Here is a 53,076-nt window from a genome sequence, read left to right on the forward strand (position 1 = left end):
CCACACCCACACACCACACCACACCCACACCACACCCACACACACACACACCCACACACACCACACACACACACTAACCCTAACCCTAACACTAACCCTAACTCCATCCCTTCATATCTCCATCTCATCTTACCCCTCTTACCCTACCTCTCCCACATCACAATCCACGGCACTTACCTCACCACCCCATGCCCTGTCCCATTCTCCCACTCCACTACTCCTAACCACCACCATCCATCATCCGACTATTCATCTCCACACCCCAACCACCATCTACCCCCTTTCCAATATCTAATATTCAACTCCCACTACCACTTACCCTACCATCCATCTACATTCCCCCATCTACCATGTCGTCCTTACTATAACACTACATACCACATGTAAACAAATCTAATTTAAACAATCAAACGTAAACAATACAAGAAGTAACTTACCCTGCCACACTATCAACCTCTCCACTATACCTTTCACATCCCCAAACAACACCACCTCCAACTACCACTACCACATACCTAAATCTACCATACTCGCCTTCATTTATTTAACAATATCGCATATGCATACGGACGCTATAGTACGCATCACACTCTCAACTTGCCCCGCCATAATACTCTACACCAAGGCCATCCATCTCTCACTCGATCAGTACCATATACAACACCACATCATCATACACGGCATTTGCCTCAGCGGTTTATACCCTGTGCCATTTACCCATAACACCCACGATTATCCACATTTTAATATCTATAACTGATCACATAACCTCAATTATCATATAAATACTCTTAACTTCATGCTTTATAACGTTTTTATACAAATATCCACTACCCATTTTATATGTACTAATATAAATACCACCAAATAATCACCTCTAAAATCACCTAAACGTAAAAATATACTCATTTCGGTGCCACTATATAAGGCCACTGTGCTTATACCGTGGCAATACATACGGGCGCAGAGGCTATACTCTCATCTCCCCATCTAACCAATTCAACCTCACAGTATGCCTCTTTAGAGTACATCCATAAAACAATATCAACGGGTAGATATACTTGGGTACTATAAAATATTTCAGTGCGCTCAAAAGGACGCCACACCATAATGTTCAATGTGATAAGCCAAAAGCTTGATATGAATAATGTTTCAGCACTGCTTCAGTATTGTTTCAGTAATGTATTGCGCAAGGAAATATATATAGTAGCAAACCTCCATCCGGTAGTGCTTAAGAAACCATAGTTTCTGTGTACAAAAGCAGTACCTATGCAACTCTTACATTTAAATAACATATAGAAAGGTCCAATAATTTTATTACATTATGACATATAAGCTAGACTGTAACCTTGCGTCAACATATACATCGCCCTCAACTTACCTGCCATAACACTCTACACCAAGGCCACCCTTCACTCTAACAGTACCGGATACCATACTACCATACTACATTGAAAAAATTATATCATCTTGTCATCCTCGCCTCGGCCTACGTTCCATATTACTTTTAATAGGTTACTAGATGAACCTTATGACTTCCACGTCTTGTATCTCTTTTTATATTCTTTTTATAATATCCCATATTATTGGAGACATAAAGCATATTTACTCTGTTCCTTATATTCTACTCTATATTGTCACTAATTATCGTTATGCGTATTAGGTTTAATGAAACACGCTACATAATTTTTTGAGTATTTTTATTCCGTGGAGTTAATCATGATCACGTGATAATGAGAGAAACCATGTGACTTTAATTTTATTTTCATCTCCTGATGTGCCTGTCGGGATTCCTCTTTGGGCATAATACATAATTCCCACGTTCATAAAATCATGTGGCTAATCGATCGGAGATCGCACAATTGTAATAGGTTAAAATTCTCAACCTGCACAATCTTGCCAAATAACGTTAGAGTCACGCACGCACAGTTTTGAACGGAATGTTTTTTGAATAGTGGCCTTTTTGTGTGCTTCTTTTATATAGTAGGCGTGTTACAAAAGTATGCAATCACAGCGATATTTCTTTCCCATCAATCACTGATGAAGAATCACAGAGGAAGTCAGAGAGAATGGTCTACTTGATAATGATAAGCGCTAATCTGAAGAAGAACCTCCTACACATACGTATTTGGAATATTTTTCGTACTCCTCATTTAGTATTTTATTAAATGATAAATGGAATGAATAGGAACATTGATTATAGAATAAATAATTAATACCCCTTCATGAGCAGTATACAAAAGTTCGACCACACAGAAAAAGACAATTACCGAGTGCGTCTCCATTTTAACGGAGAAAGAAAATAGTCGGTTGCCACTATATTTGGCACGGAAGGGCCTTTTGCCGCTCACTTTGCGTTTTACGTGATCAAAGATGAAAGTGGAAGCTCAAGCATAAAAGTTTTCGTTCTTTTGGTACCATCCGTGTATTTATCCAATAAATTTTAGCATACTAAATGGGTGAAAAGAATAATAACGTGTATTGACTTACGCATTATCGCTTTCTCGACCGATAAGAGAACCTCTCTCCAGATTAATGCTTTTATGAAAATAGCGTCAAAAAAACAGGGTATTATATTTCAAAATATTTAAGCTAAGATACTCAAGCTAAAATACTTAATGTTTACACTAAGCGCATAGAAAACGCATATTAAAGAACTTATATTGTTTCAGAGGAGTACAGTTTATTCCTCAGTTAAATTAGTTAAAGAAAGCAAGAACGAAAATACCGACCAAAGCATTTAATGCGTGGGTATTCAAACCCGCAGCAATAGCTTCGGACTGGGTAATGATACCGGTAGAAGTTTTAGGACCGGTAGTTTGAGAATTTGAAGAACCAGATTTAGAGAATATGGAAATTGGGCTAGATGCTTCAGAAATGGCAGTAGTTAATGAGGTTGCTTTAGAAGCCTCAGAAATGGCAGTAGTTAATGAGGTTGCTTTAGAAGCCTCAGAAGTGCCAGTGCCGTGTGATTTTGGAGAAGCACTAGGAGCGGCGATAACGGAAGTAGCTTCAAGTATCTGAGAAGTGATTGTCTTGACGTTACAGCCATTATTATCACATTGTGTAACGATGGAAGTGGTGTATGGTTTGGAAGAAGCAATGATTGTGGTGGTTGCAGAAGATTCTTTAGAAGCTTCGGCAGTAACAGTGTTCACTTTACATCCATTTTCGTCACAACTAGTAACAGTAGCAGTCGTGTATGTTTTAGGAGAAGCGGCGGTTTCTGAAGTTTCTTTATGAACTTCAGAAGTAACAGTCTTGGTGTAGCAACCATTGTGGTCACATTGAGTAACAGTAGCGGTGGTATATGTTTTTGGAGAAACAGTAGTTTCTTCAGGACATTCAGAAGTGATAGTCTTGGTGTTACAGCCGCTGTCATCGCAATGAGTGGCAGTAACAGTGGTGTATGACTTTGGAGAAGTAGTGGTTGCTGAAGTTTCTTCAGGACATTCAGAAGTGACAGTCTTAGTGTTACAGCCATTGTCGTCACAGTGGGTGACAGTGGCAGTTGTGTAAGACTTGGAAGAAGCGATTTCAGTCGCAACGGTACCAGTTGATGTGGTTACGTGGCATCCAGTTTCATCGCAAGAAGTAATTGTGGCGGTAGTAGATGAACATGGAATGGTTGTGGTAATGGTGTGGACGTTACCGTTAGCGTCTGTTGTTTCTGAACAGGACACCACGACCGTACTTGTGGCAGATGCGTAAGTCAATGTTGTAGTGTAAGCAGATTCGGCTGACGAAATGGTTGTGCCTGGGGTAGTAACAGAATTGGATTCGCCTGTAACAGAGGCACCGGATGAAGTCTCTGAGGTAGAACCAGTAACAGAAGTAGATGTACCAGAGATATTCGTGCCAGATGAAGTGACTGAGGTAGGACCGGTAGCAGAGGTGGCAGAAGAGACACCTGATGTAATAGAGGTGGATGTACCAGAGTTAATCGTGCCAGATGAAGTGACTGGGGTAGAACCGGTGGCAGAGGTGGTGGAAGAGACACCGGATGTAGTAGAAGTGGATGAAGGTGTGGCACTAGAAGCAACAACTCCACCGTAATTTAGGTAGTAAGCGGGGGCGCCTGCAAAAGTTCCTTCGGAGACGTTGAACCCGGAACTGGAGAATCCAGTACCGATAGAGAAGGAGAATTGGGAATTGCCCTGGGTTGCAGTTAGAACACCGGTATTACTATCATAAGAAAGATTAGTGACGTCTGCCGTGATGGCGATTTGGTTCTTACCAGTGTAACCAACCACAGGAATAGGAGTAGTGTTGCTTTCGGTTGGGTCAACGGCAAGAACACCTTCACCCTTGAATACAACGGTTTGACCAGTAAAGGTACCTGGGTAGTGTAAGTAAAGGTTGCCGGAGATGATGTTGATTGTACCACTTCCGGAAACTGGTTCGACAATAACATAAGTACTGCCATTGTCTAGATTTATCTCACCATTGTTCACAGAACCTGCTGTATCCGCCCTACGTTGTAAACCAGAGACAGAACCACCGTTAAGAATAGCGTTTGAAAAAGAGAATGTACCAGAGTTGGAGTATGGAGAGAATGTAACTTCGCCCTTTGGAGATGCTGATAGACTCAAAGAAATGCCGCCGCTGTTTATAAAAGAGCCAGGTGTGAAGGAATAGATGGAAGCAGAAGTGGCAGCGGGTTCTTCAGCGTCAAAGGTGCCAGAGACATCAAAATTTTCGCCGGTAATGTCGAATTCGGTACCTGGGTAAGTTGGCTTAGACTTTTCGACGAACACTCCACCATAGACTATTAGATCAGCTGAGAAAACGTATTTATCACCGTCAAGCAGAGTCAATCTACCACCTGCAGCGACTTCGACGGCTTCTGTTGCAATCACAGAACCAGTAAGGGTGACATCACCACTGATCGTCGTAGATGGCAAATAGATAGTACCATCGCTGGAAGAAAGGGAATTGGATGCTGTTGCAGTTGCACTAGAAGCTGATGGGGTAATGGAACTCAAGGTACCGGAGGTAATAGAACCTGAGACAGTAGAAACGGAGGATGTTGACTGAGGAATCGAACTCGAGAGACTAGGAGCGGATGAGGCAGATTGTGTGATAGATGCAGATGAGCCAGACGCAGTTGAGCCAGTGCCCGATGGACCAGTGCCCGATGAACCTGAGCCAGAACCAGTTGGACCTGTAGCTGTTGAACCAGAACCAGATGGACTAGTGCCGGATGAACCAGTGCCAGATGGACTAGTGCCAGATGAACCAGTGCCAGATGGACTAGTGCCCGATGAACCAGTGCCAGATGGGCCGGTAGCTGTTGAACCAGTGCCAGATGGACTAGTTCCAGATGGACTAGTGCCCGATGAACCAGTGCCAGATGAACCAGTGCCGGATGGACTAGTTCCAGATGGACTAGTGCCCGATGAACCAGTGCCAGATGAACCAGTGCCAGATGGACTAGTGCCAGATGAACCAGTGCCAGATGGACTAGTGCCCGATGAACCAGTGCCAGATGGGCCGGTAGCTGTTGAACCAGTGCCAGATGAACCAGTGCCAGATGGACTAGTTCCAGATGGACTAGTGCCCGATGAACCAGTGCCAGATGAACCAGTGCCAGATGGACTAGTGCCCGATGAACCAGTGCCAGATGAACCAGTGCCGGATGGACTAGTTCCAGATGGACTAGTGCCCGATGAACCAGTGCCAGATGAACCAGTGCCAGATGGACTAGTGCCAGATGAACCAGTGCCAGATGGACTAGTGCCCGATGAACCAGTGCCAGATGGGCCGGTAGCTGTTGAACCAGTGCCAGATGGACTAGTTCCAGATGGACTAGTGCCCGATGAACCAGTGCCAGATGGGCCGGTAGCTGTTGAACCAGTGCCAGATGGACTAGTGCCCGAGGAACCAGTGCCAGATGAACCAGTGCCAGATGGACTAGTTCCAGATGGACTAGTGCCCGATGAACCAGTGCCAGATGAACCAGTGCCAGATGGACTAGTGCCAGATGAACCAGTGCCAGATGGACTAGTGCCCGAGGAACCAGTGCCAGATGGGCCGGTAGCTGTTGAACCAGTGCCAGAGGAACCAGAACCAGATGGACTAGTGCTCGATGAACCCGAACCGGTTGAGCCAGTGCCTGATGGGCTAGTGAAAGTTGAAGCAGATTGAGTGATAGAGCTTGAGACCTCTGAACCGGGCGAAGACGATGGAGCAATAGAGCTCGGAAGCTCGGAAGATGAGGTTAATTGAGTGAGAGAACTCGAGACATCGGGAGCAGATGAAGTTGATTGAGTGATAGAACTACTGATGGAAAAGGAACTAGATGAAGTTGATGAAAAAGTAGAGGATGAGCTGTTACTTGGAACTGTGGTACTATTTGGATAATACTGACCTAATACACTTTGAGAATAAAGGGCCAAAGCTAAGGCAGCTTGGAACTTATTAAAGCGATTGAGCATCTCTTTAAAACAGGCGAGATATTACCAGAAAAATTGCAACGATAAATATTGTTGCTGTTGTGTTCTTAGCGAATAAACATTATGAAATGGAAAAAAATAATGGGTCCAGTTCCATAGTTGAAGTAAAATGAAGCTTTTTCTGTGCTTTTTATACACTTTTTTTTCTTGCACAACTATTTGATAAGTCCGAATGCACAGCTGCGATGATCAACTGTTGACCAAGTTTAATCTTTTTTTTTGTGCAGGCCTTTCTAAGAAAGTATTCGCAAGTTCTACAAGTTCCATGCGTTCCTTGAGCATGGAACGGGATGAAATTTTGTATGAAAGGCACACTTTCTGCAAGTAACTGCCCGCGATCCCCTATGTATAAGTGAAATACTTTTCGAATGTGGTTTAACCCCATCAGATAAGGGCAGTCGTGGGAGTTCACTTCAGATAATAATTATCAAGGAACGCCACACGGGAGAAGGGGCTTCATTGCAGGAGCGGCCACACAGTCCTATTTAGGAAAAAACATTATCCGCTTTGTCTAATTTCGGCCAATGGTCGGTAATCACTACTTGTAAGGGACCATTATGCCCGTTTTACTAAAAGAAAATTGTTTAAACTCACAGATGAAAATCATTTGACCTCAATTTAGGTACCGAAAAATTAGGGAGTCTTAGCCACTAGCACGAACTATTTTCACTTGTGATCTTGAAGTGATCAATCCCGAACGTGACGCAAACGCTATTCTATTTTGTTGAGAAGTGGCTCGCCAATGTCGTGCAAAGCCCACACCCTTCCGCGAGTTCCTTTCGCAATTGCTAAAAAGTTCAAGATTTCCCCTTTAATACATCCAGGGTTTTGAAGGTTTCCAAACGTTGTTCAATACGCAAGAAAAAGGGTGTGAAAAAGAACTAAATCTAAGTAAAGTTGTATTTCTTATGGCAACCCTTGTGCGTATTGGGAAATGACTCGTCCATGTACCCACTTTACAACCTCTAACCATGAATTATGTGTATTAATTTCTTACCAGAGCAGCATATTTGTGGCAAGAAGTGTCTGAATTACCGTTGAATTTTCTTTTAAGTGATTGCCTCTTCCTATCACGTTCTCGTCATAACCTTAATGGTGCTGATTTTGAAAGCCTTTTTTACATTAAGGAAGATGTTAAGCGAGCTAAGTTAGATCTAGCACCATTAAAAGGAGCTACGGCATCCATGTGTTACTATTAGCATTGAAAGAAAAAAAAAAAGTAAAAAAAAAAATTTATCTCTGTTTTGAATTTAAGAACAAGTTTTGGGGGTCTAATGTCTATTTACGGTCAAGAGAAATGAAATTATTTTGGGTAATATACGTAGATAAGACAATAAAATTGTAAGCAAAAATTGTGGTTACGCTAATATCCAAAAACCAAAAGTACAGTTAGGCACGAGCCCTCTCATAAGAACATGATAACTAGTAAACACGACGTCACATACACTACCAAATCCACCCTGTAATTAACTAGATACGTCAATATTTTTATTTTTTTTTGTTTGATCGAGGAGAAGTACAAAATTTTCTTTACCCTTTTTTTTTATGAAAATCTTGAGGGTTAGAATTGTTCAACTTACGTTACGCATTTGAACTTCCGGGTTTTATAATGAAGGTGATGCATTTTCGTTCAAGTGAATAATTCTCTAGAATCTTTTGTAAACCACCTCCAAATTATGCTCAAAATGAGAATAGTATTCTTCGTCTAACTGACATCTTCTTTAACCGAAGTCTCCTAATGTACGTCTTTTTGAAGGCTTTATTTTACTGTAGATAATATTCTGCATAATAAGCAGTCATGAAATTTGATCATCTAGTAGTGGCCACGTAATTGGACGTTGAAGTATTGGTGTTTTGTATCTACCAGTCATACACAAATACGTTTATAAATAAACTTTATTACGTTGCTGATCTCTCTAATTCTACAGTGATTATATTCAAAGTTTAATATAGTAGGGTATACAAATATATTTGCTGCAAGTTGAATTGTTATAGTTAACTGCTTTTTTCTGAGTGGTTTTTGCATTCGTAAAGGTATTTCCAACTGAAGCATAAATTTTCGTTTACTTGATACCCTTCTTACACTACAAATTAGGTGAAATAACAACTATTATTGCCGGTTCCTGCGGCTTATATTAGCTTAACAGTTCCTCGAAGGCTAGATGCCTCTTAAGACGTTCTTGAGATAAATACTACTCTACTCAAGTACCTCGACCAGATTTTACCAATCACTATTTAATGGACTGCAACAAGTATAGAACTCAATTTTTTCTAGTGGCTATGTAACATAAGTGTGCATCACACGTCGATTTCAATCATTGTTACAGATATCCGTTATTACGCCTTTGTTACGTAGGTACGATTCAATAACTAAGCTAATAAAAATTTAAATGCAAAGATTCAAGCATTAAGCACTACGTATTGGTCCGTTGTAATGGGCGAACAAGCATTTATCCGTCTTTTGCTGTTTTGTCTACTTCCCTCAAATGTGTCCCCGAAGGTTTCTCTGGGGCCTTCTCTTAGGGAGGAGGGACATTATCATAATTCTATTGTTCGAATCCACAATCTGCCACAAAAATTTAAACCCGTATGGACTTGTGCTTAAGCCATTGAGTACAACGCTATTTAATTATATCACAAGCACTCTCTGATTTACACCTTTGCAATTCTTTCAATAATTTTATTTCAATATTAAGGTTTATTATCCGAATATAACCTCGGCTTGGTGGCGTCCGCGGAAAGACTCGAGAAGATTGAAAATGATAATTGTTTGCGAAGATGATGCGGCGCTAACTTACTTCGAAAGAATGCGGCAAATCTCCCGTCGCCATGTGCTATGATATGGTGTATGATAGCGTTTTAAGATTAATCAAGGCACGAACAAGCAAGAATTTCAACATCTTAATTCTAACGGGAAACCTGTTCTCTATTTAGGTCTTTACAAGGCACGTCAACGTTAATTGTATTCGACCAACTTGGCATTTGTTTCAGTGGCCTCACACATGAAACAATTAAAAACTACTCACGCACATATTTCTTTGATTGGCACCCATAAGTCATTAATGTATGAGTTTTACTAATTAAAAACCCAGCATCGATAACCGATGTTTTAGCTGAACCTGAGGCAATAGCAGAGCAACTTCACAGTAAAAATTTGGGAAACATTGCAATGTGTGTTAAATAGTATAGTACTTGTCTGGATAAAAATTCATTCTTCTGTAATTGTGGACCGACCCATATATAGTCTGTACTTAGCATAGAGTGCGTTATACAGCGACTTTAATAATAGCACGAATTACTTTCTTAAATTTTCCCTTGTATTTCATGAGGTATTTTTTGGGTGTTTCCTGCTTTTTTGGCTTATCATTCCATATCGCAGGAGAAGACAAAGTACGATAAAATATTTCAACACCCGTAACAAGTAAAAAAGAAAAATGCAGAATGATCGAGTAACTACGAATTGTTTAGTCATATAACGCGTTTGTATACGTAAAACTATATAATCCTAAAAGCAAAGATGGATGCGGAATGCATCGAATGGAAATCGACTGCAAATTTGCATAATGGACCTGCTTTTTTCCAACCGCTAACTGACTCCATTGAACCATTACAGTTCAAACTTATTGGATCGAACACACTGGCAACCGCATTTCCTGTATTCGACACCAAATATATACCGGACTCACTTATCAACTATGTTTTTAGCTTGTTCAATATGGAAATCGAAAGTGGCAAAACCTATCCACAATTAGATGTTTTAACTAAGCAGGAATTCTTAAAATATTGGTTTCACTCATTCGCCGTTATTGTTTTGCAAACCGATAAGAAATATATTGAGGATAATCAAGACTGGCATTCAGTTCTCTTAGGTACATTCTACATTAAGCCCAACTATGCACCGCGCTGCTCCCATAATTGTAACGCTGGGTTTTTAGTCAATAGTACCCATAGAGGTCAGAAGATTGGTTACAGGCTTGCTCAGGTATACTTGAATTGGGCACCTTTATTGGGATATAAATATTCTATCTTTAATCTTGTATTTGTTACCAACAAAGCCAGTTGGAAAATATGGGACAGATTAAACTTCCAAAGAATTGGATTGGTCCCTTGTGCTGGAATTCTTAATGATTTTAGTGAGCCCGTGGATGCTATAATTTATGGTAAAGACTTGACCAAAATAGAACCCGAATTCCTTTCCATGGAATACCCATAGACATAGTGGACTTTTTTTTGCTTTCTTTTCTTTTCTAACAATATAGCATTCCATCAAAGTATATATCCGTTGTCGTTAGACTATTGGAAGTATTTTTCAGTTTGAGACCTGTCATCTCTATAATTGAGATATGTATATATATTGAAAAGAACATAATATCGACGCGCTGCTCAATGTCACAATAAAGCCCACGCAATTCTGTGCGAATAGTGACGACAAGGAAAAGTAAGTTTTGTACTCATATAAGTGGATATTTATTAAAACAAATTCTCTATCATTTTCCGAAAACATAGTGACTATTTGAACATTTGGGCATGATGCCAACATTTATTATACCTATATTTTGCAGTGGCTTGACTCTGTATCTGTTTCGGAATAGATGAATAACAAATGCGGTATTCAAAGGGTAGATGTAGAAAAATATTAGACCTATCAATTGAAAATGAAACTCATATTTATATGTAAAGGTTATGAGCCGTTACTTTATAGCTATAGTAAATTCCTGCACTAGCCGGTGCGTTGGGCGTATTTAATATGTCCAGCTAGCGTGTGTTCCATATACCTTTTTTGTCTAAAGTGGCTTCAACTTTTTGGCGCTATCCAACGGAGTACAATAACAAGTACAACTATGTAAAAAACATAAAAAAATGTTTGATTCAAGATCAAATTTAGGCTAGTCTAGATGCCAGAGCTTAAGCGTAGACGTGGTCACAAGGTACTTTTATTTATACATATGTATATACGCATGTCTATTCTCTTTGGGGAGAATTTGAGTATGTAATTAAGCGTTCTGCCGACTTAACGTTTTAAGGGAAGAAGATTTGCGCGTTAGTGCATAAAGACAGCAAATTGCCTCGAGGTGTCAACACTAATACATTTATCGGCTTTCAACTATAATGCAACTGGCTCAATTAGATTTGAACAGCTTATGCGCTATGAAATATATGAATTATTCAACTAACAGTAAGCTATAAATATTATTTATTCAGGCGATGTAAGGTGGTGCCGTGAAAGCAAATAAGACAACGTTCAAAGCTTGCAATCTCCCAAAACGACAGATAACAAAACATATAAAAAGCTTGTATTATAGCCCTTATGAAGAGTTTTCTTGTTCTTCTTCTCTTCTCTTCTCTTCTCTTCTCTCAACTGTAAAGATAATCACACATCAACAGCAAAAGCATTTCCAAGATATGTCTACCGATAAGATTACATTTTTATTGAACTGGCAACCAACTCCATACCACATTCCAATTTTCTTGGCTCAAACCAAAGGTTACTTCAAGGAACAAGGCCTAGACATGGCTATCCTAGAGCCAACCAATCCTTCAGATGTCACGGAGTTGATTGGATCTGGAAAGGTCGACATGGGTTTGAAAGCCATGATCCACACTTTGGCTGCTAAGGCCCGTGGTTTCCCAGTCACCTCTGTTGCCTCTTTGTTGGACGAACCATTCACTGGTGTCTTGTACCTAAAAGGCAGTGGTATTACTGAAGACTTCCAATCCCTAAAGGGCAAGAAGATCGGTTACGTTGGTGAATTTGGTAAGATTCAAATCGATGAATTAACTAAGCACTACGGTATGAAGCCAGAAGACTACACCGCAGTCAGATGTGGTATGAATGTCGCCAAGTACATCATTGAAGGTAAGATCGATGCCGGTATCGGTATCGAATGTATGCAACAAGTTGAATTGGAAGAATACTTGGCTAAGCAAGGTAGACCAGCTTCTGATGCTAAGATGTTAAGAATTGACAAGCTGGCTTGTTTGGGTTGCTGTTGTTTCTGCACCGTCCTTTACATCTGTAACGATGAATTTTTGAAGAAGAACCCTGAAAAGGTCAGAAAGTTCTTGAATGCTATCAAGAAAGCTACCGACTACGTTTTAGCAGACCCTGTGAAGGCTTGGAAAGAATACATTGACTTCAAGCCTCAATTGAACAACGATCTATCCTACAAGCAATACCAAAGATGTTACGCTTACTTCTCTTCATCTTTGTACAATGTTCATCGTGACTGGAAGAAAGTTACCGGCTATGGTAAGAGATTGGCTATTTTGCCACCAGACTACGTCTCCAACTACACTAATGAATACTTGTCATGGCCAGAACCAGAAGAAGTTTCCGATCCTTTGGAAGCTCAAAGATTGATGGCTATTCATCAAGAAAAATGTAGAAAGGAAGGCACTTTCAAGAGATTGGCTCTTCCAGCTTAAACGTACGTCGTCACCTGTTGAGCATATTTACCTCTTCATCTTGCTTATGATTTTATATTAGCTTTTGTTCCTACCTGTTATTTATATACTTACTATTAAGATATGTTTATGAGCTTTTGAATGCAGCTTCTTTTCCCTTGCAATTTTTATACTTGCCCTTAAGCATCAAAAGTGTTGCCTTTCCTCGAATTGCCACATCAAACACTGGGGTCTGCTTAATTTACGCTCGAAATCAGTGAGGAACATAACTGCTTAAAAGTGCGGTTTCTTCAAAAATATATATAAAGCTAGATAGCGTAGGACATACACGAACATATTTCTTATATAAACGCACCAAGTCATAAATCAGACTAATCAAAGGAAATCTTGGCAGACATTGCTGTGAGAATTGAAAGCTTCTTGGTAACAGCTGGATCATCACCGATGAAATTAGTAGGAAAACCAACATCGAAAGGGACAATACTTTCTAGGTATTCTATCTGTTCTGGTGTCAGTTTAATACTTAAAGCCTCAATGTTCTGTTTGAGGTGTTCAATTTTTCTTCCTCCAACCAATGGGAAAACTTTTTTTGCTTTGGAGCGGACATAGGCGATAGCAATAGCTGTGACAGATTCAATTCCATGTTCCTCAGCAACCTTGGACAATGCTTCACTAATCTTTTTTTCTGCATCTGTTTGATCAGGGCTACCAACGAAAGTACGCAGGCCCTCTCCATTCTTCTTCCGCTCTTCCATTGCTTTTCTACTCTGGAATCTTCCGCCTCCCATAACATCCCATGGAGCCAGGGCCATACCAAAATGTCTTGCCATTGGAATAATCTCACGCTCAAAGTCCCTGTTCAACAAATTCCATTTACCTTGATAGATACTGAAAGGAGTTTTCCCGTGAGATTGAGCGTAGTAATTTGCTGCAGAAACAACCCAGGCAGGTGTATCAGACACACCCAAATAGAGGACCTTGCCCTGCTGGACAAGAATATGTAAACTATCCATAACTTCTTCGATAGAACTCATATAATCCCACCAGTGAACATAAAGAATATCAATCCAGTCAGTTTGCAATTTGCGAAGAGAATCTCTGACACTCACATGCAAACTGCGCTTGTGATTACCGCAGAAATTGGCACTTTTCCCTTTGCCTACATCATAGCCCTTATAATCTGTGGTAAACTTGGTGGCAATTACAATTTGATCACGCAATTTTCTTGAAACCATCCATTCACCGATCCAAGCTTCTGACTGTTCGTTCTGGTAATTATTTGCAGTATCAATAAAGTTACCACCTGCTTCGTAAAAGGCATCGAGTAACTCAAAAGCTCGCTCCTTGTTCATTGATCCCATGGCTCCTGACCAAGCATCACCAATCGACATTCCCCCCAAAATGAGAGGGGAAACTCTAATGCCTGCACTTTTAGAAAGAACTCTGAGCCTTCCTAATTCGGTAGGTGGTTCAGGAGCAGGTCCAAATATATCAGCCATATTAAAAGTCGCTATTTGTAATGATATAAAGAAATATTCGGTTACTATCGAACTTATTTCAATTAATTGACTGACTGAGGATTGAACAAAGAGGGAATCATTTTTCCCTGCCACGGTGTTGCCTGTTTTTATATGTCTGAGAATTGAGTGTTTATTTTCTGAAGTTCTTCCAGGTGAAAACGGTGAACGTGGTTATACCTCTGGTACGAAGTTTGCTTACTAATTTCGTACTCAATTAGTAAGCAAATGTGAAAGTTGGCTTACGAATTAGCCACCGCACGTTCTACGGTTTCCGCGCCAAAGCCGCAAGAACCTGTGTTGACCCGTAGCATTATCATCACGTCGTAGTATCAAAGTCTACTTTACGTTATCCCACCCTAATATCCCCTTCAAATACCATTTGAAGACAGGCTAAAATCGATAATGGCAGTGGCAAACCAGAAAACGGTAAATATTGCTATCAATCAATCTGGGGGTAGTTTTGCCCTTAAGATCAACAAGGCAAGCAAAATGCGATACTGATTCCTGCGGCTTTCCTGTACGCTCATTTTAGAATCGACAAACCAGACGTTCTCCAGCTGTTCACGCCTATTACGGACCATGTGATTATTGGTACTCTTCTTGAGGATTAGTCGGTGTGTAATTTTTTACAATTTCCGTACAAAGAAGGTTAAATACCGGGATGATTGCCATTATTAATTAGTTGGCACTTTTTCGAAGTCAAGCTCATACCAAATTTGTGCTCATATGTACTTCCTTTTCCGTACTTTTTTTTTCTGACTCTCACATAGAATCCTTTTCATTAACTTCATAAGATTACAGAAGAATAACAAGTTTAGGTTATATTTTCGCTCAGCCTCATGTAAACATGATTACAGAAATTTCTGAGTAATCATACCACGTTGCATAATTCGACCAGAATAATGCAACAATAAACGATAAATAAAATGCCAGAATCGCCTACTGTGAGTGGATGCTTCAGGCTAAACAAGTAGCTTGCTAGTAGAAAATACGATTATATAGTTCTCGACCACACCATTAGTGATAACCTGACGGATGGTATATTATTCATCAGATGTTTTCCTACCTACAAAAATTTAAAGAAGCCTCAGTTTTTTTTTCCCTTTGGTCCGAATCAACCGATATTACTTAGCAAGTTGAAGAAACCATCAACTCAACCGTCGTCATACAGGTTTGACGAGACATCTGTTTTTATCAAAACTTTCCACAAAATTATTCACCACAACTGTGGCAATGTTAAGGCTCTTTGTTCAAGTAGCGTAGCGCCACACTATTCAAGCATACATAGTAAATCAGAGAACGCTTACCTTGTAAGCATACATAATTCTGAAGATCGTGTTTCTGGGGTAACTCCGCTAGTACTTATTGTTACTATATAACTAATGGTTCTGCCGGTAAATTTTCATCTTTTTTTCCAGTATTGCCCAACTTTTTTCAGAATTGCCCATGTTTTCTCTGAAAATATACAAGCTTTCAATAATCGTCACCAATGGTAGTCTCCAATTTGAAACGCGAAACTGTCGACATTGAAAAAACAGCCAAGAAAGATGATAAACCTCTTTTTGCTCTGAATGTTGAAGCGGTTGATATTAATGAAGATCCAGATGTTCCAAGGTACGATCCCCATACAGGGGTGAAAAGGGCGCTCAAAAATAGGCATATCTCATTGCTAGCGTTGGGCGGTGTTATTGGCCCTGGTTGTCTTGTTGGTGCAGGAAACGCACTTAACAAGGGCGGGCCGCTTGCTTTACTCTTAGGCTTTACTATTATCGGGATTATCGCCTTCTCAGTGATGGAATCTATAGGTGAAATTATTACCTTATATCCCTCGGGCGGCGGATTTACTACTTTAGCTCGAAGATTTCATAGCGATGCACTGTCTGCGGTTTGCGGTTATGCTTACGTTGTCGTGTTCTTTGCAGTTTTGGCGAATGAATATAACACCCTCTCATCTATACTACAGTTCTGGGGGCCCCAAGTTCCTCTATATGGTTATATCTTGATATTTTGGTTTGCATTTGAAATTTTTCAGTTAGTTGGTGTTGGCCTTTTTGGTGAAACAGAGTATTGGCTTGCCTGGTTGAAAATAGTGGGATTAGTGGCCTATTATATTTTCTCGATTATTTATATATCTGGGGGTATTAGGAATAGACCAGCTTTCGGCTTTCAATATTGGAATAGTCCGGGGGCATTATCGCATGGGTTCAAGGGGATTGCAGTGGTATTCGTGTTCTGTTCAACTTTCTATTCCGGAACGGAATCTGTTGCCTTGGCTGCAACAGAGGCTAAGAACCCTGGAAAGGCTGTGCCACTTGCCGTTCGACAAACCCTGTGGAGGATCTTAGTTGTCTATATTGGAATTGCTGTTTTCTATGGAGCAACCGTTCCTTTTGACGACCCAAACCTCTCTGCTTCTACCAAAGTCCTAAAATCACCCATTGCCATCGCTATATCTCGCGCTGGTTGGGCCGGTGGAGCGCATCTGGTTAATGCCTTTATTTTGATAACTTGCATTTCCGCCATTAATGGGTCGCTTTATATCGGAAGCAGAACCCTGACACATTTGGCACATGAAGGTCTAGCTCCAAAAATTCTAGCTTGGACTGATCGAAGGGGCGTTCCTATCCCTGCCATCACTGTTTTCAACGCATTGGGCTTGATCTCATTGATGAATGTGAGCGTTGGAGCTTCAAACGCGTATTCTTATATCGTTAACCTTTCTGGTGTTGGTGTTTTTATAGTCTGGGGTGTAATAAGTTATACACACTTGAGAATAAGAAGGGCATGGGTTGCTCAAGGAAGATCTGTGGAAGAGCTACCTTATAAAGCGTTATTTTATCCGTGGACACCAGTACTTAGCCTAGCCGCTAACATTTTCTTAGCACTAATTCAAGGATGGAGCTATTTCGTACCTTTTGATGCCGGCAATTTTGTTGATGCTTATATTCTTCTACCAGTTGGAATTTTATTGTACGTTGGGATATGTGTTTTTAAGAGCAATCACTTCAGAACCGTTGATTTACGATCAGTCAACCTAGACGAAGGAAGAAGGAAGGACATGGAGTCTGATCTCTCTGATCAAGAAAGTTGCTTAGCATCTTCAGAAATAACGAAGGATTACAAAAGCGCAACTTTTTTCAAATACCTCACTACCATTTTCACATGATCACTATTGTGAATATGAGCCAGTTGATAATTATTTTCAACTTTCATAGTCGCCCCATTTTTAAAGGCCAGAATATGTATTTTCACAGTTGCAGTAATAACAGAGGCCCTATATACTTCCGGCTAGCGTAACATGTACTATCAACTATGATGAAGCTTTTTACCCATTGGAAAGCCGATCTCAAAAACATGATTTGTTATGATCAAAACATGAATTTTAATTGAGAACATCTATTGAGATAAACTTCTCAGTCTCGAACATAAACCTGCTGCTTTGCAATCAACCTTCGAGCTGGCTTGACTATTTGCATTCCAAAGTTCTTGGTAAGGTTATCATTCATCATCTGGAGTAATATACATAAATGAGCCCTATTATATTCTAAAATTTGTAGTGGTTCATTGCAAGGATGGTTTGTTTTATTATCCTTATTACGGCTATGTGATTTGGTACAGGTAACGCTCATGGAAGCAAAGTATCAGACTCACGGCAACAAAAATTACAGAATTAAAATGTGAAACGAGAGAGAATTTCAAATCGGTCAGCTACCGTTTGACAGCGACGGCAAATAGTTAACACAAAAAATCGTCCCCTCAGATATCTCAATAGCAAAAAATAAGGATTCATTTACTCGCTGCTGGATCCTCTCAACCTAACTTGTCTCCATTTCAAATTAGTATAGACGAATGTAAGCCTTTTAACTAGACACGCATTAGTGTTATGCTCAGAACCAAGAAAACAGGCTTTACTTTCTCCTCACTATCTTTATTTCCTTTAAATTAATGCGAAGGCACCGGTAATTAACAGATCAAAGGTTAAGAGATACGTTTGAGGCGTTTACACGCCCCTCAAGGTTTTCCATGAGCCACTAATAAAAAATTATACAGTAAGATTAAAAGACAAAAGAAGATCAATGACGAATGTCAATTTCAAAGGGCATGGGCAAAAGAAGCTATTGAACGACGACTTTTCCCTCCCGGTCATATTGTATCGTAAACATGTTTGGTTCTGTTTCTGAAAACTACATTTTAAGATCGCATGCGAATTTTCCAGAGAAAAGGGCGATCTGTGGGATTTCTTCGTTCTTGTTTTTTTACAATTATCCAATCAAAAGCTCGAACTTGGGAAATGTAGAAGAACTAATTATTGTAATTGATTGTTAGGGGAAGATTGAGTATTTTTTAGCATGGTGAGTAAAAAGCGGAATATGCTATTGTTGCTTGCAATATTAATCAAAAAAACCTTAAATTGCCGGAAAAGAAAACTTAAAAATAAAAGGTTAATTATTCTCTTAAGCTCTAGTGGCGTCTCTCTGTGCGGAGGAAAAGATCTTGGAATAAAAAATGCGGGGTAAGCGGGCTTAAAAATGAGTGCACGTTCTTCCGGGCTTCGAGTGGTGACGCACAAGAGCTACTTGCTATCTTTGGAAATAATTAACTTTTTAAGGGGTTTCTAATAAAACAAACAAGACCCAAAATTTCGCCAAGAACCTCCGTAGAAGTTTTTAGTCGCGTTTTTTGCTGGAATGGCTTAAGAAAACTAGTTCGCCGAGAAACGTAATGTGCCTTTAAAAGTTAATTTCTGGCTTGGCCATATTATTAAAAGTCAATCTTTCCCGAAAACCGTGTATCCGGAAGTGACTGCCGAGTTATATTATTGTTCTTGGTATACTCGATTTATTGGTAGGAAATATGCAATGGAAGTTTATCGAAAACTTTATCGAGCTAACAAAAAAATTGAGTGTATGGAGAAAAGTGGTGAAATTATTTGCCTTAGGCCTAGATTCGCCTAGGTATTAATTGTTATATGCCTCAGTTTCTTGGGGTGAATGTAAAAGTTTTGCTGATGGCGCGATTTTCTGTTCGTATCTAAGCAATTCATGCTGTCTTTTTTTGTGATGATAGTAAAATCTTGTATATTGCATTTCAGACTGTATTAACTTCACCTCACCGGGGCGATTATCATGTACGAGAGTCTTCGTAAAATGGCCATCAGTGTAAACGATAGCATATCGAGTTTCTTCTAGGTAGTATCTCGGACCTTCAATCTGCAATATCGTCTAATCTCGAGGTCTGAACATACTTTTACACGTTTTCATATCCAAGCAGAAATCGTCAGCTCAAGTAGCGTAATTAGTGTATCACTTTCTGTAATTTTATATCACAGAGAAAAAAACTCATGATTCAATTACAATAGGTAGCTTTAAAACGACTGCTGCCTACTGAATATGTATAATTATTCTGTGAAATTGAAGGTAATTATAAATAAAAATAGCACTCTCATTCCTTATTTAACAATTTGATATATGAATTGAGCGTACAAGCAAGTGAAAACATTTAGTGCCACGATCGTTCATATTGTTCACTAATGTGTGGCTAAATCTCATCTTCAAATCATAAATTCTCCCAAGTAACATTTTATACATTAGTTAAAGAAGTTAATAATTAGGCTATAAATTGTAAAAAAATTGAAAAACAGTACTTATGGGGAAATAGGGACAGACTTCTTGCTACCATTATTGCTGTTGCTGTTATCATCAGATCCAACCGATGTTGAGGCAGCGCCATCATGCTGATGAAATTCGGCATGTAAAATTTTATCCACTCTATTCTCAATATAGCCATTGTCCGGATAATTGACCGGAGATTCGCATCCAGTAAATATGAAAATGTCATATATGAGTGCTCCAGCAATACCACCAGCGATCGGACCACCCCAGGCTCCCCATGTCCACCACCAATGTGTAAGATGGAAAGCATGAGGGCCATATCCAATCATGGAAGCAAATATACGAGGACCGAGATCTCTTGCTGGGTTGATTGTGAAACTTGTTTGATACCCAAGGGCCATACCAATTGCAGCAACTAGGAATCCAATAATTAATGCGGTCATACCATTGCCGGGCGGGGCGTTACTATCATCCAATAATGCCATCAAACAACCTACAAGTATAGAAGCTCCTATGAATTCGTCAAAAAAGGCATTTCTCCACGTGACATAAGACTTCGGATCGGTAAACAAACACGCACCCGTTGCTGTAGTTCTTATATGCGGGCCTCCCTCAAACTCTGTAATAGAGCTCCAAAAATAGCCATAAGCCATGGCTCCCCCAAAGTAAGCACCGATAATCTGAGCAACTATATACACAGGAACTTTTTTCCACGGGAATTTTCTAAAGATTGCCATTGAAATTGTAACAGCAGGGTTGATATGACCACCACTAATACCACCGGCGACGTACACACCAAGCATACAGCCAAATCCCCATGCAAATGATAGGGATTCATAGGAACCACCACTGCCTTTTGTTACGGTTGCTTGAAGATTGCCACCAACACCAAAAATGACAAGTACAAGTGTCCCGAGAAACTCCGCAAATGGTTCCCGCATATGATACCGAATCTTTGCCCAGTAGTTTGGAAATGTCATTATATCAGCATCTTCATCTTCTGAGGCACCAACTTCATTACCATCTAGTGCACTAGTACTTTTGTTTTCCTCTTCAATGAGTTCTTCAGGAAGCTTCGCGTAAGCTGGAGTAGATCCATCAATGGTTTGCATGTTTCTTAGTCTTTTAGATTCTACATCAGCTATGGAGGATGGGTAGCTCTCATCACCTAATGAAAAATTAACATTTTGTAGGGCACGCTTTTTCCTACGTGAAACATTTTCAATATGCGTGTTAGAAGGCTTTTGAGGGTTTTCAGGCTCCAACTTAGTGGACGTCACATCTGTACCAACAGAATTTCCACGTTGCGTTTGAGCTTCGATATCACCAAGCTTTTTGCTTGGCGCTACACCTCTAAGAAGCCTTTTCCAGTCTTTCACTGACGTAGTAGAACCGGCCCTCGAGATATCTGTCGACCCTCGCCTCGAGGATGCACGGGATCTTGCATCCATATTTTTTTGTATCATCTTTGCTGCCAGGCCTCGATCCAGTACATGCGGTAGCGGCTGATTTAAACTCCAAACAGGCTTGTTCTTAATACCACCCATAGTTGGATTTAGTTGACGGTATAGTGGGTCCACATAATTGTTACTATTGCCACGATTCATGCCGCCAGATAGATAATCATGCATCATGCGTGCCTGCTCAACATCTGAAAAACTGTTTAAAGCCTTCAGATTGGGCAAAGAATAAGTAAACCCCATAGAAGGAATCTGTGGTTGGGCTGAATCTTTCCTCTCGACAGAAGCTTTTTTCAAAGGTGTCAAAGGAGAAAGCTTATTTCTCGATGATCCTCCCATTTCGGCCGCCCTTCGAGACTCACCCAGTCTCCGCATCGACGGATTGCTATCGTTCCCATTATTTTTCTCAGAACCTTTGACACTTCCTTCCCAAGCTATTTTGGCATTAGGCTCTCCTTTTAGCGTTGGTGACCGTGTACTCTCAGAAGAGGAAGATGACCTCCCAGATTCGTAACTCATTACTTGGATCTAGACCATATATTAGAGGAGCGTTATACTGTATGTGTGAACGCTTCTTTTTATATGGACAAGGGAGACAGAGCAAAAAGGTACCAAGCCTATTCATCGGCCAGGTCTAGGTAAAGCTCACACAACATTTATAACTCGATTTTCCGGGGTAAGTGGGGCACTGGAAAATTAGGATATTCCGGAGCGGAGTTATCAACGGAGAAAATTAAGCTTTCTGATGGAACTTAATTTAAAAAATTAATCACAACCCATGTGTATTATTCCCGCAAAGGGAGACCATGAGTAAATCTATGCACAGAGCCAATTCCCGCCAGGTCATAACTTGATTTTAAAGTAATTAACTCGTAAATTCGTGCAATCGTATCATAGTGCCAAACAGGGAGGTATTGAACGAAGTGAATTCTTACGTCACCACATTTGAATAATTAAATTACTTGGATTGTATAAGGTTCTCAACAATATGAGAAGGGGAAAATACCGCAATGTGTGATTGATTTTTAAATCCGGGATCTGTAAAATATATATAAATGAACACTAGATCGGGCTCGTTCTGTAGTATTGTTTGTACTGTGTATTTTACTTCAAAATCTGACAAAATCTGACAAAATCCAACAGCGATTGACTAAATAATCATGTCTCACAAACAATTCAAATCAGATGGAAACATCGTTACTCCCTACCTACTTGGCCTTGCTCGAAGCAATCCTGGCCTTACAGTGATTAAGCACGACCGAGTGGTTTTCCGGACTGCCTCAGCTCCTAATTCAGGGAACCCTGCTAAAGTTTCATTGGTATCCGGAGGTGGCAGTGGCCATGAACCAACGCACGCTGGGTTTGTTGGTGAAGGTGCCCTAGATGCGATTGCAGCAGGTGCGATTTTTGCTTCTCCTTCCACCAAACAGATCTATTCTGCTATTAAGGCTGTTGAATCCCCTAAAGGTACCTTGATCATTGTAAAAAATTACACCGGTGATATCATACATTTTGGTCTCGCCGCTGAAAGAGCTAAAGCTGCTGGAATGAAGGTTGAACTGGTTGCTGTAGGAGATGACGTCTCTGTCGGTAAGAAGAAAGGTTCTTTAGTCGGGCGTCGAGGTCTCGGAGCCACCGTATTGGTGCATAAAATTGCTGGGGCAGCCGCTTCTCATGGATTAGAGTTGTCGGAAGTTGCCAAAGTTGCTCAGTCAGTTGTCGACAATAGTGTCACAATTGCTGCATCTCTTGACCACTGCACGGTCCCTGGCCACAAACCTGAAGCTATTTTGGGAGAAAACGAGTATGAAATCGGCATGGGTATTCATAACGAGTCTGGTACCTATAAGTCTTCTCCGTTGCCATCGATTCCTGAGCTCGTTTCTCAGATGCTGCCTTTGCTTCTCGATGAGGATGAAGATCGTTCTTATGTGAAGTTTGGGCCCAAAGATGACGTAGTCCTTATGGTTAACAACATGGGTGGTATGTCTAATCTAGAATTGGGCTATGCCGCAGAGGTCATTTCCGAACAGTTGATTGATAAGTACAAAATTGTGCCTAAGAGAACAATTACTGGAGCATTCATTACTGCTTTGAATGGTCCTGGGTTTGGTATCACTCTTATGAATGCTTCAAAAGCTGGCACCGATATCCTTAAGTATTTCGATTATCCTACCACAGCCAGTGGATGGAATCAAATGTACCATTCTGCCAAAGATTGGGAGGTGCTTGCCGAAGGGCAGGTTCCGACTGCTCCCTCTTTAAAGACATTGAGGAATGAAAAGGGTTCGGGTGTGAACGCTGATTATGACACTTTTGCTAAAATTTTGCTCGCTGGGATTGAAAAGATTAATGAGGTTGAACCAAAAGTTACTTGGTACGATACCATTGCAGGAGATGGTGATTGCGGAACTACTCTAGTATCCGGTGGTGAAGCATTAAAAGAAGCCATTAAAAACCATACATTGCGCCTTGAGGATGCTGCTCTTGGTATTGAAGATATTGCTTATATGGTTGAAGATTCTATGGGTGGCACGTCTGGTGGTCTATACTCTATCTACCTGTCTGCTCTCGCACAAGGTGTTAGGGATTCTGGGGACAAGGAACTTACTGCGGACACTTTCAAAAAGGCATCAAGCGTTGCACTAGATGCTTTGTATAAGTATACGAGAGCCCGTCCTGGCTACAGGACTCTGATCGATGCTCTCCAACCTTTTGTCGAAGCACTGAAGACCGGGAAGGGTCCCAGAGCTGCTGCCCAAGCTGCTTATGATGGCGCTGAGAAGACAAGGAAGATGGATGCCCTTGTTGGGCGTGCTTCTTACGTGGCTAAGGAGGAGCTGAGAAAACTGGACAGCGAAGGTGGATTACCAGATCCAGGAGCGGTTGGTCTTGCCGCATTACTCGATGGATTTGTTACAGCTGCTGGATATTAGAATAAAATGGTCGTAAACAATTGAAGCGGAACACAATAGCGTCAAAGGTTTCATTTTTGAACTTTTTAGATTGAATAATCCAACTGGAGGTGGACTAGTTGTGTCTCTGGATATTTTTTATAGATATACAAATTGATAATGTACCACGAATTAGACAAATTAGTATCGTTTCTTACAGCTTTTTAAGTGTTTCTTTGTTTCCTCACTTTTTCTGCAATATTTTCTTGGTTCAATTTCGCTTTCCTTCCTTTTTCCTGGAGCCGTTAAATTTTTGTTTAGGAAGATTTTACACATAGCCACTGTTTTCTGACCTGTGAATAGCCTCAATGCCTATTAATAGTATCGTGCATTCTCTAATATTATGAAAATTTTCTAGGATAGCAATTAACTATCATCTAGCTATTACTTTTAAATGGACCAAGGCGATTATTCATATTTCTAAAAGATTACGGTGTTAAGAAGAAGACTACAACTGCTGAGCAGAAACGCACGGATTATTAGTGTAACGCGATCGATGAATAGTGGCATATAAGAAAGAAAGGAAAGAATCAGTTACTGTAAACCTGATATAACTTATTATATTTTTTTTGTTTCGGATTTGATTTTGACAAAAATCGTAATATTAAGAGCACAGAATATACCAAGTTTTTCCTCATAGTTTTACCAATTCACGAAAGGCATTGAATCTCTGTATGATAAATAATTGTTTCTTTCTTCATTTTCTTTTTTAATACGATGTCATTCATTATTATATAATCAACCTTCTACTTCAATTTCCTCTAGCAATATTGACTGATAAAGTAGTTGATTCTTGTTCTACCAATTACAATGTTATGCGTGATCGTCAATATCTTTTAGGTGGATCTGTGAAACCATCAGGGAACTTCATACGCACTGCCACGGATATGTTTCACTATATGATTTGGTGTGCTATTGGAGCCTGATTATTGCGTAAGCGTGGCCTCACTTAGTTTTACCATGCCTAGTCAAACATGATAGTTATCTTCAAGAAAAATCCTCTGACTGAGATGATTATGTTTTTGTCTTTTTTTTTGAATATTGAACTTGCTAGTTAACGCCTGCAGACTAATCATATCTTGGAAAGTCCACACTTCTTGGCACTACTTTTCAAATATTTAGAGTTACAGTTCATGTAAGACTTGTGGATCTCGTGGCTTGGATTGAATCAAAAAAATTTAGGTGAACGGTATTCTTGCTCTTGGCGAGATGGACTGTGTTAAGTAGCGTTCATATGCCTCACTAATAAAAGCGTCGATATGGCCAGAAATTTCGCTGCAAGGCAACACATCTTGTCGCGCCGCATCCTCTAATGTGTAAGCCGCACAGGGCACGCCTTCCAGACGAGCTAGACCATCGGTAGCAACTATGATACCATTAGCAGATATCAAGCAAACTGTCTGATCTGCGATATAGGGAGTATGGGTAAACGGATATCTTACTGCTTCAGCAATTGTAGAACTACTTTCAAACCAAAGCTATCATTAACTGCCTCGCAAATTTCGTCAGGAAGGGTTGCGATTAACATATCGGAGATCGCTAAGCGATCGGCATTCCCAAATGCCATCTTCGCATAAACAGCTGTCGTGTTAGTATAAAGAGAGCTAAAACCCTATTGACCTCTCTCTTCATTTCTCTTTTTTATTGTTGCGTTCGTCACCTCGAAAAGTAGATTTCACAATTTGTATGATTTTCGAGGCCAAGATCCATTAATTTTTGCGTAAAGAGGAGCTGTGCATTATGAACGGCTTATGATATTGTAAAATATTACCTTGCGGCGTTCTAAATGGATACATACCAGAGAAATTTTCGTGAAATGGAACAACGACAGTGGCGATAACAGATAGTCCGGAGTTTTTATCTTCCTTCCACTACTATCGTTTATATCTCTTGAGCGGCAATATTGGAGAGAGAGCACAAGGTCGATGTTCATGACTTCCGGCATTAAGTAGGGACTTCCCACTAAGATCCATCACGGCGTAGAAGTGTCCTGTTTCTTTAGTTCGACGGATTTTTTTCCTTGGCACTATGGAGACTAGCTGGGTCTCTAAACATTCGTTGTAACTGTTGATTAAATATTTTGTTCTAGCCTGAAATCAAGTGAGAAGTTCGACATGTGTCCCTGCTTGTCATATCACGACAGCAAATACTACTCTTGCTATAAATAACCTAGCGTTTTACAATGGGCCCTCATAACCGTTTTTTTTTTATTTCACGAGAGACCGCCTTCGTTGGCAATAACACAATACTACTGAAACGTCGTAGCCTTGAGAAAATACACTATTCATTACTGTTTCCCTTACTACGTCCCTGATGACGCGGGGCAAGGACATCTTACGACCAACTTTACCTCAAATATTCCCTTGTCGAGAATCACCCTACATTTCATCTCAGCAAGTTTTTCTGGAGAAAGATCAATCCGTTCCGTACGCAATGTATAAATAATATATCAGGATCTTTACGATGCTCGAGAGTTTCTTAGTAGCATGAGTTTACGCGAAAAAAACTCCGCCGTTCTAATAACCGGTATACACCGAAGCAGTATCGTATTGTTGCAGAGGCACCCGGAAACTTTCATTCTAACTTTTTCTGTCCCACAAATCAGGACGTAGAAAGAAGGCATTGACTCCACCACTAAAAGTTAAGTTTTAGGAGCAATTGCCTGATTTTCCAAAAACAACATTGCGCGCTATAATTTCTACTCCTGAGATCTCCCAAGTTGGTAGCTTATTGAGGTAAGTCCCTTTTTCCCCTGAGTGCTTGAGGTACCTGCAGCCTAGTCTCTGCCATTTCCTTCCATTTTTAAAAGTACCCCACGTTGTTAGCGCGTTTTCCCCACCCCCGGCTTAATTAATCTGTCGTTCATTCGATTTAAATACAGAGAAGAAAAGACTAAATTCAAGAAATTTTTCATTCTCTTGCCAGATGGATAAAACGTAAAAAAACTTCTGCATCAAAAAATGGCATATAATGGGCAGGCATGCGACTGTTGTTGCATTCGTCGAGTAAAGTGTGATCGTAAAGAACCATGTAATTGCTGTCTCCAGCATAATCTGCAGTGTACATATCTTCGACCTTTAAAGAAGAGAGGTCCAAAGCCCGTTAAGACAAGAAACTTGAAAAAAATAGATAATGTGCATGTAGTTACTAAGTGTAGCAGTGCCGGCATGATGAAGGCCCCAAAGGCACTCATCGATCAATGTCTGCGGCTCTATAACGATAAATTGTATGTGATCTGGCCTTTGCTCTGCTATGATGATCTTCACAAGCTTTTAGAGGAGAGGTATGATGAAAACTGTGTGTACTGGTTTCTGGTTTCTCTTTCAGCAGCCACTCTTAGCGATTTACAGACTGAAATTGAATCTGAAGAGGGAGTTACATTTACAGGGAAACAGCTGTCGAGTTCCTGCATGTCGTCACGCCACGAATTTGATGATTTCAATGGCAGTGACATATTCAAGATTATGACATATTACTGTTTGAACCGGTGTTACGCACAGATGTCTAATTCAAGAACTTCATACCGACTTTCTTGTGAAGCTGTAGGGCTCATCAAGCTGGCTGGGTACCATCGCGAGGAAACTTTAGAACGTCTCCCTTTCAATGAGCAACAGCTTGGAAGAAAGGTTTATTATTTACTTCTTTTGACGGAGAGATACTTTTCTGTATATACACATTGTGCTACAAGTCTGGATACCACGATAGCTCCACCGCAGCCGGAGATTGTAACCGACCCTCGGCTTTCTCTGGATAGCTTCCTGGAAATGATTAGGGTATTTACTGTACCAGGAAAATGCTTCTTTGATGCTTTAGCTACCGATTGTGCTAATGTAACTTGTACCGAAGAATCGCTTAAAAAGATATGGAAGGAACTTCATACGGTACCACTTGAGATAGAGCCATGGTCCTACGGTTATGTAGATATATCATTTTCGCGGCACTGGATTAGAACACTCGCTTGGAAGCTGGTTCTTCAAATAAGTGGTATGCGAATTAGTTTTCTTTCGAACAACAAAAATGCGCATATTCCCGTAGAAGTCGCTAGAGAAATGTTAGAAGACACATTTTTGATCCCGAACAATCTTTATTCGGTTCACGGTCCTGGAATATCAGTAAAAGCATTAGAAATAGCCGACGCATTAGTGGACGTTGTGAATCAGTATGATCCGAACATTGAATCAGAGGCTTGGAGCTTCTTGTTCGATATATCTAAGTTTGTTTTCTCTCTTAAGCATTGTGATAGCACATTGGTTGATAGGTTTAAGAAAAAATGTCAGTGTGCCCTCATTACGCTTCCTATCTCTAAGCCACTAGAATCTACAGATAGCACTAAAGAGGATTCCCATATGCTTATTGACTAAGCCTATTTTCACTCTAGTGGACCGTTTTATGAGATGGTAATTACGATCACTGCCAAAGTCCACCGTTGGGTGTGGCGTGAATAATTTCTGGTTGCTCTTCAATATATAAGAAATGTCGGTAGAGCAGATAATAGTGGCTTCCTTCCAAGTATGGGAAGCTTTGGGTACTAATGATGATATAATAGTTAGCATGTGTGGAGCATTATAAAATTACCATAATATAACAGATTACTTTGATTTCAAGTAAAACGAAAATATATACCGATCTAGGTTTGAAGAGAATTGGTCCTTACTGTCAATACCGTCGCAAGACATAGTATTTGCCTATGTGTGATATTAGTTGTTATATAAAATTATGATCAAAATAAAGTTGTTTATATTCGAGCATTAGGGTTTGTCACGTACCGAGACAATGAGATTTCACAAGACTAATTAAAAACAAGATTTTTGTTTCAGCTTTAGTTATGTATAACCTGGCTTAATTCCTTTATATACTAGTAACATTTCAGGGATTTAACATAGGTTCACCGACACTTTAGTACTCTGGTGGAACTGCAGATAAGTAAGTAACAAAAAATTTTAGGAAAAATCCCTTTTTTTTTTAAACATTGCTCGACATCAACTATATAATTTAAATATACTATATGTTCAGGCATGAGACAAGGATTGAATGCCTTTATAGACAGCGGTCTGCGCCATCCATGGCGTGGTTTAAGAGTTAATTAGGAATGTGAGCTAGAAGAAAACCGGTTAAGCGAGTAAAAACGTTACAAAGATAAATGGGAACTAGGTAACATTTTACTCCTACAAAAGTGTGTAGAGGAAATGGTATAGCGCGTATTCCAACATTGTCTTTAACTTAAAGAAAACCAAAGAATAAAAATAAGATTCCGATATAGCGCATCATATCTTCAGTTACTACTGGTACTTTAATAACTTTATACACAAATATCTACATTAAAAACTGTGTGAGAGCAAGAATGCACTATCCTTCAAGCTACTAGTGCAATAGATTAATTATTTCGTTCATATTGCTAAAAATATCATCATATAATATGATGTTAATACAACGTCTAAAATTCTACGAGACAAATGAAATAAGGTCACAACTATCAACAAACTTGGAATAGTTTGGAATTCAAGGACTGATAGTGTAATAGGATTTGAACGAATGACAGAATACAAAACAAAGGGGAAAACAACCACAATTGAACATAGATTTGTTAGTTTCCTTTTTCAGAATTCGTCTAAATTAATTTTACTATTCCATTTTTAATTCTAAGCTTTATCCCCACTATATTTCGTATTAATATGCTTCAATATTGATTCCGACAACTTCAAGTGTGTGGGGTTCATTTTTTGAAGGATTAATCCACTATTTTTTCCGACTCATGAACTTTTGCGAGGGGAAAACCTGTACGATACCGCACAAAACGCAACAATTCAACTTTCCTTAGACTTCTATGTGAATGATTACAACAGCATAAGGCAGCAAGCTCAGTGCTCAATGATTCTATTGGTGCAGTTCTTGTGAACTCTTTGATCAAGCTACAAAAGCATTGAACTGAAATACATTACATTGCCCCGTTTTCATCCCCATTTCTTGGCTATAGGTCAGTCGCAAATAGTGAAAACACCTATACGGCCGTTTCTTCTTTGCATTTTGAGATTTAATCAAATAATGAAGGAAAGTTACATTCATTGGTTTTCGTCTCGAGTTCCAAGGTCTTCGATGGGCGACGACTGAAATAATAAAGGATCATGGCCTCTAGAATCGCATACTTAAAAGGTATTAGTGTTAGCATGATTTTGTGTTTGTTCATTCTACTACTCTTCATAGGTGAAATGGAATACAATATTTGATTATGAAGTATACTAAGTGTGGTGCAACAGAAGACTGCTTTCAGCTGGCTGGCAAGAAAAAAATATAATGAGCAAAAAAAGACAAAGGTATCTGGAACAGGAGAAAATAATTCAACAAAAATAAAAAGACATAAAACACCTTTTTTGTTATTACAAATCTCTACAGAAACATACGAAAATAAATACTAATGCCATCACTACTTCATGGAGTAGAGTCTTCCTTCCCATGGCTGTAAGGTACGCGACTTACCATCTGAGTCTGCATATTTACCTAAAAACATGGTGTAAGAGGCCTTTTCATTTAGCGTTGGGAAGTCTGTATTGTTGCTACTGAAGTTGAAAACGGCAAACATTTTTTACTATCCGCGTCTTTGGTGAACATGAACAATTTGTCATTATCTAAATCAAAGAACTGGAAGTTATGTCCGTACACAAGAATACCTTTGTGTTCTTTTCTAACCTGCAAGGCTTTTTTCCAGAAATAGAAAACAGTCTTTGTCTTTCAACTCAGCTTCTGCATTAATCCCGTCCCTAAACGATTCATTTATGTCTAACCAAGGTTTAGCGTTCTTCGAAAAACTTGCAGAAGGTTCTTCGCCAGTCCATGGGAAAGGTGTTTCTCTATGGCCCTTGGAAATCAAAGCTAATGCTTCAAAGGATTTTCTCATTTTTTCTGAGTCCTTACTATAGTCACGTTTGATGGCAGCGTAATTACCAGTACCTTCGACACATTTAATTTGTTCAATCTTTCTATTTTTGAAGTTAGGCATGTCCAGTTCCTGGCCTTGGTAAATAAACACAGTACCAGTCAACGAGATGATAAGCGTGGCCAACATTTTCGACGAAATCCCACGCCATTTGGGAGAATCACAACCAAAACGCGAAACACTAAGAAGTTGATCGTGGTTTTCTAAGTATATGGTGGATCAGCAATCAGTATTTTTGATAAACAGAAAACTTTCCGCAAGGGCCAGCTTAAAGTTTTTCAAGGTAAAGGGAATAAGCTCACACTTAAATTCTGGGCTTTCACCTACTGCGGTGTGCTTGAAGTTGAACATCATGTTAAGTTCTCTTTCCTTGGAACTAGTATAGTCCCTAAAGTCATCTTCATTCCCGACACCAACTTCTCCGACAGTCATAATTTCCTTGTCCTCTGGGACTTGGGTAATTATATATTGGCGCATTTCTTTATGGTACTCGTGAATACGTGGTCCATTTATGAAAAAAGGCGTCCCCATCCTGGTAAGGAACGGTTGGATCAGTAATAGGAGCATCTGGCAAGCCCTCAACTTTGGAGTACATGCTACCCACATCAATTCTGAACCCATCAACATTGTGGCGTAACCAGTAGCCTACTGAGGAGTCATAAATGGCCTTACGGCACTCTTCATTTTCCCAGTTGAAATCAGGTTGACCAGGGGCAAAAATGTGCATGAAGAACTCGCCTGTTTTCTCATCATATCTCCAAGCTGACCCACCAAAGAAAGACCTCCAATTGTTTGGGGGGAATTGGATTATCTTTTTTACCGTAACCCTTAGGAGGTCTCCAGAAGAGCCAGTCACGCTTTAGAAGATCTACTTTCTTTGAACCGCTCATACTCTTCGAACAATGGTCAATAACCAGGTCAACAATCACCTTGATACCTCTTTTATGAGATTCTTCTACCAACTGAAAAACAATCCTCGTTTGTTCCGTAACGAGGCCACACCTTCTCATAGTTCGCAATATCATATCCCATATCTTCCTGAGGGGATTCTTAGAAGGGACACACCCATATAGTGTCGACACTTAACTCTTTGATGTAGTCAAGTTTGGAAGTAATCCCGGCCAGGTCACCCCAACCGTCATTGTCGCAGTATTTTAAAATAACGGGGTAAATTTGATAGATGGTGGCTTCTTTCCACTACTTTGGATTATGGATAATTGTCATAACTTTCTTCACTTTTACTTGATTCCTTTTGCGGAAAGCACCAAGATCTTATATCTGAAAAAATGTGGAAACTAGTCGCGTAATATATCATTTCTTCATGCTTTCACAGACTAATGAGCTATGACTCCTGCACAATCATTCGGAGTTAAGCATGCCAGCTTTTGAGGAAGAACATATTTTTTTGTTTAATGAAGGCGGTCATCATTATTAAAGGCAAGATGCAGCTACCGTATTTCTCCGTATTTCTCCGTATTTCTCCGTATTTTCCCCGAAAAATTCAATGTTGAGAAAAAGAATATAGTTCATTACTCCATATTCTATCCTACTGTAACTAAAGGTTTTAGGTTACTATAGTCCGCATTTATCCATTGAAAAATTTATTAACTTTGTCGGAAATGGGAACCTTATTTTATTAGGTCGTAGACTTACTAGCAAAGAAGGGCTCGCAAAGACTAGTAATTCCATACAATTGGGGCAGCCTAGCTGGGCATGGGCACATGTAAAACTAAGAGGTTCTGGAAGAATTGACAAATTCGCGTTACCCGTTTATCACCTCTGGCATTTTCCCGAAAATACTTCCGAGTGTTGTCATTGTCTTTTAGGCGCTTTGCAATTTTACGACACTATGCTGCAAATGCTTTAACTGACTGTAATTGAAGAAATAACGCAAGGAGAAATCATTCACATATTAGGGTACTGAGGTTAAAATAAATGATAAAATGAATCTTGGCAAGGTATATTTAACGGGCGCTTTTTCTTCTACAAAATTTTTTATTCTTTGATTTTTTTGGCGTTTCTTTGCTACGATCAGTAAATTATAGCGTCAAAGCATGACTTCTGTTGGAGCGAACTCACTGAACGAATGTACCTCTGTCGAGGCTATAGAAGGTAGCCGTTTGGCTGCTGATAATTCTTCCCATCTGTCAGCACCAACTGTGGAGGAGGACAAAGATTTTCCTAATAGTAATGAAGAAGAAGCAGAGGAGGTTGTCATCCCAGAGAAGCCTGCTTCAGCCTATGTCACTGTCTCTATTATGTGTTTGTGTATGGCATTTGGTGGATTTATGTCTGGTTGGGATACTGGTACGATTTCTGGGTTTGTCAATCAGACTGATTTCTTAAGAAGATTTGGTAGTTATAGTCATTCCAAAAATACTTACTACTTGTCTAATGTAAGAACCGGGTTGATTGTGTCCATCTTTAATGTGGGAAGCGCAATCGGCTGTCTTTTCCTGTCTAAACTGGGTGATATTTACGGTCGTTGCATGGGTTTGATTATAGTTATTATCGTTTATATGGTTGGTATTGTTATTCAGATTGCCTCTGTGGATAAATGGTACCAATATTTTATTGGGAGAATTATCGCTGGTATTGGTGCTGGTTCTATCAGTGTCCTTGCTCCAATGCTTATTTCGGAAACCGCTCCAAAGCATATTAGAGGTACTTTGCTTGCTTGTTGGCAATTGATGGTGACATTTGCCATTTTCTTGGGTTATTGTACTAATTATGGTACTAAGACTTACTCGAATTCTGTTCAATGGCGTGTTCCTCTTGGCCTATGTTTTGCATGGGCCATTATCATGATTGGAGGTATGATGTTTGTCCCGGAATCACCTCGGTTTCTGGTACAAGTCAAGAAGCCTGAACAAGCTAAAGCTTCCTTTGCCAAGTCAAACAAACTTAGTGTTGACGATCCTGCTGTGATTGCCGAGATCGATCTTCTTATTGCTGGTGTTGAGGCCGAAGAAGCAATGGGAACGGCTTCTTGGAAGGAATTATTTTCGACGAAGGCCAAAGTCTTTCAACGTTTGTCAATGACAGTCATGATTAACTCTTTGCAACAACTTACTGGTGACAACTATTTCTTCTACTATGGTACTACTATCTTCAAATCTGTTGGTATGACGGACTCTTTTGAGACTTCTATTGTCTTGGGTATTGTGAATTTTGCTTCATGTTTCTTTTCACTTTATTCTGTTGATAAGTTAGGACGTCGTAAATGTCTTTTGCTTGGTGCTGCTACTATGACGGCATGTATGGTTATTTATGCTTCTGTTGGTGTTACAAGATTATATCCCAATGGTAAGGATCAGCCATCATCCAAAGGTGCTGGCAACTGTATGATTGTCTTCACTTGTTTCTACATTTTCTGCTTTTCCTGCACTTGGGGTCCGGTTTGTTATGTGATTATCTCTGAAACATTTCCATTAAGAGTGAGATCCAAGTGTATGTCTGTTGCAACGGCGGCCAACCTGCTATGGGGTTTCTTGATTGGGTTTTTTACGCCTTTCATTACTTCAGCAATTAATTTCTACTATGGTTATGTTTTCATGGGCTGCTTAGCATTTTCGTATTTTTATGTTTTCTTCTTTGTTCCAGAAACAAAGGGACTTTCTTTAGAAGAAGTTGACGAGATGTGGATGGACGGAGTTTTACCTTGGAAATCTACATCCTGGATCCCAGCTTCTAGAAGAAATGCCGATTACGATAACGAGAAATTACAACATGACGAGAAACCTTTGTATAAGAGAATGTTTTAAACTAACAATAACATCAGCAAATGATTTTATGGTTTATAGATACACATATGCGCGTTGTGCATCATAGAATTTTACAGTATATATGGCATTACTTGATGCGCTACTGTAAAAAAAAGAAAAGTTTAACAGGTTCATGGATAATCATTGCCCTATATTGGGGAGCTAGATATTTTCTCACACTTCCATTAATTAGACAAGTGTGTTGGATGTACTGAAAAAAAGAAAATAGATACAAGATTGTTAATTGGTTAAAAATCCAGCGTCAAAACAGCAAAGGCTAAAGGATATCCTGAGGAATCAGGATCATTGATCATTATACCTCACTATCAATATAAAGTTTTTTTGTTTCATTACTTGTATATTCTCATATACGGGGCTAGAATATGACATAAATTATGAGAAGCAGTGATCAAAGTTAGTGGAAGCTGAAGCCCAAATGTTGATAATGTAATAAGATAATGAAAGACAACGTATAATCAAAAGAAGAGATAAGTATATTATTTATAACTAGTGATTCCATATTGTGATTCGTGTATCCTCGAGGAGAACTTCTGTTGATTTCTGTATACATAGTAATACTGCTTTTATCAACAATGGAATCCTGATATTGACTCAAATTTCCCCAATACCCCAACCAGTCAGTTAGTTCGTGGGCTTGTGAGGCATTTTTATATACGACTAGTAATATATTACGATTACTTCATACTTTAATATTGGCTTTATTAGTTCTTAGCAATCAATAGTATTGATATTGATAACTAGATGTCTGTATTTACATGAAATATAAATTTCAGGCAACTCTTTCGATAATAGATAAAGTGGGAACGTACACAAATTGAGATAATTAAAATGTTTTACAATTTTTACTTAATGTTGTATCCATAATATATGAAGAATTATTTATTTCCAGAAATCAAAAGCTCTATTTAGTAAAGTCTTTTTGGATCCATTGGCATTGTGATGGTAGTCTTCCTTCTGTTCACCTTCCACACAGTTTTGTTGGTCACCCAGATAGTAATTAGTTTGGAATAGTGCAACAACAAACATGATGGAACTGACACCAAGACCCATACAGAACAGGGTATAATTAACTTCTTGATATGCACTAATGGCACCTTCCCTGTTTGCCGAGCCCCATGGCTCTTCCCATATAGAAGTAAGAGATTCAAAAAATGCAACTGCCTTATCTTTATCTGGGACGTACTTAAGCAAGGCACCAGGTAGCTTATCAGTCCAGACAGCAGAAGTAATCGCTGTACCAACGGCTGCACCAATAGAACTGTAAAGAGACAAAACGGAAATGGTTGCAGCCATATCCTGATGAGGAACAGCAGCCTGAGCTGCAACCTGAGTGCCCATAACATTAGCGGCATCACCAAAGTTAGTGATAACCAAAGCAGCTACGACAAGGCCAATGCCAGGACTACCGTCCTTTTTAGAGCATGCCACGTAAAGACCCATGCCTATTAATTTAATAGCAATGCCAACGACTTGAAATATCTTATAGCGGTGGAACCCTCTGAATAGAGCACCCCAAACAACCCCAAAGAAACATAACCCCATAGTTGTGGTATTTGAAAGGTAAACCCAGTCCCTATAAGACAAATTTAAGACGACAAAGGTATAAGAGGTAAAGAATAAAAGAGAGAAATATCCAGCCATCTGGTAGATGAAATCAATGATGACACAACAAATAAAGGTTCTATTCATCAAGACTCTCTTTGGGAGTAAGGGGAATGGTGCGAAGAAAACTTCGAATACGACGTACGATACAAGGAAGATACCACCAACTACTTCCATGGCAATCATACTTGGATTGTTCCAGCCGCCTTCAGCATAGGAGTATAAGGAACATGGAAGAAGAATTAAAGAAAAAGCGAAACCAAGCAAAATTAAACCAAACGCGTCAATCTCTATCAACGAGGCTTTGAGGAGCTCCCAATACCCCTTGAACCCACTAATATGTGATTCCGTAACTTCCACCTTCTTCTTAGCAAGTGGATCGGAACCGACGGGTATATCTCCTGTTTTGTTAGCCTGGTGTTCCAAATATGACATAACGAGGATAGCTGGTGTTAAAGCAACCGGAGTGATGATAGCAAACATACCGTACCCCCATCTCCAGTTACTGTTGATGATATCTTCGACAATGTAACCAGAAATCCAGGTGGTAACCAGGTAAGGAACAGATAAAAGAGAGGTGAAAAAAGATCTCCATTTCAATGTGGTAGTATCAGCAATAATGACCATGTTCATCAAACTGATACCCGACTGTCCAATGGCAATAAAAACAGAACCAATCACATATGCAGCAATGGTTGGGGAACAGGCAGTGATAACAAAGCCTATGACATACAGCAGTAATACCACAAAGTAAGTAACAGGCCTGGAACTTAAATCCGAAATTTTGGCAATGAAAGGCTTACAAACAGCACCGATGACAGAATTGGCAATAGTTAATGTAGACAGCATAGAGTGCCTGTTGAACGAGGAAGTGGCATAAGGTTGATAATTATATGTGGTTGTAGCATCTAAAGCAGCAACCCATGAAGTTAACAAAATCGAAAGGCCAAGAATCCATGTGACTTTGGTGCTCATTTTTTCTCTGACAACTTCGATCCTTGTGACACCTCTAGTCTTGATGATTTTTTCCCCATTACAAGACGACGTAGACGATGAAACTTGCTGAAGACCGCCATTAATGGAAACTAAGTCTTTTTCAGCAGCATCATTTCTTGCGTTACCACGCGACTTCTCGTCAGCATTAAGCTGCCCACTTGTGCTGTCTGTTATAGAAACTACGCCGGACATTTGGAGATATCGAACAAGTTCAAAGAGGGACAGGATAACATCGTACTTTAACCGAACACAATACTATTCGAAAAATGTTATTGCCGATGCCATTGCTCTCCATTATATATAAACAATAGCTGTCAAACATCTGAAACTTTATCCAGCTCCGAAATTTAAAATCGGAAAATTGCTTATTTTAGATTTTCTGTCTAAACTACTAACAATTTGTGCAGCTGAGAACATATACAATGCACCTGCTTTTCATTTCTTTTTGCGTTCTTTGCTTGCGCGCGTACGGCTGCGTTGGGTAAAGGCTAAAAACTTTATTAGAGCGATGTGAAATAGGTCGTCATAATTCTGGTCAGTGAACAAAATATGTTGAGAGTCATTGTACAACTAATGCACCTGTAAAATACGTCATGCTTTTTCATGATGACGCAGTCTAGTAAACTATAATGAAGCCACACAATTTACTGTATTTTTCATTAGTAAGTCGCTTTCGCAGTCATTATTACTGCCAGTTTCTCAGTGTCTCATTACCTCTCTTGGGATTGGGTGACACCTGATAAAATGAATGAAATCTTTTGACCTAAGCAGTCGCGGAGATATAGCGATATCTGTTGCCTGACGCATGACTTGCCATTGTAATAGTGTGGGAAGAGTGGGGCCAATAAAATTAGAATTTTTTTTCAATAAGAAAGATACCGGAGAGAAGGCTTTGAAGAACATAAATTAGGCTGTTCGATATATTTCTTTATTCGTACATTTTGTACAGCGCAGAAATCCCGTTTAATCTTCCTTCTCATATGAAGCTACAAAAAAAAAGTCATTTCGTTAGTTGCGTATTGTAATAATAATGATGATTATCGCTATACTTCGGATTCGCTTTTTCGATGTGGCACAAATAGACAGTTCTTATTGATAATAAACTCGAAGGTTTCTTATTAAGGGCTCTAAATGACTAGCCTCAATCAATATATATCAATACCTGGAGAAAAGTGAGGAAATAGTTCTCGAGCGAAAGGAGGCTCCAAAAGTGTAATCAAAAATACCTTTTTTCCATTAAAATCGAGTCTTTTAACATTAATAAAGTCTGCTTCGAAACTAGCTTTGCTAAAAGGCTTCATTTCATAAATGGTAGGAGAGACATTCAGCTTTTCAAGCATTTCGAATAGTTTGCTATGTACTTATCAATATATCTGCCCGCGCTTTCGATTATCGTTGTGTAAGAATTTCCAGACACAATTCGGCTCGAAGGGGTTGCAGACTTGATCAATAGTATTTTTTGACTCTTTTTCAATGATCACAACCATCTTCTGTGACATAACGTTAAAGGATAGGATGGCAAAACTCAATAACCAACATCAAGCACAAGGGACAGTTAGAGCAAAAAGCAAATGCGTGCTGCGTATTTATTATCATAGGGCTTATGGGGCTTACCTCTGTTAGCTGTAAAGAAAAGCGTTGCTATGCATCTCCGTCCTTGGTGTTAGGATATTTTTAACGGTGTGGCGCTACCTATTGTGTGGCTACTACATGGTCTCAACGTAGTACCGATGACTCTCTGCTGGGAAAATCCTTCTCAACTAACCAAACAAAGAGGATCAACGTATTAGTTCGCACACTTAATGTCGATGGTAAATGCACATACGCCGGAAATTGTTATGGCAAAGTAAGATATCCGTCGATTGCTAGCGTAACATTTAAATAATTATGTTGTAGGCACCATAATGTGAATGTTAGCGAATAGTTTTTTTAGTATGGCATTTTTGGCATTTACTGTGTTCCTACTGAGGATTAGAACGGAACAACTATACCGGAAATGACCAAAATTTGCGGCAGGCATGTGGAGCCGAATGCTATGTAGTTTAGCGCCATATTTTTTGAGAATATCGGGGGATTATGGAATGGAACAGATCAGTTTTGGGTAATCCTTAATGCTTCCAATTAGAAAAATTCGTAGTTGTCCCTTTCTAACTTATGATAGGAAATTCATTTATAAAAATAAGAAAAGAGCTTCTACAACCTTTAGAGTATATCAATCTGATGAACTAAAAACTGTCCCTGATTTTCCTCGACACCTTATAAACTTAGAATACTCATGACCGAAAATAAACACGAATTGCACTGGTTTTATTCATGGAACTCAGTGTAGCCAACCGCTGCCTCATTAGCTATGAAATTTACTCTTTCCTGCAATCTAGTGCACCGATCGTCGCAACCTTCCTGCGATTGAGACTAAAACCAACACCATTTAAATTTAAACGCAGTCAATGACCTAAACAACACCACAACATTACTGTACTCCGGAGGTTTTCATGGTTGAAATTCAGAAGGCTATTCTCAAGACCATGTTAGGAATATAAGCAAGCCTTCGATGTATTTCTTATTGCATTCCGGCCGTTCAAGTGCCACCGAATTATATTGCCTTAATTGAAGCGCTATCATGAGGTATACGATACATTTCATTAAATTGAGTATTCTTAAAAAAATCCTTCAAGGACCTGATTAATTGTGCCTTCATTCTAGCTGTTCAAATCGTTGAAATAGTGACAGTATATTTAGTGTTATACGTTATGAAAATTGTCGGTCATGCGCAGTAAGTAGCGAGCGTAATCAGTGTCTTAAACGGATAGGCAATAGCACATTTTCCTTCTTCATTTGAGCTTTGAGCGAAAACCGTAGTCAACAGCGGTAAAGTGGAAGAACTGTTGGCATAAGCAAAAGTGACTTCTTTTCTCCATTTCTTTTTACAATAACATCAGGCAGGGAATAATCGGATCACATTGGTGCAAGAGCTGCTTGAAACGGGCACTTGTGCTTATTGCTTCAGCAGTTTTTCAATTTGAACCTCAACGTTTTTATTAGAAATTGATTATTCATGGTTACTGTTATTATAAAAATTGGCTCACTCGTTGGTTAACATTACAAACAAAAGGGTGTTAAAACACGCTGTTATTCCATTCGTTTAACGAAAACGGTATGCAGGCAAGAAGCTCCATCGGTCTTTTAGGTGTTCTTTATCTCCAGTTTTTTGCTATTATCTATTCTCGCGCCTTTTACTCTAGACTAAAGTGCACGCATTCGTTTCGTCGTTAAACCTTTCTATTATTGAATTGCAATCGAGCGACATTACGTTTCCGAAAAAGGTTGCAAATATAACTGCTTCAAGTATCCTTAGTATTTCATAAACAGGTGCTAGCAAGCTGGAATGATGTGCAAAAGTAACTGATGAAATGTTAATGAGTAATTACCAAAATTGCTTCAAGCGCCAAATCTCGCATCGCTTCCCTTCTTTTTCTCCTGTTGTGTTGTATCAACAGCCCTATGCTTGGGTAAGTTATGAGTTTAATTCACTTACCAAGTCACATACCCACGCAGATACACGGACACACAGACGTATATATATATATATATATATATATATATATATTATACCGTGGAGTCTAAGCTTTTTTTAATTTAAAAACTAAAGTTTGGTATATTCCAAGCACAAGTAATTCAATCATTCAACACTTCATACCAGTGCATAAAAACTCGAATTTCAAATGACGTATGCTACATTGAGATTTCTTGGCCATTAAAGCGGCGGTTCTGAGGGATAAAAATGAGTAATACCATCAGAAAAGCAAGAAGTAATCCAGTCTGCTATATCCCCCATTATTATCGGAGATGAATTGTCACTTTTCTCACTTGGTATGCCACTGCATACAGCAGGTGTTGAAAGCTGGTCCTCCGCTGATGTTTCGGTTGGCATTCGCTTCTTAGCTGCAGATTTTCTTTGATTCAGTAAAGATCGAAAAGAGGCAAACAAGTCCGTCATAAAGCTACAAAATTTTACCTTTCCTGTTATCAGATCGTAATCGTCCATTAAAATAGAAGTAACGTCTAATGAAGGCAAAAACAAGGCAGCTCGTCCCAGATCTTTGGGAAGAAAAGTGGAATTAGCACCATCTGTAGCTTCGTCGAAGTTTTTAAATAGCTCATTGGAAGTGTAGAGGAACTGCAAGAGAAATCCTTGGAAAACGCTACAATATGCGGGGAAGAAATGAGGTCGTAACGGAAACTTTCTATTTTCACTAGTTAGATTGCTTGCGTTCAACAGTTCGAAAAGTCCACAAAGACAACCAGCCAATGAACTACAATTTTCATCCAGTTGTGCTTTTATTGACCTATGTTTCGTAAAAAAAGGAAAGAGGAGTTTTATCCGGCTCGCAGCCAAAATACAAATTTTCAAATATCCGACTAACAGAATGACTGAATTATCACTTCTTTCGCTAGAACACATGTTTTTCTTCGTTCTTTCTATAACGTCATCAATTTTCAAATCTAACGATATTGCTTTTTCAACGCAAGTCTCCGACTTTAAGTTGAGCAGCATGTCATTGCCCTCTCTTAATAAGATTGCAATTTCACCCCATCCGTCGCATTGGTGGCTAACCAACTTCGAATTCACACAGCTTATTGAAGTAGGACGACCCAATACAGAGCATAAAAGTGAATCTTGTAGCACTAACATTGACCATACCTTCGATGAAATAGTATGTAATCCAAGTGCATAACCAATTGATGCAGCTAGAAAGATGCATTTCCAAGCAGTTTCTATCTTGAAGTTGTAGTGATAGTATTCAGAAAGTAGGATTAGTGACGAGACTTTTTCCGAACAGTCAGAGCAATCGTTGAGAAGAACATCTAATTCAGTTACAACCTCCCGCACATCAGGCGGGATATCATAAAATCGCTCCGAGACAATAATCACGGCGTATGACAGCAATAATGTTTGGTAGTCGGCACCATGTTTGGAGAGTATCTTTTGCTCCAACGAATTCAAGTCTACAGTTTCATCGAAGAAAGAGCATGAAATACTGCTGCGTACTGATTGAATTGCAGCGAGTATCAACTCCGGGTTTCCAATGTATTTTTTGAACACAGGAGAAGAGCTGAATCGTTTCACTTGGTTTGCTGCGTTCTCACCCTCAAGTTCAAAATCAACATTGCTGAAGGGCATACCGACCTCAAAAAGTGATCTGTTAACGGAGCTGAAGCCATAGAATCTTGCGTTGACATCCCTGCGCTTCCTCGTTAGTTTCGTACTGGTTTTTCGAAAGGTTCGAGGATACGTGCACTCGCAGCTTCTCTTTATGCAGTTTTGACACTTTGGAAACTGTCTTCCACACTTGATTTTTCTTTGTCGGCATGTTTTACAGGAGATAATGGATAGACCCTGAAAGTCCACATTTGCTTGTGACATTTGTGATATACGTGAAAAATGGATTTTTTTAAATCGGCTATAGGGTAGGGAAACAATATTTTAAACGTTATCGATTGATTTTACTTGGCTGAGTAAGAACGTCGGCCCCGAAGACGTGTATAGTATAAGCGCAGTATATTTGTCACAGGTCCCTCGAATATTTGCTTAGGAATAGCAAACTTCGAGTTTCATATCCAAAAATAATTTAGTAAATCTATTAAAGCTAATAGCTAAGGCTGTAGCTCAAAATCTGTTTAAACGACAGGGTGACTAAGTCATCAGCTTTTTTTTTTTTTTGCATGGATCTCTACCCTTTGCTCAGCCTGTGCCATGGAAAATAAAATGGTTCTACGCGATGTCCGAAGTGAGAAATTTAGAGTCCGAAGTGCGACAACACAATATTTTCGCCCATATTTTCAATGTCCGAATATTCTTTCGGTACTTGGTATAAGAACTAAGGATATATGCAATCAAGTCACTATAAATGGGGCTTTCAATTATTATAAAGGAAAGTACTAAAGCCACAATATTGGTGAGATGTCCAGCTAAATTCGGGAGCTCAGAAAAGCTATAAAAAATGGCACCGAATAGAGTCACTAAGCTATTAAAAGCGCTTGAAGATATAAGAAACAAATGTCAGAAATCTCCATACCAGTTGAACGTTAATGTCGGATTAATTTTTCTGGGTTGTACTTTCGATCTGTTAAATGTGGCAAGTATGATCTCACTTATAGATGATCTTGCAAAAACATACAACATCTCCTATACAACGGCCTCGTGGTCCTTAACTTCCTACGCTGTCACTTTTGCTGGTTTTATTGCATGCATGGGTCGACTAGGTGATATTGTAGGGAATTCGGTTCTGTTTACTATCAGTTGTTCCTTTTTCGCGATTTTGTCACTTCTTTGCGCAGTTATGCCAAACTTCCCTGCGTTTGCTGTTTTCAGGGCTATACAAGGCATCTGTGCAGCGGGTCTTGTACCGTGCGCTTACGCTTTGATTCCTATTTTAGCACCAAAAGAAAAAGTTCAGACATACTTCTCAATAGTTTCTTGTGGATTTAGCTCCACCATAGGTCTGGGACTTATAATTGGAGGGGCGTTCGCGGCTACCAAGATAGGATATAGAGGCATTTTCTATCTGACTTTTGCAGTAATGTCCCTTATTTCGATAATCGCCTTCTTCTTCACCTATGATGTTGAAAGATTTAATAAGAAACCTCAGAATGATCAAGTTCGGACTAGCGTAAAGTCACTGGATTTTATTGGTTCGCTTATATTTGTAGCTGGGAGTATACTGATTGTTGTTGGCCTAACAGAAGGAGGTGAATCGTGGAATAGGCCTGTGACCTATGTAACACTTATTATAGGAATAATTTTATTCTTTGGGTTTTTCGTGTGGAATTGTACATACGCAAAGGTTGTTCGCGGTATTAGATGCGTTGGGATTGACACCTCTAAATACTTTGAAAAGGTCCAGCTTTTGATTCCTGTAGATGTTCTTTTCATGAAGAATTTTATACCCATTGTTTTGGCATTCGCACTAAACAACGCATGTCTTTTTTCGTGTCTTTATATCATTGACCAGTACTCCCAATATGCAGAGAAAGACAGTCCTCTACTTGCTGGTGTGAAGCTAGTCCCTTTGATAGTATGTATGGTTATCGGCAATGCCTTATGTGCATTTGAGTCTACGAAGTTAAAGCCTAGAGTTGGGGTTGCACTTGGTTTTTTTTTGGCACTCGCCGGATCTGTTATACTAATCCAGTTGCATTTGGTTAAAGAGGACGTATTTTGGAAAATATTTTTCAGTTCTCAAGCCTTGGTAGGGTTTGGAGTGGCTATTTTCTATCCTTACGCACTCCAAATTGCAGTCGGAGGTGCTCCAGATCAATCAAAGGGTATCGCATCCGGTGTAGCACAGACGTTTGGTCAACTAGGGATTGAGATAACTTTTTCAGTTATGGCATCCGTTCTTGGGAATATTAACGAGATGAGAGGGAAAAATGATGCAGTCCAGAAGTTTCGCACTGGATTCCAAAACTGCTCATATTTTACTGTCGCGGTGGGAGCACTTGGATTTTTGGTGACAGCACTATGCATCAGAGATATTCGTCCGCCTAATGATGGTACTTCAGATCTCGAGTCTTCCATCCATAGAACGAAAATAGAAATAGACCAAGAGAAAGATGAGACCGAAGAGAAAGCCTAATGGGTTTCGGTTTATAGATTATTTGCGTAAATATCGACTGGTTTGTCACGTAATATTCTTCTTTTCAAATGTAAGCTGTCTATAGTGGGGAAGACCTATGCTTAGATGAAAATTGATCATATTTAATCTAAAACCTTCTTTGAAATTTATACGTGGCAAACAGGTGTGTTCGTATCGATTACAGTAAATTCTATTGCGTTATAAATTCCTTCGGTGCTAGTAGAGACCCGGAAAAATTTCCCTCTATATGTCTCAATTTACCAAAAAGGTTCACTGCTATATTATGGCGGTACCTTTCCTACTTAAAATGCCTTGGTAGACTTCAAGTTACTTTTACGGCAGGTTGCGATTAGCCCTACGCCTTTATCCTTAAACCATACTGTTATAGACGTGGTTGCTGAATCCATATTTTTTCACCGGAGATCAAACTCAACTTATTTTTAGAATACATATCTAAATCTTCTTTTAAAATGACAGATAGCCTCACTTTAATATACTTTTGAGGGTTAGCTGCCATGCTTCAAAATATTCCCCCACATTTATGTAATTTTTTTTCTTTTACTGTCACAGCGATGACAGCGCGGCGCCAAGTATTGATGACGTTATATGTAATAACATGAAAAATTGGATATTCGGTATGCTATATGTGTACTAACGTGTAAAAATTTGAAAATGGGTGGCACTGTCTTAACAGTAACTTTTATTGATAGAGGAAAAGAGCCAAGTTCCTCAGAAATTCTTGAATTACCTTGTTCAAAATGTGGATGCTTTGGGTTTAAACTTGACAAGTGGCGGAACTCATCGAACGAGGTAAAGGTTACAATGGCACTAAATAATCTAAAGTTATTGAAAGGTCAGGTACAACACTTTTGAGTTCACTGGAAACTTTAATTTACGGAAATTACGCCTGTAGAATATTAGAATTGTGGTGTCACATGTATTTGAATTCGGAAACGTAGGACTACTGATGATTGTGCAACCTGGCGCTTTTTTTAAAATTTCCTTTTTTTCTCTCCATTGACGTAGTAGTCTTGTTTTGAAAATTCGATTCACCATAACTTTTATGCTAATAATGGAAGGTGTTCATATATGCTTCTTCAATCTAGCCAGTACTCCTGTTGAAGAGTTGATAATTTGCTTCTTTTTGTACCCATAGGAAAAATCATTACATAATATAGGTCTAAAAAATTCTTATATCATTTTTCAGTTTTTTCACCGTTTATATAAAGTTCAGTATCTGTACTCGGCCTGGTTCTTGAAACCTGGAGAATGGCACTTCCAGTAAGAAACATTTTCTTTCTGATATTCTGGGCAGTCAAAAATTTCTGTCCTCTGGATAATAAAACAAATTGCCTAAAAAAAAACAAAGAACCGGAATCTTAGAGTGTTCAATGTCAAAATTTATCTTCTTTTCAAAATAACTTTAAAAATCAAGATCTTTTCTAGGCTAGTTATGCATAACACCGCACTAACTTTAGTTCAAGTTAATTAAGGAACTTCATGTTCCGTGCATTCTACAAATAAACGTCCTATTTTAAGTCTACTAGACGCTCAGCCTAAAGTATTATTAACCAATTAACATTGCTAATTAAAAACTCTGCATCGGCCCAGTTCTGGTTGCATTAATTGGTTTCTACCTTTACTGCATCAATAGCGCCTTATATTTTGGTGCTAAGCATCCCTGATGAGCCGTTCTACTAAAAGGTGCACTAAGTTTGGTAAAAAAAAATATGCAGTAGCACCTCTAACCATAGGATTCTCGTTATTGAATAACCGCTAATCCCGTTCTGAAGAAAAATATTTGACTTTCTCAATGTTCTTCGTGGCTCTTTTAAGTACCTATGTACACGTTGCCAAGTTATATGTCTGATTAAAAATCAAAGAAATATTATCTTATAGGAACCAACTTCCTATAGAATGTCCTGATTTGAATCTGGATCCTTTTATATACTACTACTCTCTGTTGTATTTTAGATATTTTTTTCCTCATGCGCTAAAAATGGTAGAGATGATCAAATGCAAACGAATTCAACTTTTTTATAGGAACTTTTATTAGCGAAATTGGACGTGAAGAATTGTAGTGCGGCAAACCTCAGTTGGTCACCAGGCCTAAATAATGACGGTAAATTATATCAGAAGTGACCTTGTATGAACTGGAATAAAAAAGATAAAGTTAAAAGTATCAGATTTTACAGACAGGGTTTAGTATACACTACATCTATAAGTTTTAAAGCTTGAATGGTACAGAGAAATGAAGGTTGAGATAAATCCAGAAGGATTTATATGGTGCACATGCTGACCGTAAAGGCAAGTGATGATCGTACGCCTACTAAACGATTGCCAGCAATACCGAGGCGATGAAAATGCTTATAGCGCTATTAGCTAGTAAGCTGTTCGCAATACCAACGTAGCTCGATATTTCCACAGAGGCAGTACTAGATGCTAGAACACTACTTGCATAAGTAGTGCGGGATTGTTGGGAGACAGTAGTTAAGTAAGTAGCTCCAAGGACCTCGGTGTTAGAAGTTTGTGATGCGGAACTAACACCGTTTCTATGAGTAATGGCGTTGGTTACAGTAGCTGGATGTGTTTCCGATCCTGAAATCGAATATTCTTCGTTTGTGTTAGTTGTTGTCTTTGTTTCGCTACCTTTCAAGATAGTAGAAGTACCACCAACTATAGTGTTAAGTCCGGCAGTATCATCTTCAACATTTGTTGTAAGTGAGCACCATGTAGTATACACTGTGACAGCATCATTAACGGTTGTAGTGGCTGTAGAAATGATAGCAGGAGAGGCAGTTTCAGAGCAAATTCCAGACTCACAAGAAGTAACCGTGACCAGCGTTGTCCGTTCTGTTGACTTTGAACTGGAAATTGGGCACCATGTAGTGTATTCCGTAGCGGCACCTTTAACAGTAGTTGTAGAAGTGGAAACCATGGCAGGAGAAACGGTCTTGGAACAAATGTTAGACTCACAGGAAGTTATGGTGACAAAAGTGGTTCGTTCTCTTTTTTCTGTAGTAACTGGAGCTGAATTTGGCACAGCGGTAGTAACGTATGAAGGTGTTGAAGTAATTTTGTCTTCAGTTGTTTGTGGCTGAGAAAATGAAGTAAAAGATTCGTTCATAGAGGATTTTACTTTAGTGGTAAAGCTGAGAGTTTCAGCTTGGTAGCTAGGGGTACTAGAAGCTGTACTAGCGGTGGTAGATGGTGAGATGGACAAAGAACTAGAGTGATTTAACGATCCAGAAGAGGTTGGAGCAGAACTAACCTCGTGATTTTTGGAGTAAGTTTCAGAAGAGCTGATTGCACTGATATGGCTGCTGGATACTTCAGTGGTTGAACCAGCAGATGAAATAACAGACGAGCTAAACGATTCAGAGAATTTAATGGAATCAGAACCAGTGAAAGATCTCGTTGAAGATAAAATTGTTTCTTGACCCTTCGAACTAATTGAAGAAGAACTACGAGCATCTGTTTGACTGAAGAACTCAGAACTACTACTAGTGGTTAAATGGGTGCTTGACGCGGAAGCGCTACTGATGAAATCATTTGATGTTGTTGAGGCACTAGTAATTGAACTTGCAGGTTTTATGGAAGATGCAATGCTAGCGGCTCCAGTAGTAGCGGGAAGACTACTAAATAGGCCCTCGGATGATGTAGAAGCAGTACGGGCGTCTGCATCTAAAGTGGATGATCCGGAGTGGCTTGAAGTGGATGTAACTACTGTTTTGGATGATTCAGATGGCTCAGAAGACTCGGAAGTAATGGAGGAAGAGGGGCTTGTAATCACAGTTTGATTACTGGGGTATATAGGGGTAATACTGTGCAGAAATGAGGTGTAAGAACTTGTAATTAAAGGCTGAGTAGACGACGTTGTGATGGCGGTGCTTGAAGAAGTAGAGAATATGAGAGAGCTAGTAACTTCTTCCTCAGTCGAGTATGCGCTGCTACTGGTGGAAGTTGTGTCAAAAGAAACTGGGGAAGTTATCGACACACTTTGAGTTGAGGAGGTAGTACCAGAGCTGGTGGTTGAATTAATTGAAGTTGTGGAAGAACTCAATGGCTCACTCTGAGTTGAAGAAGTTGAATCACTGCTTGTTGGTATAGTTGACAATAAAGAGGAGGTAGTGGTTAGATCTGAGATAGAAGTAGAAGCTATCGACACACTCTCAGTTGAAGATGTCGTGACAGAGCTACTGGTTAAATTAGAAGTTGTGGAAGAACTAATTACTTCACTCTGACTTGAAGTCGTTACGTCACTGCTTGTTGGGATAGTGGATGATGAAGAAGAGCTGGTGATTGAATCAGAGGTAACGGTAGAAGTCATAGACACACTCCCGGTTGAAGATGTTGTGACAGAGCTACTGGTTAAATTAGAAGTTGTGGAAGAACTAATTACTTCACTCTGACTTGAAGTCGTTACGTCACTGCTTGTTGGGATAGTAGTGGAGCTAGAAGTCGCCGTCTCAGAAGATGTGGAAGTGCTAGTGGTTATATTAGCAGCTGTTGTGGTACCTGCCGAGCTGTACGTATCAGTAATTACGGATGAGCTAGTGGCAGTTGGTGTTTGAATTTCAAAAATTGTCTCTTCTGTAGTCAAACCGTTCAGACCGGTGTACGTAGACGTTTGTATTTGTGTTGTTGTGTATGTTCCAGTCCATGCTTGAGTTCTGGTTCTTGACAAAGCATCAATTGTGTGACTTGCCGGATCTGTAACAGTACAGTCGGCCTGGGCTGGGTTGTTTTCGAAGGAATAAACGTATCCTTCGAAGTCGTCCATAACATAGGTACCATTTGGCAATGACACAGATATTGGAAGCGTTGCTGATTCTTCAGCATTCGAGAAAACAATTTTCATTGGATAATAATAACCTGCATATAAGTAGACTGAGCCCTCTGAACTAGATCCGCCATTGCCGCCAACTGCGTCGATCGTGAAATTGGTAGATGTAAGGGCAGATTGCTGTTGTTCACAACAAGCAAATGCATTGTCACCTCCAATTGATAAAATTGCGGAATCATCAACAGTATCAAAGGAAAATGTGTAGGAACCATTTTCCGGTGCTAAAAAGTACCCTGTCATTTCCACAGTTATATTAGTTGGAGTAGTATAGAAACCAAAAAGATCGGAACTCCAATAGGCAGTATTTGGGTCACAGTATTCAGTGTCGGTGTCGTCACGTTTCGTATAATTCACATCAGGTTCTCCACAAGGATCATCGCTATCACCATCATCACGCCTTATAACCGCCCAACTCGTACAGGTAGGAATGCTCACACAAGGCGGACTATAATTTATTGACAGGTTGGTCTGTCCACTAATAGAACCTAACTTCTTTGTATCGGAATATTCATAACCCATATATGTGGACTCCGTGTACGTGGCAGTATCACCTAGCGCGTACTCATAGAAATTAATATTCATCCCATCTTCCCTTTGGTTTGTTGGCAAACAAGCCTCTGTACTGGCTGAGGTTGTGTTAGCTAACGCCAAAAAGGCCAAGAGTGCCGAAAATACGGAACGCTGTATAGACATTTGAAAGCGTGGTATTTGATGTAGATATCTTCCAACTGCTACTTCAAGATTACTAAAAGATTAAAAAACATGAAGGCTACCTTTATATAAGGAAGACTTTTTTATGAAAGTTCTGCTTCTGCTTTAGGCGAGTGGGTATCATTCCTATATTTTGATATCTGAAGAAACTCCAGTAGGCACCAATTACAGTTAGGGCTCTTCCCGGTAAAATCCCTGATAACCATGTAAGTACGCTTTTTTCATCAAGTGCTTAATGAATTGATGAGCAATGTTTATCCCAGGCAAGCCAAAAACGAAATAAAAACAACTCAAGTACCTTATAAAGTTTTGAAGCGCTTCGTAGTACACAAGAACGCTGTACTGATGCAGACACTATCTGCTTATAGAGCACTTCTAAATCCGCTCCAAAGGAAGCAGGGATATAGATTCTATACACCGATGTGAAAATTATAACCACTACGATTACTTTTTTTTTCACTGACCGAAATGAGTGGATGCTTTTTCCTATTACAGTCATAACAAACATTAAACGATTTTGCTTTTCTTCCCTCAAACACTGACTGAAAATAGTAAAGAAGAAAAAGAAGGCAAATACAAAGGCGGCTTAATATTTCATACGAAAACGTTCTCGAATTTTTGCTGCATGGTTTTCAGAACTGCGATAGAAAAAAGAAATTATTAAAACACTAATGCCAAGTAAGGTTTTTCGGAAATAGGGCAGCGTGCTGAAAAAAAAGAAAAGTCTCAGAAAGTTCCGGAGAAAAAAAAATAAGGTGTCAAATTAGTTAATATTTTGACGGGAGATGCCCCTCCACATAAATCTCGTGGAGATTTGCTAACGTCAAACATCACTAATCTCTTGTTTTCTTCGGGTCGTAAAATTTTGATCGCAACGTGTGCCTTAGATGAGCTATCAAGTGCGCCTAAAAAAAAGTGAGATTTCTTTTCTTTTTGGGTAATTTTAGATGTATGGGTATAGAGCAAGGAACGCGATGTGATGCATTTTTTTTGTTCCTTGAAACTGGCATGATTTACTCAACAAATTATACTAGATTATTTCAGGTATACACCATTGCGAGTGTTTTTTGCAAGATGTAAGAGCTCGAGACGGCTACGAAAGAAAAAAATAAAAACAAGAAAAAAAAAGGTTACTTCGACATTGAAAGGCCAGCCAGGTTGCCACTCAAATGTTGGTAAACTTGAAGTCTTGGGTCCTTGGCAGTAAATCATAGAAAAATTGTTGGTTTATTATCCCTCTTTTTCACGTTCTCTACGCCAACTCCGTAATGAAAACGCAGAAAACCACAGAGCAATAACTGTTTTATTCAAGCTATTCTTGTTCGTGTAGCGTACAGCATTTGCTAGGATATCCGCACCCTAACAAGAAGCAGGCGTCATCCATTTCCAGCATGAAAGTTTTTTTTCTCTTAATTTCATGCAGAAGGTTTACACTTTTAACTTTTTTTTAGTTAACTCGCACAAACTAAAAGCAACACCTACGTTTTCGTAATCAATGGCATGATTTGGGAAGCCTGAAGGTCAGGATAACAAATTTCTGGGAAAAGCGTGGGGCAACAGTTACTCCATATTAAAACCTACCAAAAAGTATGGGTTTTGAATTGATTAGAATTTCGTAAAGTGTTGTATATGAACTACAATGCTGTGAGCAGTTTATATTTTCTTAACTGCTCGCTGCGGGATATGTATCATAAAGCAAGTAAAGCGTATGGTATGTTCTCTTGAAGAGGTGGAGAGAGGCCTTCTGCATACTTACCAGTAAGACTCAGAGCATCGTTTAATCTTGTCATCTTATTTCGGTCTCGGCGATTTCTTTCAAAACGCTCTTTTGGGTGCTATCTGATTAAGAGATATTTCGAAAGATATGTTAGCTGTTCTGACAAAGATGTCCTTGTTTGTGTTTATTCAGAAACTGGTATTTTATTAAACTTATCTTGGTGTCTTACCTGTTTGTAGAAATTTGACCAGACATACCAGTTTTTTTATTTATTAACGCAAAGAGGCTCTGTTGTGGTTTCCATATGTGTAAGTGTCTGCGCAAATGTTTTGAGCTCGTTTCTTAAAATCAATATCTTGATTATTTCTATTTTCTTAGTCTAGTGGATCTGTACTTGAAATTACCTTTTTGGTTTAAGGTGTGTTTTTGTAAAAATGGTATGATT

The 53,076-nt window shown here is 39.3% G+C and overlaps 13 protein-coding genes across 13 annotated transcripts; 7 read left to right on the plus strand and 6 right to left on the minus strand.

Moving 5' to 3' along the window:
- Positions 1–2,699: 2,699 nt before the first annotated feature.
- On the minus strand, positions 2,700–6,437 carry SPAR_F00010 (uncharacterized protein; the record flags this gene model as incomplete). Its single annotated transcript, XM_033910114.1, has 1 exon — positions 2,700–6,437. The coding sequence occupies one exon, from the start codon at positions 6,435–6,437 to the stop codon at positions 2,700–2,702; it is 3,738 nt and encodes a 1,245-aa protein (XP_033766005.1).
- Positions 6,438–9,972: 3,535 nt separating this feature from the next.
- On the plus strand, positions 9,973–10,668 carry SPAR_F00020 (N-acetyltransferase family protein; the record flags this gene model as incomplete). The annotated part of the gene is made up of 1 exon (XM_033910115.1): positions 9,973–10,668. The coding sequence occupies one exon, from the start codon at positions 9,973–9,975 to the stop codon at positions 10,666–10,668; it is 696 nt and encodes a 231-aa protein (XP_033766006.1).
- A 1,190-nt stretch (positions 10,669–11,858) lies between these two features.
- THI5 (4-amino-5-hydroxymethyl-2-methylpyrimidine phosphate synthase) lies at positions 11,859–12,881 on the plus strand (the record flags this gene model as incomplete). The annotated part of the gene is made up of 1 exon (XM_033910116.1): positions 11,859–12,881. One exon carries the CDS (start codon positions 11,859–11,861, stop codon positions 12,879–12,881), a length of 1,023 nt encoding a protein of 340 aa, XP_033766007.1.
- A 350-nt stretch (positions 12,882–13,231) lies between these two features.
- SPAR_F00040 (aldo/keto reductase) lies at positions 13,232–14,359 on the minus strand (the record flags this gene model as incomplete). The annotated part of the gene is made up of 1 exon (XM_033910117.1): positions 13,232–14,359. One exon carries the CDS (start codon positions 14,357–14,359, stop codon positions 13,232–13,234), a length of 1,128 nt encoding a protein of 375 aa, XP_033766008.1.
- A 1,510-nt stretch (positions 14,360–15,869) lies between these two features.
- Positions 15,870–17,546, plus strand: AGP3 (Agp3p; the record flags this gene model as incomplete). Its single annotated transcript, XM_033910118.1, has 1 exon — positions 15,870–17,546. One exon carries the CDS (start codon positions 15,870–15,872, stop codon positions 17,544–17,546), a length of 1,677 nt encoding a protein of 558 aa, XP_033766009.1.
- Positions 17,547–20,024: 2,478 nt separating this feature from the next.
- On the minus strand, positions 20,025–21,971 carry AQY3 (Aqy3p; the record flags this gene model as incomplete). Its single annotated transcript, XM_033910119.1, has 1 exon — positions 20,025–21,971. One exon carries the CDS (start codon positions 21,969–21,971, stop codon positions 20,025–20,027), a length of 1,947 nt encoding a protein of 648 aa, XP_033766010.1.
- Positions 21,972–22,612: 641 nt separating this feature from the next.
- On the plus strand, positions 22,613–24,388 carry DAK2 (dihydroxyacetone kinase; the record flags this gene model as incomplete). The annotated part of the gene is made up of 1 exon (XM_033910120.1): positions 22,613–24,388. One exon carries the CDS (start codon positions 22,613–22,615, stop codon positions 24,386–24,388), a length of 1,776 nt encoding a protein of 591 aa, XP_033766011.1.
- A 2,978-nt stretch (positions 24,389–27,366) lies between these two features.
- On the plus strand, positions 27,367–28,767 carry ZNF1 (DNA-binding domain containing protein; the record flags this gene model as incomplete). Its single annotated transcript, XM_033910121.1, has 1 exon — positions 27,367–28,767. The coding sequence occupies one exon, from the start codon at positions 27,367–27,369 to the stop codon at positions 28,765–28,767; it is 1,401 nt and encodes a 466-aa protein (XP_033766012.1).
- A 4,624-nt stretch (positions 28,768–33,391) lies between these two features.
- SPAR_F00090 (sugar porter family MFS transporter) lies at positions 33,392–35,101 on the plus strand (the record flags this gene model as incomplete). The annotated part of the gene is made up of 1 exon (XM_033910122.1): positions 33,392–35,101. The coding sequence occupies one exon, from the start codon at positions 33,392–33,394 to the stop codon at positions 35,099–35,101; it is 1,710 nt and encodes a 569-aa protein (XP_033766013.1).
- Positions 35,102–36,001: 900 nt separating this feature from the next.
- Positions 36,002–37,912, minus strand: SPAR_F00100 (uncharacterized protein; the record flags this gene model as incomplete). The annotated part of the gene is made up of 1 exon (XM_033910123.1): positions 36,002–37,912. One exon carries the CDS (start codon positions 37,910–37,912, stop codon positions 36,002–36,004), a length of 1,911 nt encoding a protein of 636 aa, XP_033766014.1.
- A 3,562-nt stretch (positions 37,913–41,474) lies between these two features.
- Positions 41,475–43,145, minus strand: SPAR_F00110 (Zn(II)2Cys6 transcription factor; the record flags this gene model as incomplete). Its single annotated transcript, XM_033910124.1, has 1 exon — positions 41,475–43,145. One exon carries the CDS (start codon positions 43,143–43,145, stop codon positions 41,475–41,477), a length of 1,671 nt encoding a protein of 556 aa, XP_033766015.1.
- A 577-nt stretch (positions 43,146–43,722) lies between these two features.
- Positions 43,723–45,357, plus strand: SPAR_F00120 (Vba3; the record flags this gene model as incomplete). The annotated part of the gene is made up of 1 exon (XM_033910125.1): positions 43,723–45,357. One exon carries the CDS (start codon positions 43,723–43,725, stop codon positions 45,355–45,357), a length of 1,635 nt encoding a protein of 544 aa, XP_033766016.1.
- A 2,329-nt stretch (positions 45,358–47,686) lies between these two features.
- On the minus strand, positions 47,687–50,896 carry SPAR_F00130 (uncharacterized protein; the record flags this gene model as incomplete). The annotated part of the gene is made up of 1 exon (XM_033910126.1): positions 47,687–50,896. One exon carries the CDS (start codon positions 50,894–50,896, stop codon positions 47,687–47,689), a length of 3,210 nt encoding a protein of 1,069 aa, XP_033766017.1.
- Positions 50,897–53,076: the final 2,180 nt, after the last annotated feature.

The sequence above is a fragment of the Saccharomyces paradoxus genome, chromosome VI (assembly GCF_002079055.1).
Source record: "Saccharomyces paradoxus chromosome VI, complete sequence".
Taxonomy (NCBI): domain Eukaryota; kingdom Fungi; phylum Ascomycota; class Saccharomycetes; order Saccharomycetales; family Saccharomycetaceae; genus Saccharomyces; species Saccharomyces paradoxus.